Below are 72,089 nucleotides of genomic sequence, written 5' to 3' on the forward strand. Positions count from 1 at the left end.
TTGTGTAGACGTTGCTGTTGATGACTCAGATGTTGTTGATTGGGCAGTTGTGGATTGAGTTGTTGTTGATTCAGTAGTTGTCGTTTGAGTAATTGGTTCAGGTGACGTAGAGGTGACTGTTGAAGTTGATAGTAGAGTAGTAGTTCTAGTGGTCGTTGGACGAACAGTTGTAGTGGTGGTACTCGTAGTGGTAGTAGGAGCGACAGTAGTCGTCGTTGTTGGCCTTGGTGTTGTTGTTGTCGTCGTCGTAGTAGTACTCGATTGAGTCGTTGTAACCGTGCTAGGTCTCACCGTAGACGAAGTCGTCGTCGTCGTAGTTGGAGTCGTCGTATGAACTGCCGGTGTGCTGTAAAACTCATCCAGCTCTTTGCAAAACTGTTCCTGAACCAATGAGTTGAACACTGTGACATACTCGATTGCCACCTCTGCTCCATTGGTCATGTAAACTTCGATTTGCAACTTTGCTCGACGTATTTCCCGTTCCACACGACCAACAAATAAACTCCACGTATTGGTCGCTTGCTGAGAACTCCATCGCTGCACTACCGTCGGTTGACCGTTCTCCAACTGCTCCATATCCAGTATCCGCAGCGTCAACGTAGACATTGTCTGGAATACCAACTGGTAGATCAGCCGTATTTCTGTGTATTCATGCATATAGAACACGTCTTCCGTTTCGCAGCAACTTATTCCCAGCACTTCATTGCTCAGATAATAGTTCGTATTCTCCCGGTACGGTGTGAATGTTTTCGAGTTGCCATAGGCTTTCAATCGAAAGATCTCGTGATCAGTTCCCGAACACTTCTGCACTTTGTTCTGCGAGATGTCGTTGAAATCGATTCTCTCGCAAATCGCATCCAGTCCCGAAACGTAGATCACTCGCCAACAGACGAAAATCGCAAACAATCCAATTTGCTTCCTGTTCATTTCGATTCCTTCCGAACGGGGCAAACTTTCCGACGAAACTGAGTCGCAACCGAGCGGATACGCAAGTCGTATCTTGTCGCCTTCTGCCATTCAGTGTCATAGATCTTATCGATCTGCTGATACTACACGCAGAGCGAGCGCGAAACGGTGATAAACAGTTATGTTCTACAAACTGGATAGCCTCTTGAGGATGACTTAGAACAACACCAACCATTACTGCCCAATCACCAGAGCGCATGTATGGAGGTTCCTTCCGTTCGTGAGTGATAGCTGCCAAATTTAGCATCATTCTGAAATTTGATAAGGTGGATGTGTGATGTGTTGTGATTGATTTATGAAATTTTTATCATTTTTGCACAGTTAGGCTTGTATTCCGGTGAGAATGTAGAAAACAATCACTTCCCAAGTAACAATGGACCAATGCACGAGTTCATTATTTGACGTTTGAGCGGTGCCGTGTTATTTAAGTGACTATGGCAACGAATGAATTCGACACCGTTCAAACGTCAAATTCATGAACTCGTGCATCGGTCCAATAGAAATATTAGTAGTAGAACGCTAATGGCGTAGTTGTCAAAAAACTGATTTCAATTTTTATTACCTTTAATTATGGCTTTTCATTGTCTATTCTATACCATGATGTTGTTTTGGTTCTTAAAATTAATCTGACACTTTGAGGCCCGGTATTCACGCTGTCAGTTCGTGGCAAACTAGATGTTGGTAACACGAACAGCAGCGACATTAGCATTCTTAGGTTAATGCTTCTACTATCGGTCCATTCCACAGCAACTTAGCTTTCGTGTGGATTTATATTATGACAGTTACGTGAATGCTGTAATGAACCAATGCACGAGTTCACTAATTTGACGTTTGAGCGGTGCTGAATTCACTAGTTGCCACAAAAATAACACGGCAACGCTCAAACGTCAAATAGTGAACACGTGCATTGGTCCATAGTTAATGGTAACATTTAACGTTTCCAAGAGATGTTATTTTGTAATTCGCCTATTGGCTGTTTTCAAAACCTTGTAGAGCCAAAACATAAAGTCAAAATATTGTGGCTATTAAACTAGCTTTATTGCAGCATAAAATACATTATTTAAACTACTGGCCGTGGCTGAACGACTCTTATTTGTTACGGCAATGATAAAAGACTCATATAATACACCTTGTTATCATAAAAACTGCTTTTAAAATACATGACTTCCACTTGTTTTCTGATAACTTACCTTATTCATACCTCCCAAATCAGTATTAGGGCTTATAAGATGCGAAAATACTATTAGCATTGCAAATTTAATACTTGCCACACCAATTTAACGTCACTAATAATACGTTATTACTAAGGAACACTTATTTCTAATAGGAAAATGCAAAACTGATATCCGTTTTCATTGTTTTGGTATACATTTTTCAAAACAGCACGACCGAACTGTCAAACTTTCTGCAATGCTGGCTTAGTTACCATAAAAAAGCCTGATTCGCTGCTGACAAGTAATGTCTTGGCCTATCTTGATGCATGGGAAATTCCTGCAAGGAATCGATCCAGGAAGCGCTTTTTTCTGATCGTAGTTGAAAAGAGATGTCAGTTTAAACGGGAGTCGCTGTAGAAAATTTCTGCAAAAAATCGGCGAGAAACTTCTTCATAGATTCCTGTTCAGCAGCAAATCAGGCTAAAGCGGAAAAAAGCTGAATCATCTTCAATCAGCATTTACATATTAAAGCAATTTTACATGCACAAATGCCGAATCATACAAAACAGCATTTGTCGATGACAATCTATGAATTATGGTTCCGCCATATTAATTTCACTCCGGTTGCCACAATTTCACTTTTTCAAATCATGTTATCTACATGAATTCGATCATAAGATGCTATGGTGTAATGATTAAACTGACTGAATATAATTTAAAGCACAATTACTGCCCAATCAAATCAAGAAAACTTGAATGTGTTTTATTCTTTACCTAACGGTTTATTTTGGCAAATGCTAAATAACTAGAAATATAACACTTTCAGAGGGGGCACCCGCAATTTTACTTCTTTTTCATCATATTTCACAGTAAATCTCATTCGGCACCAATGATTTGAGTACTATATCCAAATAAATCGCTCCAAATAAATAGCACTATGAAATAAATTATCACACACATTCCTTGCTTAGCGCTTGCATGAGTCGGTTGACAGGATCTCGGTCTCATCGTACGGCACTTTTTGCGAAGTTTATTTAAGCCTTTTTCCCCACCGCCCGCGTGGGTTTTTGGTTTAATTAGTTTGTATAACTAGTAACAGGTTAGTGCAAAGTGAGGGCTTAGGTGATCGCGCTTCGCGAAGGAAGCGAACTAGTGAAACTAGTGTCGTTCCAGGGGATTTTTTTTATTTCCGTACAAAGTGGGCCGAAAGGTCTCAAATTTTCATGAAACTTTTTCCACAGGCAGGGCTCATCAAAATATGAATAAAAAAATTGAGAAAAAATCATGGTCGCTTATTTTCCCGGAAAACTCAGTTGGAATTTTTTTTGTTTTCCTCTGATACTACTTACTTTGAAAAATCATAACTCAAGAACGAAGCATCGTAGAAACAAAGTTTTTTTATGAAAATAAAAGCAAATTTTCTCAGGAATAAAAAAAAATATTAACTGGAAAAAAAATTCCACCGTTGAAAAAAATCGTAAGGAAAAGCCGGAAAACCTATGCTGCAACTCGTGGAAAATTTTCAAACAAATATTTTTGAGCAGATAATTTCATAAGCTTTAATCGCTGAAAATGTTTAAATGGTATTTTTTTCGTTTTTGAGTTATGGCCAATTTTGTAAAAAATGTGCAAATGTGCCATTTTGAGCCTTTTCTTTGAAAAATCATAACTCAAGAAAGAAGCATCGTAGAAACAAAGTTCTTTTATGAAAATGAAAGCAAATTTTCTCAGGAATAAAAAAAATATTAACTGGAAACAGTTTTCCACAAAATTTTCCACAAAATTTTCCACCGTTGAGAAAAATTCGTAAAGAAAAGCCGGAATAACTATGATGATGAGTAATATGTAATAAGAACAACACTGTGCGTCATTCAATGCGGATTCATTGAACCAACCAATGATGATTGCAGTTTAAAAAACAAACATATCTGTCCAAACAACTAAATCACAAACATTGCTTACTTTTGTATTTTTAAACGAATACAGAACACATGCATTCTACAAGTTATAAAAGGCGTGTTATTTAGTTGATTTTGAATAGCTTTGCATGGTTCAATTTTACAATTTTATGTTGAAACAAAGTTGATCGGATTTTGATTTAAAAGTGTTCGGATTTATAGCTATGATTTGCTGCACTTTTCGTTGTAGTGTTTTAACTTAAACAGGTAACCAAGTTACAATATACACAATTTGAAGCTTGTCAACTATCTCATAATAATCTATAGTTTTTCAATATGTTTTCATTACTATTCAAAATGGAACACATTTGGCAGAACTACACTTTTCATAAGTTAAAATTGAATCAAAATGACTCAATTAGCCCGTATATATTAGTATCGGAAAATACACAAAATCATAAGAATTGCTGTAACGTTTAAGGTTTTTTTTTTTTTGTAAAAATACCTTATTTTCGTGAGAAAATGCAATTTCACTCTTTCGTGAAATTTGTAAATATCAAGGCCAGTAAAAGTCAAAATTCTATTCAAGATATAAACTGTACAATGTCTCATAACAGCCATATGTGCAGTTAGTCTAAACTAAGCTCAACTCAATTATTTACAAAATGATCTCTAGCAAACATACCATCATATAAGGTACACACATATGTGGCCCTCCCAATCGAAACCATCAAAACATTACCCAAATTGATAAAATGTGGTAGTTGATTCCCAACCTAACAGCGTGAGAAGAAACAACGCTTACTGCTGACTGAAAACATTGGTGCAATGCCTTATTGTTAGCCACATAATCACTTTTGCAAGGAAATGATATTTCTTTCAGATATGGCAACGGCAACACGGTATGATATAATCGGAGGCCTTCACAAGCTGCTCATACCGTCAAAACAGTTTTTTTCGATTTGAAACATTTTTTCAATCCAAATATCATGTTTATTTTGAAGTTCATGTAACGTAAACATGCCAAATTTCACACAAATTCGTGCATTTTTACTATAGCTATAGCAGTTTAATTCATTTTGTACATTTGTTTTCATATTAAATCATTAGTGGTTATTTTGTACCACTTCCCCCTAATATAAAAATCTGATTTTTTGCGAAATAACTTTTTTCATATAGGAAAACAACTCCTGTAAATTTCAGCTCGATCGAAGAACATCAATATAACCTTTCTATGCAAGGGGGTTGCGGTACTCGCAAAATAGCTCAAGTTCAAACACTACCCGAAAAAAAATATCTGGCATATCTGGATTACACCTCAAATGAAAGCCCATGAGTTGCCCTACAAAACGTCATATTTAGATTTTTGACCTAGTTCGGTTGGTAAGAAAAAAATCAATTTGAAAATCACTAAAATTTTTACGAAAAAATCATTTTTTTCGATTTGAAGAACTTTTAAAATCCAAATACCATGCCAATCTAAAAGTTTATATAACGTAAAGTAATCATGCCAAATTTCAACACAATCCGTGCTTTTTTACTATAGTCATATCAGTTTTTGTGATTTTGCATGTTTGATGACATGAAATCATTGGGGGTCATTTTGTCCCACTTCCCCCTAATATAAAAATCTAAAGTTTTGCAAAACATCTTCTTTTATATACAAGAACAATCCCTGAAAATTTCAGCCTGATCGGAGAACATCAATACAACTTTCCTTGGAAAGGGGGTTGCGGTTCTCGCGAACTGGCTCTTAAGGTGAAGATGCATTGAAGCCAAACCTCAAATTTTCAAAAGCACAAATCTAGAGAACCTGACAACCGTTCGTGCTGAAAATCTAATCGATTGGTCAGCACCAGCGAGTGACCAGTGAGTAGCATTTTCAGCACAAACGGTTGCCTGGTTCTCTAGATTTGTGCTCTTGAAAATTCAAAGTTTGGCTTCGATACATCTTCACGTTAAGGTGAAGATTAATCGAAGCCAAACCTCAAATTTTCAAGAGCACAAATCTGGGGATCCGAACACCCGTTTGAGCTAAAAACTTAATCGATTGGTCACCACCAGCGAGTGACCAATCGATAAGGTTTTCAGCTTAAACAGATATTTGGATCTCCAGATCCGTGCTCTAGAAAATTTGAAGTTTGGCTTCGATTCATCTTCACCTTAAATGGAGAAAAATTATTAAAATATTTCTGATCCCAAAAGTGCCTTTTCATGTGAAATATGGGTAACGAAGCGGTCGCTGATACAATAACTAGCTGTTATGTTGCAGTAACGAACATTTTTGTATCTTTTCTTTGTCATTTTATCCATGTCCTCGTTTGGTAAGATGAGGCGTTGTTAAAAATCACGCTGGATTTTATCAAAACAAAATCCCAGGTCTCCTGTCAATAGGGTCCTAAAATGTTTAATTAAATCTTGTTTTCATTTCATAACACGAAAGAGCATGTTACTGCAACTAATTTGGCAATTTTTCCCGCTCAAATAACGGATATATCATATTAAAACTTTAATTTAAAAATTGGATCCATAAATGAACCTTGACACTTGAGATCATGTTTGACGTTCGCTAAGTCGACAAAAATACCACAGGGCTTTTAGTTTTAACACTGGGGTTGTTCCTATCTGACATTTCGGAAGGGACACGCAAAAAAAAATGCACCCAAAATTTGAGTTTAAACCAAGGAGTGTGACAAAATTTATAAAAACACAAAAAAATGTTTTTTTGTACTTAAACAAATGAAAAACATTAAAAAATTGAATAGCATTTGTTTTTGGCCTAAACTTAAGCGTTTGGCACTAAAATTGGGACAGGGCTTTAGGACCCTATTGACGCCGTTGCGATGATCAGCTGTTCCGAAGCGTATCGTAAATGGCTTATTGGCATTACGTCCACATTGGAACAAAACCTGCTGTTCAGTTGTTCAATTTAGTTATTTTTCACATGTATGTTGGGCGGTAGTTACAACGATACCTTATGACTTATAAAATCAAGGAATTTTCCAGTTCAAAAACATAAGATTTCCGCTATAATGTTTTGCATTGAAACTACAGATATTACCACAAGACTTACTAATATCCCAACGCACAATCTATATGCTTTATTCAATGGACCACAATGCATATGGTTAAACGTTTATTTGTTCATTTCAATCAATAGTTTCAATCGTTTTTCATTTGTTGAATTTATTTATTCATTATTCCTGAATTCAACAATTATTCTGTTACCAATACCACTTCATTATAGAAAATTCTCATATCACAACCTATGTTGATTACTAATTGAGCTGAGTAGCAGGCTCGGCTTCAGTAGGTAAGTAACAAAGTGAAAAACTTATTATACTACTTCAAATCAAGATGGCGTCAAAATCCAAGACGGCCACCAGAATTTTTCATTTATATTAATACTCTTATTTTTCATTAGACTTGAATAAAACATGAACGATTTAAAACTTGTTACTTAGTTGTACAAAAAATGATGTTTGTATTGATTTTCCTCGCCATATACGTCAAAATCGTATAACATGATTTAGAAAATCGTTAATTCCATAGGGTAAACATCATTGCCCACCTAGTTTCTGCCGCCTATCTTACTCAGTTTTTTCTCAGCTAATAGTGAAAAACGAGTTTTTTAAACTAAATGAAAGATGGCGGTCAAGTTCAAAATAACCGCCAATTTATTTTTAGTTTAAAATGAAAGCTACCTATATCCTTCCTCTATACGATGCCACTAAGTTTGCTATGTGTTCCAAGGGAAATATGAGACATATTGCGCAAAGAAACACTTAAAATTTATCAAAAATGGGCTTTTTCTTAAACTGAAACAGAGATTGTGCGATATTTGCCAGAAAACCATTCGCCAGAAAACTATTCGCCAGAATGACATTCGCCAGAAAGTACCATATGCCAGAAAACCATTTGCCAGAAAGTACCATTCGCCAGAATGTACCATTCCCCAGAATTGACCATCCCTTAGAATTTTTTTAATTATTTTTTTTTTCAGGTAAATCAAGTTTGCAATTGTAGAGCCTTAAAAAATGTGTGAGATTATTTTGGTTAATATACTCGAAAAAGTACAGGGTCTCCTGGACACAATCTACTGTTGACTTAGTGAGCTAGCTTCGAATATCCATATTCTAATTTTTGGAATAGGTACATATTATAAAAATATCGATTTCTCGAGCATTCAACGATCATCATCAATATTTGAAGTTTTATAAATATGAGGTGAAAAGGTAACACTTAATACTGGGGGACCGTGGAACTAGAAAGAATAAAATATACAATAGAATAACAATAGTATTCATTAAAAGCTGCTTCACTATTTATGATAGATACTGCTTACTGATGTAAAGATTTGATATTTAGCATGACGGATAGTAAAGTAAGTTTTTTCAATATATGTTGTCCTTGTAAAATGGTTTTATGGTTTGAAAGGCTTCACAAGAGGTTCACCATTCTTTTCAGCATAAGCTGTTCTTCGAAGTTTTGTTGCTTTTTATGGACTAATTCATTTAATATTTACGAGATTTCAATAGACGTTGCAACTATCGTTCTACAGATGTTAAAGCATGAGATTATGCTACTTTATAATTATTAAATTCCAGCTTTCTGTTTCAATTAAATGTTCATTTTTAATATTATTAAGTTTTACAGGGAATTATGGTTTGGAATATTTCACAAGTGGTGCTCCCTTCTTTTCATCATAAGCTGTTCTTCAAAGTTTTGTTGCTTCTTAAGGGCTAGTTCATTGGATATTTACAAGATTTCGATATACGTTGCAACTATTTGTGCCGACCGTTCGATGAAGTAATGAATGCCTCCACTCGCAAACCAAAGTTACATTTTTTATAACAACTTTCAGGAGCTTATAAGCAAATAAGACAATTGTAAAATTATTAAGAACATCCTATACATGGAGAATGGAGAATTCTTATTTGCCAAAAACCATGTCAAGTAGCAAATAAGCTTTTTAAATACTTTTTCATGTACTGAAGTTTAGGTGACCATTATTACTAAAAACCTTTTGGTCTATTTTTACCCGAATGTTGTTCCCTCGAATATCATTTCCCCGAACGCCAGGTACCCGAATGACACTTTTTCCTGCAATCTATTCACCCGAATGACCTAAAATTTGTATGGATCGTGGTATTATGATTGAACCACCCACTTCTACTCCCTCTTGAACGAGCACGTGGTTCATGGACGGCCCCAAAATAGATGTAGTTTGAAATGGATTAGAAACAATCTTCAGGGACAGAGTGGTGAACTAGAAAAAACGATTAAGAAAACAAGGAAAAATGCTGAGTTCGGCGAAACTTTAAAGAACCGCTGATCAAAAAAGAAGGGTGCATTTCATATGAACCGTTCATCACCCTGAAATAATCAATAAGTTCTGATAATTATGAGTGCCCAAACATTTTCGATCAAATAGGCCACTTGAGAAAACGGGGTATTCAGGGAAGTGGTTTTCAGGGTAACGACATTCGGGGTATCAATATTCGGGAGAAAGTAGCACAACCCCAATAAACTGTCCATTGAAAAGCAAAAATCTGGTAGTTGTACGATAAACTCTGTACAATACAATATTCTGATGAAGAACAGCTCGCGGTGACAGGAAATGAAATATTCTTAAAACTAGTTAAAACAGCTTAGAATGTTGTATCAAAACCTCATAGCCAAAAATCTCGCAAGAAATATAGAATAACAGTGTTATATTGTCTCCGCTCTGTGCACTAGCAGAAAGCTTAAAATGAGAAGAATGAGATAGTTACCGTACTATTTGTTTAATTTAGTGCTTTTGAACATGTGAAAAGTGGCACGAGTCGAATATTGTGACGGCCATCCTTGGATTCCGAGATATTTCTTAATCAAAATCGACAAGAAAAATAATTCTGGGGAATGGTACTTTCTGGCGAATGGTTTTCTGGTAAATGGTACATTCTGGCGAATGGTTTTCTGGCAGATGTCATTCTGGCGAATAGTTTTCTGGCGAATGGTTTTCTGGCAAATATCGCACAATCGAAACAGAAAACAGATAGGACCATCCTTTCGTTTTTTTTAGTGTTATTATTATTATTATTATTAGAGTTACATTCATCTGACACATTAGTCTCCATGAACACTTAAACCTATTCATAAAAATTTGTCACTCGATTTTGAAATACTCTAGAACTAACATTAAAGTCGAACATATGATGGTACAAATTAAACAACACACACATGGAGTTAACTGGCTCGTTTCGTGCGTAGTCAGTTCGGTGTGTTTGAAGACGAAGGAAACTACGCTGTCTCAGTGGGCGGGGCAGGACATTGATATTGATCTGGGCAAGAATCCACGGTGCATCGATCTCTCCCAAAAGTATTTTACCTACAAGTATGGCTTTCACGTTGTTTCTCCTCCTCTCAAGGGTGTCCATTCCTAGAAGCCGGCAGCGAGCTTCGTATGGTGGAAGTTCAATTACATTCTGCCAGGGCAGATGTCTCAGCGCGTATCGGATGAATTTTGACTGTATTCTTTCAATTCTGTCGATCCAAACATTGTGGGCTGGGCTCCATACTACTGCTGCGGTTGCCAGTATGGAACGGACTAGACTGAAATAAAGTTACCGTAAGCAGTATGGGTCTCGAAACTCAGACGAAATCTTAAATATGAATCCAAGATTCCGGTTGGCTTTGTTGATGATGTAGCTGTAGTGCTCACGAAAGTTTAACTCAGAGTCCAGCATGACTCCAAGGTCCTTCACAACGTTCGTCCTTTCCACTCGCTCATTCCCCATGTGGTAATCCCAGAGAATTGGACTTTTCTTCCTGGTGAACGAAATTATCGAGCATTTCTTCACGCTGATAGGCAAAAAGTTCCTTTCGCACCAGCTTGAAAACCTCTCGACTAACACTTGCAGCATTCGGCAGTCCTCTGAAGACCTGACTGACCGAAATATTTTAAAATCGTCAGCATATGCTAATCTGCAGTCTTGAGGGACGACAAAGCAGGCATCGCTGAAAAACAAGGAGAACAGTAATGGCCCTAGGTTACTACCTTGCGGCACACCAGAGTAGTTGCTGAACGGTTCTGATTCCATTGAACCTAATTTGACTACTAACTGACGATTTGTCAAGTACGATTCCATCCATTTGATGACGTTGGTTGCGATGCCTAGACGATTTAACTTCGCCAGCAGGATGTGGTGGTTCACTCTATCAAATGCTGCTTTTAAGTTGGTGTAGATCGTGTCAACCTGAATTCCTCGTTCCATAGCTTTTAGCACAATGAAGTGAATTGTACTAAGTTAGTAGCAGTGGACCTGCCTGGGTAGAAGCCGTGTTGGTCTTGCGAAATGTAAGATTTCGCATGTCGAAACAGTTCGTTGCTCACCAGGATCTCAAACAGCTCAGAACCAGCACTGAGCGAGGTTACGCCGCGGTAGTTTGAAATATCACGTTTGTCCCCTTTTTTGAAAGCAGGGAACATAACGGATTTCTTCCAGCGTTCCGGAAATACTCCTTGCGAGATCGATTTGTTGAAAATCGACCGTAGTGGTGCACAAATAGCAGCAGAGCATTTTTTCAAAACGACCGAAGGAATTCCATCCGGTCCAGGGTTGGTCGACGGTTTCAGCTTCTTGATAGCCTTCAGAATATCTTCATCATCAAACTCGTAGATCGTCATACCTATTGCATTCAACGGCACGTCTCTTACAGCACAACTAACTTGATCCTGGTTGATTGTTGCGCAATTGAATACACTGGAAAAATGCTCAGCGAATAAGTTGCACATTATCTCATTCGTGTCTGCATTTTCGCTTCCCAAGAACATGCTTGATGGCAAACCGGTCTCTTTGCGCTTCTCGTTGACAAAAGCCCAAAAAGCTTTCGGGTTGTTTCCGAACCACATATCGACCGTAGAGCGCTCGGTTATAACATTTGTATTCAGAACTGGTGATGGTAAATCTCCTTTTCGTAATTGAGTTCCGGTTATTAGAGTATACCCTTAGGGCGCAGGGGGGGTTTTCGTTTCAGGTGTCGGAGATGGTTGTTAGTCCAAGGATGCTTCTGACGAGGGCGTGGTGCAGGTACAATCTCATGGAACATTTGCGTAAGAGTATCAGTGTAAAGCTGAACCGCCACATTAACATCCCTTTCATTGTACAAACGTGACCAGTCAATTGCAAGGAGAGCTTCATTCAACTGTTCAAAATTCGCTTTTGAGAAGTCCAATAACCTGTCGTCGGTGGCTTCGATGAACACACTGAGAGCTGAACAGCGCACAGTGGCGAGAAGTGGTGGGTGCAACAAATCAATCGGAATCAATGGTTCAAATGGTTGAGTAAGATCACACATCGGTAGAGCTTCATCATTCACGAATAGTAGATCAAGTGTTCGGTCCAGATTATTTCTAACTACGTTCAGTTGTTTCAGATTCAGCAGGGACATACCATCGATGAATGCATTGCTGGGAGTAGCAGAGTCAGACGGTTTAGGATACGCATAGCCCGCAGGAATGGAAAGCCAACATAGGTCGGGCAAATTAAAATCACCGAAAAGAAAATAAGCATTAGTTTTAGCATATAGTAGCGATCTGCGACATTTATGTGGAGTTCTATCGATAGGTGCCGATGGCGTTCTGGTTTCATCGAGAATTGGTCCTGAGGTACCAAAAGAGGCATACATTGACATATTTTCTGGTATGCTACAGTCGACTCTCCACATCTCGATGTTCTACATCTCGATATCTCGCCCTATGTCGATGATTTTTTCGGTCCCTTCATGTTGCATACGGTTTCACTCTCCATATCTCGATATCCTCCTTATCTCGATATCTCCCTATCTCGATGTGATTTTCGTTCCCAATTTTGTCTCCGTATGTCGATATGCCCATTATCAAAGGTTACTAGACTAGATTTTAGAGTTTCAAAACAATTTGCGAAGACGAAATGACATCTGTTTGTTTTTGATTTTCATGGCAACGGAGTGATTTTCAATCTAGTATTCGTTAAAAATTTGTTCTATGTCTCGATCTCTCCCTATCTCGATGGTCCCTTCGATATCGAGATGTGGAGAGGCGACTGTACCAAATTTTCCTCACCAAACTCAAATTTCATGTTGAATTTCCTCAGTAATTGCTTCAAATTGCTGGCAATATGCAATTACTGGCACTAGTAATTGCTTCGATGCTACACCTCTTAGGGGTGGTACACAAATTGTGTCACGATAAATTTCAACTTTTATGAAAATTTTGTAAGGCTTGTCACGCTTTGCCACAAACAACCCCCTCTCCCCCCTAAAGGCGTGACGTAATTTGTGAAGGACCCCTCTATCTATCTATCTATCTATGCGCTTCCACAGCCAATATTAAAGAGCATCCTGGAAATACTAGAATGTTTTCTAGTATTTTCTTGTCAACATTAACATTTGCAGCATATGGAAAATATAATACACATATTAAAATGGCCAGGTCCACTGTGAGAGCTGGGTGTGAAGGTAATTGTAAAATTCACGGCGATCAGATTATGCACGAATGAATAACTTGGTAGAAAATTATCCAATTTAATGAAGGAAGAAATGGGTACAACCGTACCAACCGTTTCATTTAGGAAAAGATAGGTCAAATTGTTGGGAGAGGCGTTGCTAAGGAAGTTAATGCACGCTCCTGTGTTGTGGTTCTTTTCCTGGGATGGGACAAAGGTATTTCTCCCTCATGTCCAGTTTTGTAGTAATAAAATTTCGACTTTATATATCTAAAAGGTTTGAAGGCAGCCATGGGCTGAGTTACAAAATATCATCCTTAGCAACGTTGAACTTTTACTTGGTAAGCTCCAGAAAATTCGCCCTCCAGAAAAGTGTTACGCCAATGTCTTTTGTATAAATCACGATGTGTGATCAAAAAAATGTCATCTTGGGCAAAGCAAACTCTCAGTTAACAAATGTGTCTCACTAAGCTTAATGCCAAGAAAATAAAGAACATCATGCCAATAACAACTGATACAAGTTTTTCGATCAATTTAGCTGGTATTGGTAGGTCATTAAATCAGATTCGACAGAATTACAATGTATGCAGATCTCAATCTAGATGACACCCATTTAAACGCGATCCGTTTCCACGCTTTATTTATTGCCCAACTGTTGATCGAGTGAATCCGCGGCTCAGGAAATCACGTCTCAGATTCAAAAACTGGGTCTTCCTCCCCTCCATAATAATAAAACCATATCCTTACACTGAATATCCTTCATGGATCTCACTCTCGCACCAATTCTCTCTTCCTCTTTCAACGTTCATTTCCCGCGCTTACTTCCAACGTCATCATCAACCATCACCATCATCGCCGTCAGTGGAAAACAGACTGTTGGACCCGATTGCCATCCCTCCTCGCCTCGGCGGAAAAACAGCTGGTCCGTTCATCCGACCAGCAACAGAGCGTGCTTCGTTCTAGGTCGCTTTCCCGGAGAGCGTGCTCCGAGAGTGATGATGATGCAACGCTGAGTTGACTGCCACTGTCGGTAGACTGATCCCATTCCTCCGGTGATTTGCGCTATGTTTAAAAGGGTTTCTAACCACTCGGCTAAGGGAAGCCTGTCCGAAATATTTGTTCTTTGTCAAGATGATATGGTGAAAATTTAAAATGTATTAAAAATACCCAAAAGCCCCGGGTGATTAAAATTTTATGCTGTATTTTTGGACTTTTCATGAAAAGACTTAAATATTTTTCAGCGTATAATTTTCTCGTGGTCCAAATGGTTCCTTGGAACATTGTTCTTCAAAATCAACAGTTTCTGAACTGTTTCAAATGAATTATGCAAAAACTCAGAGGCCACTTTCAAAATTTAGTATTGAGTCAAAATTATTGATTTTTCAATGGAAAACACTTATTCTACCATACCGAAAACATGTGCAAAATTTAATGCAAATCGAAGAAGGTCGAGTTCGATGACTGACCGATTTGACATGGAATTCGTCATACTTCATCAGATTTTGAAATAAAAAAGGTGAAAAATGCGTGGTCCTCCATATAGAAGATTTTACGGGCAACCATGAAAAACTTCAGAAAACGATTCTCAAAAAAAAAAAAAACAAAACAGAATATGCTGCGGTTTCTACAAGCTTGTTTCTTATGATCAAAAGCAACTTCCTGTAAAACAAAATCTAAGTCACATGTATGTTCCTTAATAACCCCCTTCGGGCACAGCGTGCCCCATCTCATCAGCCCTAGAATCCGAACGACGACGGGGGAGATGTTGCTGATGATGCTTCCCGGCCCCAACAGGAACCGCTTGGCAGTCAGTCAGCTTCAAGCTTTCGGTGGACGATGTTGCGCCCTTCTCGGTGGACCCCAAGCGGTGCTGCGACTTGCCTCAGTCAGACAGTAGTGTCCGGTGCGTGTGTATGTGTGACTCCGTATGTGTGTGCACTCTTTGGCACCTAATTCTGGCGCTGGAAAACGAGAATAAAAAACGGAAGAAGGATACTGCTGTTTCCCGAGAAAGGTGTCGGCAGCCCACCCATTAAAGGATAACTGTTGCTGCTATCGAGGAAAGCTTGTGCGAAGACCGGAAGAAGAGAGTGTCCACGATTTTCTGTTTTTCGCACTGACTGGAGCGGAAATTCGGGGTAGACGACCGAAACGCACGATTGGCGCGTATTTTCTAATTCGTTTCCAGTTCCGGCAGCCGGCAGTTGGCGGTGGCAATCAGTGAAAAAATGTGGCGATCGCTTTGCGTGTGACTTTTTCGCGCGGTTTTCTTTTGTGCACGGGGGGTGGTGATTTGAATGTAATGAGCGTGGGCTGCCTTTCTGTCGAATGTGTGGTTGAATGGCGTGGGAAAATCGCGATTAGTGACGGTCAGATAAGTAGTGGAGCTTTTCGGGTGCCCTGTTGGCGTTAATTGGTGGTGATTTGTGACATGGGGAGATTGTTTTTGATGTGAAATAGTTTAGATTGTGTAGGAGAGATGTGTTAATTCAATGTTGAAAATCGATAAATTTATTGTGAAAATAAGTGTAAGCCGTTGATGTTTGATGTTGGTGTAAGAGTTCTATCACGCAATCATAAGTGAAATATCATAGTTTTATGGAAGTTTGTGATTAGGAGAATATAATGGTGTGACTGCTAAATGAACTTGAGCAATTCATAATCCAACATCAATCAGTTGAAATGTGAGTAAGTTTTTTTCAACTTCATTTATTACATGTAATTGGAACGAACACTAAACAAATCGTTGAACTATTGATCATCTCACAGCACTTAATGAACCTAAATCTGATTGTACGTGTAATTTGTTTATTATATAATTAGAAAAAAATTGCCTGATTTAGATCGAAAAACTATGTATTCAAATTTATGCCATAGAACGAAACATTACCGGACACTTAAGCTTACACAAATATTAAAAATAAGTTTTTAATAGGTTTCGTCCAGAATTAGGGAAAGTATTTTTATGTAATGAACACCTTCATGTTTGATCTTAGTGATATCGATTAGTTTTCCAATAAAATTTAAGATTTTATCATAAAAATTCATTAAACAATTATGCTTGTCTTGTCTTTAAATCCGGGTACCTGCATCAAATCATGTCTATAAATCCGGACACTTATGAATTGAAATCCGGACATCTTGCAAAACATGCAATTATTGATAATGCACAATTTTCAAATCAACTTTATATATCACGCTCTTAGAAACATGTGCGTGTTCTGCGACGAATAAAATCTTTGAATGTAAGCAAAATTTCTTAGTTTTGTTACCTGATCGAGATGACTGTGGTTTGAGCTGCAGCAATGACTTACCAGCTAATTTTTTTCTGCATAAAACGATTCACAGCACTTTTTATTAATAATTTCACATATATTGATAATGTTTTAAGTTCTCTATCAGTTTCACTTGAAAATCATGTTCTCTTGGTTTGTAAACAAACGACTAATTTGTAATGTCCGGGTCTGCAAACAATTGGCTCCATTCCCGGACTGTCTCTTCTCATTGAGCTTTAAACTATTTTGAATGTTGATTCACTCCATATGTCTACTTTAACACTTACATGAATAATTGAATTTAAATCACTACATGAATAGTATAATTTTCATATGTTTTCGTCAGCTGAACGGTGTGTGCGTGTTCACCGATGCTATCACCAAAATCACTTGCCTCGCACAGAAATGACGTTCAACTGGAGCAACTTTTTAGTTTTCGTTAATTTAAAAGATTGGCAGTGATAACTAGATTATAGATGAATGTAAAATGGTCAGCTATGCTCATAACGAAAATTGAGGATTTAAATTAAAATATTAATATTTAATTTTGCCTTTAATTAATGAATATCATCAGAGTGTCCGGATATCGATACCGTCCGTATTTTGATTCACCACGGTACAGGCAAAGACAAGAGGAATGTATGAAGTTATGATGGTTTTTCATTCTTTTAAGTTAAAGCAGTTCAGAATGTTGTATCAAAATATAACTCTTATCCTGCGAGGGGATCGATATACAACAATTCTTATTTCAGACATTCTTATTTAAGCTTCGTGACTTGCCGAGTGGTTACACGGATAAAAATCTGATCCCCACACCATGATTTACAAATCACGAAATTCATAAATTGGTTAGGTCATAATATCAGGATCACAAATCATGATTCCTGGAGTCAAAATCATGATTCCTCATAAGCGTAACATCCAGTGTGAAAACACTAAGCGGCGCACTTTGCTTCATCTCATTCGTATCGATCACTCTTAAATCAAGATGACGAAGCGGTTGAGTGGTAGAGTACGTGGCACACAATCGGAAGGTTTTTGGCTCGAATCTCAATGTATGCTATTTTTACCTTTTTTAATTATTTTGTCGATCATAAACGGATACGCGACTCAGCATTTTCGGCATTTGAATCATGATTCCGAGCAATCAGCTACAAAAACCTAACGCGTGTGTTGCGTTACGGCAATCTGACTCATGATATCATGAGTCCAAATCATGGTGTATTTTCATAAGACAAAAACACGCTGAAATCATGATATCATGAGCCATAATCTTGTTTTTTGGATTCTGATTTCTACCCGTGTAGAGTCCGCGGCTACAAAGCAAAGCCATGCCAAAGGTGACTGATTTCGGTTCCCGTACGGTCCATGATTTTATAGTAATGGAAATTACGAAATGTAGTGCCAGGGTATGTTAGGTGTTTTTAGAAAATCGGCAGAATCGCCAATCAAATAAAAAATGGTGAATATCAAATGAACCAACATGGATCATTGTGCATTCGAGTAATTGACGTTAGCAAAAACGACATTCGGAGAATTGGCACTCAGGGAAAAATCACAAACAATCGTATTGAAAATTTAATCATTGCACATTTACTAACACTTGGACACTTGGAGAACTGACGGTCGAATGTTTACATAGTTGTAGCCATATTTAGCCAGTTCAGTAAAGACAAGCTGTAGGGATAACTTGAAAGAACAACTTTATTAAGAAAAAAAGTACGGTAAAACGTTTATGAAATGCCAATATTTGAAGATGGTGCTTATCGACATGATCAGGTATGAAGATATTTTAGACTTCTCTCGAATCTTTTTTTTTTGTAGGGAAAACCTCTCTTGTCCATTTTTTGGAGGTCATTCATTTGGACTTTTCAGTCAACATTGTAGAAAAATATATTTCCGGTAAATTGCCTTCCGGGTAAGTCGGAGAACCATAACTTCTGAGTTTATGTTATGCTAGGTGACATAATCTTCAACAATAATTTTCTGGTAGTTCGACAAACATCTTCTTGATGTTACATTTCCACTCCATGTATGCTCATCTATTAAGTGTAGTGAGAACAGTTCCTTTGCGTCTTCTGCAAACTTTAGTTGATTTCCAATCAATTTTGATCAGCCAGAAACAGAAAGAGTACCAGCTATAGCTATGCTGGGAGGGAGGCACAAATACTACACACGAAATATTAAACGACACTTTTCTAAACTGCAAGGTAACCCCAGCTCATCATCTTGATTGTCGCACACAGGCTTGAGGAAATACGCTTTTTTTAATTTCTTTATTAGTATCATTTAAAACATTACATTAATTTCTTATATCTAGGTGTTCTGTGTTATTTGACAACACTATCATCCTAATTTGATGAATCAAATCTAAGATTTTATTAACATTTTGTTAACAACATATGTATAACATTTAATTTGCCGTAGCAGTTCAGATTTTTTACAGATGAGTTGATTTTATCTGCTTATAAGAGAAGAAAAAAACGCTTTGAATATACTTAACCTAACTTAACCTAAACATATAACGCATTAATCGTGGCAATAGAAGATTGTAACGATTTTTGCCTGAAATTAATAATTATTTTATTTAACATTTGTTCCAATGTTTCAACATTGGATATTGTACGTAACTCATTGGTACTATACCAGGGAGGAAGCTTCAGAATCATTTTCAAAATTTTATTTTGAATTCTCTGCAGAGCTTTCTTCCTGGTATTACAACAGCTAGTCCATATTGGTACAGCATACAACATGGCTGGCCTGAAAATTTGTTTGAATATCAAAAGCTTGTTCTTAAAACAAAGTTTTGATTTTCTATTAATAAGGGAATAGAGACATTTAACATATTTATTACATTTGCCTTAAATGCCCTCAATGTGATTTTTGAAAGTTAAATTCCTATCTAGCATGAGCCCTAGATACTTAACTTCATCTGACCAATTTATTGGAACCCCTCTCATCATGTTGTCACGAAGGTTTCAAATAAAGAGCTTTTGGTTTATGTGGGAATATTATTAGTTGAGTTTTGGAAGCATTAGGAGAAATTTTCCATTTTTGCAAATATGAAGAAAAAATATCCAAACTTTTTTGCAATCGACTACAGACGACACGCAGGCTTCGTCCTTTGGCGGAGAGGCCTGTGTCATCCGCAAACAAAGATTTTTGACATCCCTGAGGTAACTCAGGTAAGTCAGATGTAAAAATATTGTATAATATTGGTCCCAAAATGATGCCTTGGGGAACACCAGCTCTTACAGGAAGTCTTTCAGATCTGGAGTTCTGATAATTAACCTGAAGTGTACGATTTGACAGATAACTTTGAATTATTCTAACGATGTATGTTGGAAAATTAAAGTTTTTTAATTTTACGATTGTTGGGAATCGTCATCGTTGGCGCAATAAACCAATTATTGAGAGCAGCCTTCGTGATAGCAGCTTCAATGCTGTAATTCATTTATTTATTATTAAACTAATTTAGAACTTGAGGTTATACATTCAATTTGGTTTTTATTTCAAGCTTCCAAGATACGGCCTCCCATCATTTCGAGTACACATTTCACTACTGATATCTCTATTGTACAGTGTTGCCAGTTTCACTAAAAAAGCCTCCACAACAACGATCAACCCTTCATGCCAAACACTGTCGAATGCTTTTTCTATGTCTAGAAGAGCAAGACCAGTAGAGTAGCTTTTAGATTTGTTGGAACGGATCAAATTTGTTACACGTAAAAGTTGATGAGTGGACGAATGTCCATGGCGGAATCCGAACTGTTCATTGGCAAAAAATGAATTTTCATTGATGTGGACCATCCTTCTGTTCAAAATGATCTTTTCAAAAAGTTTACTGCTGGAGGAAAGCAAACTGATTGGACGATAGCTAGAAGCTTCTGCAGGATTCTTGTGTGGTTTTAAAATTGGAACAACCCTAGCATTTTCCCAATTGTCAGGAAAATATGTTTATTGAAAACATTTGTTGACTATATCAACTAAAAATGATAAGCTACTTTCTGGAAGTTTCTAGATGAGGATGTAGAAAATTCCATCATCGCCAGGAGTTTTCATATTTTTGATTTTTTTAGTAATAGTTCTTACTTCTTAAAAATCAGTCTCTCAGGCATTTTCTAAAACGTTCTCTTGATTGATAATATTTTCGAAGTCCTGAGTAACTTGATTTTCAATTGGACTAGTAAGTCCTAAATTAAAATTGTGCGCGCTTTCAAACTGCATAGGAAGTTTTTGTGCTTTTTCGCAATTAGTTAATAAGAATTTGTTTTCCTCTTACAATGCCGGTATTGGCTTCTGAGGTTTTTTCAAGATTTTAGATAATTTCCAAAAGGGCTTAGAGCCAGAGTCCAATTGAGGAATCTTATTTTCAAAATTTTTGTTTCTTAATTGTGCAAAACGTTCCTTGATTTCTTTCTGCAAATCCTGCCATATAATTTTCATAGCAGGATCGCGATTGCGTTGAAACTGCCTTCTCCTCACGTTTTTAAGACGGATCAAGAGTTTAAGATCATCGTCTATAATCACGGATTCAAATTTAACTTCACATTTGGGGTCATGCTCAAATAACGTCACGCTCCAAGGGGGGGAGAGGGTCAAGCCAAGCGTGACAAGCCTTACAAAATTTTCGGAGGACTCATACTAATTTGTGTACCATCCCTTTTGGAAATGCAATTCTTCTGGCTTCAACAATGAAGTTTGTTAAAGTTTCAAGAGCATTGTCAATATCAAGTTTTGTTTGTAAAGAAATGTTACCATCAAGATTAGAGTCAATATATGTTTCATATATATTCCAGTTGGCTCGAAAATAATTAAAAATGGAGCTGATAGGATTGAGAATCGCTTCATGGGATATTTGAAATGTAACAAGGACATGATCAGAATCAAAATCAACATGAGTAATCAGTTGGCTACAAAGATGACTAGAGTCGGTTAAGACCAAATCAATCGTAGATGGGTTTTTAGAAGAGGAAAAACATGTAGGGCTATCAGGGTATTGAATTGAGAAATATCCTGAAGAGCACTCATCAAATAAAATTCTAACGTTGGAATTACTTTGAGAATTATTCCATGATCAAGTTTGGCATTAAAGTCACCATTGACAATTTTTTTTGACTTATTGCGAGTCAATTTTCGTAAGTTAGTTTGGAGCAAATTAACTTGCTGTCCAGAGCATTGAAAAGGCAAATAGGCAGCTATTGAAGTATATTTACCAAGTTGTGTTTCAACTGAAACACCTAAGTTTCAAAAACTTAAGTTTCAAATTAAGAAAACAGTTGATGTTTTATACTCCTATGAATGATGATTGCAACTCCCCCACATGCCTCATCAAGTCGATCATTACGGTAAACAAAAAAGTTAGGATCACTTTTGAGTTTAGATCCAGGTTTTAAATGCACGTTATAAGCTGTAAGAAAATTAGAGGAAAATCGCTGATTCTCTTTACTGTGCGCCTTCGATATTTCAGAACAAGAATCTATGACAAAAGGTCCCCAGAACAAACATGAGAAAAAGGCCAAAGTTTTCTGAACATTTTATTTTTATTTTTATTGGAAAAGAGTAAAAAGATGCGTGTTTCAATACATGAGAGGTTTCTTTCTATCGTTACATCAAGTATTTTGACGAAGTTTCTGGTCGGTATAGGAATGCTTCGGATGTTCATTTTACCAGGGGGCGATGACTGGAGGCACACACGTGGATGCGAACACGTTTGTCCACCGACATGACGAAGCTGATCTGAGTTGCCCATCTAGTGACAGCAGAAACAGCTGCCTGGATTGTACGGCGAATTATTTTTGATTGCTTTCCTCTCACAAGCAGGAGAATAACATCGGCATATACCAAGATGAAGACTCCCTTCGGTAATACCAAACATACTCCATCCATAGCCATAAGGAATAGGGTGACCGCCAAAACGGAGCCCTGTGGTACGCTTGTTTCTTCTTGGACGATTTTGGAACAATGATTTCCTACGAGAACTTGAAAGGTGCGTCCTTCCAAAAAGTTCCGAACAAATGCTAGCATGTTTCCAGAGATTAACACTTGCCAGCTTTTGAAGAATACTGGGAGTCCACGTCCGGTTGTAGGCCTTGGCTAGATCAAGAAATGCTAGCTCGATATGTTCACCAAACCTTCAAAGCCTCGTCCATGATTTGGCCGAGGGAAGCCAAGTAAGTTCCTGTTCCAAAGCCTGGATGGAACGCATGCTGCCAGTTATCTAGTAGCTGATTATCCTCCAGATATGCTACCAGGCGACGATTAACAATTCTTTCCATCATCTTCCCAACGCAACTCGTGAGGGCTATTGGGCGATAGTTTTTGACCTCAGACGCTGGTCCAGTGTTTTTGGGGAATCGCTATCATGAAGCTATGTTTCCAAGATTTCGGGTTCCAAGTTTGCTGTTCAGGGGTAAGTTTTTCAGCATCGGGTACCCAATGTCATCAGGTCCAACTGATTTCCCCTTTGCCGTCTTGAGGGCGAACTCGAGTTCATTATTGGTGAAAGGAAGGTTGAAGTCCTGGCCGCGGTCTGGTAGGACCACGAACCGTCGTATTGCTTCGTTCGGAGATGTGCGAGCTACTCGGAAACCGTCCGGGTAATGTTGATAGGAGGAAATAATTCGCCAGCATATTTGCGATGATAGTTGGGTCGCGAGACAGGCAGTGATCGACCTTGAGGACCATCCCTTGAGATCTTCTTTTACCGAGGAAGCAATTTATTCGCCGCCGGAGGCAGGCTCATCCTCATTTATTCCATAAAAAAACTCTGTCCAGGAATTTTCTTTAGCTTCACGTATGATCTGTCTACACGTGTTACGTGCTGTGTAATACTGCTCTATAGCTTTGTTAGGATGGTCGGGTGGTAATTTCCTCCTTAATTTCTGGAAAACCCTTAGCATTTTTCTACGTAGTTTAAGGCGAAGTACGCCGTCATCGAAATTTCTACGCGTCGTTGATGATTGTTGCTAATTCATCTCACGATTTCGAATTAAAGAAAATCAGTTGGTTTTGCACTGACACTGCTGAAAAAGTATCAGCATACTTTATGCATGTTAGTGCGTACAGTTATACTTTTTCAAGTCAATCTAAACTATCAAGACTGAGTTTTATCACTTTGAAAGGCAAGCTGAAAAGTCATCATTGTTTCCAAAAGGAATGACGGGCTACTTAGCCTTAACGCTTTAACGGGTCTCGTTAGTCCATCAATGGAGGGCACGGCGGCCCGGATTGGGACTAGTCTTCGGGATAGTTTCGGAAGAGGCAGATCTGACCTGGTTGATGAGGTCCTGGATGGATTCCGGCCGAGAAGAGTTGAGTTTTTCTAAGAGTACAGATTGGTCAGCCAGTCAGCCGTTTCAAAAAGCCATCGGGGACGGCGACTTGTTTCTGGTGTAGCGTTGCTGTCTAGTGTGAGGAAGATTGGTGTATGATCGCTTCCACGGAGGTCCTATTCAGCTGAGGCCAGTGAGACATCGACCGCCGTTACTATTAGCCAGCGGGAGAAAGTGGTTGAGCCATCGTTGAAAATGACAAGGTCTAACTCATTGGCAAGCCCGGCAACTATGAAGACGCGGGCCTTGTGATGACCGTTCACATCCCCCAGGATGATCAACGGACTTGGAATTTGTCGAAATATTTCTTCCAAATTCTTCTTCAAGTTGACAAGTTTTCCGTTGGGGAGGTACATTGAAACTACCGTCACAGGGAAAAGCCATGGAAAGCGTACTCCGACAATAGGGAGGTCCGTTTTGATGTCGATTTGGTCGGCGAGATCCCGGCGCTTACACCGATGTCGGCAGATTGGTATATTTTGGCTCTAGTTTTTGTATACCATCGATACTGGCGGCAGAGAGTATTGTTCATTGTGGCGGCATTTGTACGGTGGATTTCCTGTAATGCAATTACCACAGGGTGGTGATGGTTCACTAGTGTCTCCAGGTCCGTAAGGTTGTTTAGGTAACTGTTTCAATGTACAGCGAAGACTGTATGTCCTCCAATAGCGTCTTTACTGGGATTATCAAACCCAGCATTTATAGTTCTGGGATCTTCCGAAAATGGACAAGAAAGAGCTCCACCACTCGCCAAAGGCAGATACACTCCCGTGCATAAGTTTGGGTTCACCCCCTAAAAAACATGCAAAAGTGTTCAGTCCATATCTCTGTGATTACACGTCCAATTCAAACTCTTTAAGCCGCATTCGAAAGGCAAAGAGTTATTCTTACTTCGTATGTATTTTTCCAAAAACATTCTTTGAACTTTGTATACTAAATATGTACTTGAAGTTGTGACATTTTTCAAAAAACACACTGAAAAAACATTACTAATTTCCTCAGCATTGGATCGATCAAAATTTTAAAACAAGGTGTCTTCAGAATCGTAATCTTATATTCTTTGAAGAGCACTCATGAAATTTTTGCGGAAAAATCTGAAAAGTATTCAAAATAAATAAAACAGTCAGTCAAGTCATCGTGCAAAAGTTTGGGTTCACCCCTCAGTATGGTGTATCGTGCAAAAGTTTGGGTTCACCTGAACTTACTTAAATCTGTGAAATCTCAAACCAATCATGTACGCGCCATTATTTGCGCTCAAAAAAGCTTTAAACTATTAAAATCGGTTGAAAAATGGAAGAGATATTGACAAAAATGATGTGCGTGTGGCTCAGGTGAACCCAAACTTTTGCACGATGACTTGACTGACTGTTTCATTGATTTTGAATACTTTCCAGATTTTTCCACCAAAATTTCGTGGGGTCTCTTAAAAGAATATAAGATTACGATTCTAATGACATTTTGATTGAAAATTTTGGTCGATCCAATGCTGAGGAAATTAGATATGATTTTTCAGTGTGTTTTTTGAAAAATGTCACAACTTTAAGTGAATATTTAGTATACAAAATTAAAAAAATGTTTTTGAAAAAATACATACGAAGTAAGAATAACTCTTTGCCTTTCGAATGCGGCTTAAAGAGTTTCAATTGAACGTGTAATCACAGAGATATGGATAGAATACTTTTGCATGTTTTTGAGGGGGTGAACCCAAACTTTTGCACGGGAGTGTATAACCCGACACCCAAATTTGATGGTTCGGAGTTTCCAGAGTTTCTTCGATGTGAGACGTGTGCTAATCCTCGCGGTTGCCGGCGGGAGGTACTAGCTACTGGTATACAGATCCGGGCGTCACGTTTTCGGTCAATAATATCCGCACTAGTTGCTTCTGCCTCTGTTAGAGCGCGGTGTAAGCGATTTGAGTTTTTGGTACTTGGTAAACACGGACAGTATCGGTCTGGTGCTGATCGGTTCCTTTCTGGGTATCTCCTGGTGTCTAATTTAGGCTCCTCGTCAGCCGTCGGTGTATTATTCGTGCTGATCTTTAGCCCTGCTGAAGGTCTACTGATAGTCAATCGGGTACTCTTCCGGTGGTATGGGATAAATACTGGGGCCATCAGTGGTCGTGTAGTTTGTTTTTCAATCCCTCGGCGTCCGAAGGGGAGCGGGAATAACCCTTGCGCGTCCCTCTTCCAGACCGATCGAGATGGCAAGCGTTGTCTGCCAGTTCCGGTACGACCTTAGCTCCGCACTGACGGAGCCTTGCTTGTCTTGACCGTCCTCTGGGGTATGCGGGGTACATGTGGTTAAACTTTTGTGCGTCCCGACAGCTGACGCGGGACTTGGGTGTCGGGGGTGGTCCGACAGTTCCGGTGGGGGTGTAGCTTCCGCATTGGCGGGGCCCCGGCTACACGAGATTTCCACTGAATGTTCTTTGATGAGTTGCGTGTTGTATTGATGCTCAGTCGATTCCCTGCTGATTTCGTCGTCAGAGTTGATGATCGGCTTAAAGACTGGGTATTTGGTAATTTTTACAGTTTATTGTCGGTCGTATAGGAGACTGAGCATAATGGAGTAAAGCTTATTCAATCATCACATCCTCATTGGCCTTGTGAATTTTGGAGTTCCTCTTGGCCTTGAGGGATGCGTCGGTCGAGTCGCTAGTGGATTCGGTATCGTGGGTCCTTTTGGGTGGATTGAGGCGTTCAGTGATACTTGAATTTGCCGTATTACCCAACTTGTGCGAGAGGGAGGACCTCATACTTGAGTCACTTACGTAATTCTCCATAGCTTGGGGTTTCTTTCCATTTTTCTGTTTTCTCTTCTGCACCTTTGATGTTACATTTTTCTCTTATAAGCTCGCTTCCTTGTTCATCTCACATTTCATTTCTTCAATCCATAAGAACACTTTCTGTGTGATAGACTCTTCTAAAACAGTATCATCGTTGGAAGACAGGGAGAAAGTGTTTTCCTTCTCAGATTCGGCGATAGACATAACCAGAGGGGCGGGTATAGTTCTAGTTTCCGTCTCGAAGATCCTTGATGATTGCGTCTTTTCTTACTAGATTCTTCTGGAGTTTCTGAACTGTCGCAGTGAATGCGGCAACTTGACGAATCAGCTATTCGATTTTCACGTATTCACAGATTGTATCGAGGCGATCACTGACGTTGCTACGGGTTTGCAAAGCGCGCTCCATTAAGTCAATTCTTTCGTCCTTCCTCTTGGAGTCCTCAAGCAGTTGTTTTTACGGTAGTCTTAAGTTCTTCAACTTCAACGTCTTTGCTCAAGGTGAGTGCTCCGGCAAATGTTTCGGTACGCTCAACCATTGCTGTATGTGCTCGCGACGTGCCTGGGGGTATGAGAGATTGTGCTCTTCACGAATATGCTGGATAGCAAGTTCCTTGGCATAAATCGGGCACTTTTTGCTGAAGACTGCGTGTTCATTAGTGTTACAATTCCAACAGAAGATTGGTTCGACACATTCCGAACGCGTTTGATTCGAGTTGGTAGTAACCGGTTCTCGCAGAGCATTAGCGACATTAGTAGCGGAATGACGTATCACTGGATCAGCTGTTTTCGGATGCATATCTTCTGGATGGACTTTGTAGCATTTCCCGCAAATGCGGAACGATTCGGGGCATTTGTTGGCGGAGTAGGCATGGGCTTAGGGTAATAATTGCGGGTTCGGCAACGAGTCCATCCGAAATCTATGTGGTCCGGGATGACGGTGCCACTAGTGGCGATAATTATGGTCGGCGTATTTGTGAAAGAGCCATCAGGTTACCGACGTCTAATTCGGCGGATGTCCTTCACACCATTATTGGCGAGCTGATCCTTAAGTTAGTCGGTTAGGTCCATTGAGCCAACGTTAGACACGACACGCTTCGGTTGATTGAGACTCGGGTGTTCGGTGATAGAGATTTTCGTTCCGTCGTTCAATTTCTGCATTCGGAGTAGACGGTTGAATTGCGATTTGCTACGTACTTTCAGCACGTGCGAGAATCCCTAAATTCTCCATCTATCGGCACGCCGATATATTGGGGTGTTGGCTATGGCTTCGTTCTTGACGGCCATCTTCAGGCACTGCAGACCGCCTGCCGTACCATCTCGGTCCATGAAACTTGGAATGCGAGATCCCAAAAATTCACCGTCTTTCCAATTGTTCGGGGAGGCACGACCCCTTCCAGGGTCAGCTGGATGGAGAGGGGTGCCGTTCGCCGGCTCCATGCCGGCGAAATGGTTAGAATGAACGACGTTTACATTTTACCACTAAGGTGGAGAAATTGTTCTAAACACCGAAAGTTCCTTTTGTTCACTATATGACACCTCTTTACACTCGGGTCAACAAGCCACACACAGCTGCAATATTGCTATGAATAACAATGTGTGCCGGTCGATCAACGGTATAAAAACGATAGTATATGTTTTTTTTGCACGCGGGCTAAGTATTTTCGATGATTATGCCTCGAATCTTCACCGATATCGATTGGATTTTTAGTGGATTCACTAGTATATCAGCCATTCCATGAAAAACAGATCTAGTGGGACACCGAACTCAGTGAAAATCTGCTATTTCCTTCCTTATTCGAAATAAGGATACATATGTTTTTGTATTTTTTGATAAGGGTGACCATTGCCGAAACAGGGTGACCAAAAAAAAAACACGACTTTGCAAAATTATATTTTTCTAAAATTCATAACTTTTGAACCGCTTGACCTATTTTTAATTTTCTTGGACGAAATGAAAGCTAAAGATTTTGTCTTTTCAAGAAAAATATAAAATAGTACAAAAATTGTTTTTTTCTACATGAAAATAAATAAAAAAATTCACTTTTTTCGTGTTTTGAAGACTTCGGGACCAAAAGAGCTGTTGCTGTTCTCATTATTTCTTGAAAGTTCATAAAATTGTATGTTTACTTTTAAGTTTTTGAGATATATTTTTTTGAAAATAAAAATTCAGTTATTTCTTATCGGCACACTTTGTAGGTTTCAGATCATTATATTTTTTATTTAAAAAAATTATAACTTTTGAACAGCTCAACTTATTTCCAATATTTTTTATGGAATGAAAACTTAAGGTTTAAACTGTTCAAAAAAAAAAAAAAAATAAATAAAACTATGGTATTTTTTTAAGGAAAAAAAAAACTAGCAGTTTTACATAAAAAATGAGGACAGCAATAGCCCATTTTGTCCCAAGGCCTTCAAACCAAGAAAAAATGGAAATTTCTAAATTTTTTTTTTCATTTAAAAAAACAATTTTTGGTGGAATTACATATATTTTTTGAAAAGACAATAGTCTTTAGCTTTCATTTCCAAGAAAATTGAAAATAGGACAAGCAATTCAAGAGTTATGATTAAAAAAATGAAAATTTGGAAAAGTCGCGATTCTGGTAATCTTATTTTGGTAATCTCATTTTGGAAATGGTCATTCTTTTAAAAAAAATCCATAAACACGTGTATCCCTATTTCGAATAAGGAACAAAATATCAAATTTTCACGGAATTTGGTGACCCACTGGATCGGTTTTTCATGGAATGGTTGTATGTTATACAGGTTTAAATTATTGTTTTTTCTATATGTAATATTTTTATATTTTGTTACGATATTTAACTCTTGGCCCATTTTACGAAGGTCAAATTTATAATGCTTACTGTTCAAGTTTCAATGTGACATGGCTATAGAGAAAAAGTTGTCGTTTCCGCGAAAATAACTGGATTTTTTTTTTCAACTGTGTCGAATGCTATCAGGCATATTAGTTAAGTGAGTTAGTATTATATAATTAATCCTCAAATATTCAATTTCGTCCCTACATTAGATACCGTCTGACACATTTTGTAATTTTGTAAAAAGTTAAGAAACCAAAATGACATACAGCGTTATAATAGATATCTTAGCGACGTCATTGATAGCCATCAACACATAATTGTATCTTTCGATATTTTTAATGTTCTTAGGAGTGAAATTCAATAGTTTTTATACCTAAGATTTTTGAATATACAATTACAGTCGTAGATTATGGTTTTATTTAACACACATTTAAATGTTGTCAGATACACGGAAAAATAAATATAACTTTAAAAATTTTAGCTGTTCAGATTTCGACATAAACTGTAAACAAAATGGACAAACATTAAACATTTTATAGCAGAATAAAAACAAAACTCATATACATATACATGAATGAAAAATACAAAAATATAAATTTATTTATAGGAAATGCAATTTTTAATTGAACAAACTGTTATGGATTCCGCTAGACCCCGCAATTATTTGTTCATATATTAAAAGGGTATAGGTTTAAGAACAGCATGATGCTAAGATTAGCTGCCATTACTTGCAACTTTACAGGATATGCACACTTCAATTTAATGTGAAAAAATTAGACAATCGTTCGTAAATCTTCAAAATGAAGAGCTAGCGCTTCAGTGTCTTTGGCAAAAATGTGTATATTTACAGCACCTTATACATTGTAGAACATTGTAAAAATGTAGAAATTCAAATTTAGAAGTTATGGAGAACGTATGAGTTTTAAGGGGGTACCCATTATTTTTACCCACTAACTTCGTCAGTGTAGGAGATAGAGCTTTTCTGCCTTCGACAAACTTTCATGAAATGATGTCGTCTAAATACTTCCTTAGACAGTTTTCAATTTTGACAATAAATAAAAGAGTTAATTTTCTTTTCTCAGTGTATATCAACTTAAGTGATTTTTTTTTTCAGTATCTAAATGAAGAACTCAACAAATGATGAAACTTTACAGATCATGTCGAAAAGCTAAGCCCAATAGTTTCAACGGAAACACACATGTCCCACTTTTTTTTTTATTTCGTCCCACTGTGCGACGGTACTGAGTGGGGTTCTAGAAATTTCCTCCAGGTTTCTGGAATTGTTCCCATATCACAAGCACATCGAACATGAGTATTGATTTTTCTTTAGCTTAAGCCCTTTCCGAGGAATACCAGATTGGATTCTCCTTTTCAAAATAATTGCATAGTCTGGGGAAAATCCAACTGAATCATTTATACCATTTTTAATCTATTCAGGTGACGTATAGTCACTTCAAGGCGACTTTGGACAAAAGTTCGGTTTTGTCGTCATAAGTGAAACATTTGTGCTTCTTCTCTTTAATATGTTTGATAAGAAGTTCGCGATTTTTAAGAGCTTCCAGCAAAACACGACAGTCTCCTTTCTTTGCGATTTGGAAGGAAACCTTCCTTCCCCTAATGGAGTCCAAGATCTCCTGCCTAAATCTTCCAAATTCGGAAGAAGTGACCACGATAGGCGGCACTCTTTGCTTCCTCACTTGAATCAAAGAGCCTGGGCTAGAGACGGCTTCGATTTGGTGTTCGGAAAATTTGTCTAGAACATCGAACTGATTGCTCATTTCGATACAATTATCAACATTATTCATTTCACCCTTGGAAGAAAGTTCGCATTCCGGAGAAACGTCCTTTCTTCCATTTCTGCCACGTTTAGTGACAGTTTTAAATCCCACTTTTTTGGAAGGAACATGTGAATTCAGAGATTCACTCTTCCTTTTGTTTGTAGTTGCAACCATGTTTCCCAGTATTATTATTAACAACAACCGATAGGAATACTCAATCTGAATACATTTGATTTAAAAAAGCAGTTTAATCTTTTCGCAAACTAATAACCGCAAAAATCAATCCAACAAAATTTAATGGAGCGCAACACTTTTTTTTCCTTTCTTTCAGATTGACACCATGCTTCATCAAGCGTTTCATTGGAAACCATCGGTTTGATATGGATTTTTTTGTGTGAACCAGAACTCAATCGTCGCCAGGAGCGTACTTTCAGCAACAAAAAAAAACTTTCAACACTTGCCAAAGCAATATCACAGTAAAAGCGGTTTACCGGAAATGCCGTTTCCATCGTGAAGCTTCGAGTGGGTGCAGGAAAGGGGGTAAATGTTTTGCAGCACCTGAAATGCAACGGCACCAAATCAATCGGGTCGGAAAATTGTAATTGTACGATTTGAGAACGAGCGGAAGTGCAAAAAGTGTGTTACACACCTGAACCCAGGGCGCTGAATCAAAGGGGAATTGGTCCCAACAACTACGGAATCCTGAATCACGACCAACCCAGTTTGACGTGTAAGAAAAGTTTTAATTGAAGGAGCAAAATTTTATCCTCAAGTCCGGCAGTGTTCTCGGAGCTGCCGGTTTTATATGGACAGCCAAATTGATTAGCATCTAAAGAATACTCTGTGATTTTTTTTTCAAAAGTAGCCAATTAAAAAAATTGACAGGAGCAATAGTTTGAACATATCTAGCAAAAAATAAATATGTAATAGTATTTGTTACCAGTAAATCGAAAAATAACAATTAGAACTTACCAATTGGTAATAAACAAATGAAAGTTTAATTAGTATTCAAAACTCAAAATGACACGTAAAATTTTTGACGACAAATTAAAATAGAGCAGTTAAAAATTCAGAAAACATCAATGAAAAAATAAAAATAAGCATTAGACAATCAAAAAGTTGGCAATAAAACTGTAAAAAACTAATTTTTAGATCATCTCCAGGCCAAAACGCAAATCGCGTAGACGATTCTCTTCCAAATTGAACGAGAATTCGCACATGTGGCTTTTTGATACGACACTTCCCACCATTTTCTTTCAATATTGTCTAGACAATGTTTTGAAAAGGGTCTATCACATTCGAAAAAAGGTATTTGATTTTTTTTTTCAATTTTTTGCCTTGAAATTATTTAATTCATAATAGAGAGCCGGATCCTAAACGCTATTCATTTTTAATTTCTAATTGATACCCAATTGTTAATAGAATCGATTTTTTATTGGCTTTTTTGGAAAAATGAAAAACCAGTGATGGTTATCCTTTTCCCAGGGTATGATAAATATTTTCTCGTTTTCTGTGTGGCGCAGCAGTGAAAATCTCGAAGTGGAAAAAAAAAATGTTTGAAAAATGAATTCCAATATCGACAAGTTTGACGGACAATCATCAGCAGCTGCACCGCAGTCCGGCAGGAAGAACTCAAAGTGATAACGATCATCATCATCATCATCGGAAGTGAGAAGTTGCTACCAAATAGGAGAAGTTTTTCCCAGTGAAGAAAGTTTGGCTGGCGGTCTCCTGAGTAGAGGAATTGGTGCAGTTTTTCTGCGGGGGCTTAAGACCGGCTGTGGTCACTTTTTTTTCTGTGTGGAAGATTTGCTAAAGTTGTGTAACTGGCACTTTGTTTGGGTGGGATTTTTCCGGTTCAGTAGTTAGCCGGTGAATTTGGTGAAGTTTTTGGTTTTGTGCTCGAGAAAAAAAAACCACTAAGAAGATAGCGAGGGACATCCTTCAAGGGTCGGAACCTTATTTGCATCGACTTTTGACGAGCTTTTCCATCGACTGCAGTAGCAGCAACATCATCATCAAACAGCTGGTACGGAAACTCATTGGATCGGAAAATCGAATGGTGGTGATTAGTGAAAGTTTTCCGCTTTTTCCAGGCAGGCAGCACAGAGGCAATTTTCGGAATGGACATGGATATCATCGACATCCGGACGTTGGGATATCTTTCCAGCACTAGCACGGTGAGTTATTTTATGAGTTGGGTTCTGGGAATAATTAAACATTGTAAATTGGGAATGCAGGAAAATATGTAAATTCATATATGATATGTTTCTGGCAATTACACTACGGGTACACATAATTACACTTCCACCTCTGCCCCAATGGAAGGTCCTCGATATGTACTTCCTTTTAGTTTAAAATCTACTTCTGATTTTGATTTTTAACCTGTTAAATGCGAAACGAACAAACAAATTTCAAAATGATCCTTCGACCCGGCATTTTACGGGTTAACTGAATAAAGTCTGTTTCACTAAGAATTTGGCCGCATTTTATGGAAGAGTATGAAATTAAATATTTCCCAGCTTTTCAGTTGAGTTTTCGAACATTTTACCGATTCCTATAATAAATCGTGCACAGTACCATTGGCTAACTTATCCGTATTTTTTTCCATGAAAATGTCAAAACCGGACGGATTTTCAATTAGTTTGACTTATTTCTTAGATTAACGCTTGATTATTGCCCAAAATTATTCGATCTATTGGATATATGGACAATAAAATGTACTGATACTTTTTCTTTACAATCGCCATTATTATGCTTTTACCACAAACATGCCATACCATACCAATTTATTACGAGAGGTTTGTTTTGGCAGCTGCCATAGTCTTGACCACGGGGACTTTGAATTGAATATATTGGAAAGTTTTGTTCTAAAGACACTTTTTTTGTAAACATGTCTCATTGATGTTCCAGTGATAAAACCATTGATTTTATTCTTACAAAACTGCACCTTACGTTCTGCACAGTTAAATTATTGATTCGAAATTTGAACATTCAAGAATTTCCCGCGATTCTTTTCCTTGAATATGTTGAAGTTTCAATCTTATTGGGCAGCATTTACCTAGTCTTTCGCGCTCCAATTTTGATAACATTTGCAAATATATATATGAATCTTAATGAAATATAAATCAATGGATAAACAGTTCTTCCGGATCAAAAGGCAGTGATAAATTTCTCATCATGACAACTAGAGGCGCCACAGTAATTAAAATGAAGCGGCCAAGTACTAAGTGGAACAGACTTTAACTAGAAAAAAATGACTCATTGCTGAATAGGACCAAGTTTGTTACATATTTTTTATTGGATTACGTTTCGGTAATGGATCCAAATAAATCTTTAAATATTTTAAATTTTATTGCTCGTTCATTGAATGGTGAAGAAGATGAGCTGTTGTATTGTCTTAAAGTTAATAAAGCACTTGCAACATGCGGTTCTTGATTTCTTGAATGAAACATGCAGGGTGATAGCAACTCATCATCATTGAAAGGCGTTTACAGCAAGAAACTTTTTTCATAATTTGAAACCAAAGTTTTTGAAACTTTGGGTACTTCTGTTGAAACACATTTTAGTGAATATACTTCCATAGCTGCCTATTAACCCTTTGAATACGCTGGGCTGCAAGTTCATCTGCTTCTAAATTGACATGCAAAAAGTTCAGTAATGTCATCATTGGATACCTTATTGTCAATACAGTAGCCTATCAATTCTTAAAGCAATTCCAACGACAGGATTTTATTAGATGAGTACTCCTTAGGATATTTGTCAATCTATTACCCTTAAAGCTTTCATTGTTTCCTCTTTCAGAAGCTCAACTACGATTGAATTGATCTCATCTGACTCTATGCAGCTTACTCACGCTGTTTTATTTTTTAATTCTGATCTCTTATTCATAAGTTGTAAGGGTATGCGAAATACCAAATGATTCCGTCAAACACGCTTCGAAAAGAAATTCCGCGAAACTCCACGGAACTCATACAAACGAAATTTTTATTTTACGATTTCGTTTCGTTTCGCCAAATTGTAAAAATACCGTTTTGATTCATATTACGGACAGCTTCAAATTCCGGACACTCTCGTTTGTATGGGAAACATTTCACACGAAATGTTTCAATTTTCGCCATCCAAAAGTTCTCATTTTCGAGGCTCGTTTTATTAGGTTTTTTCCATGAATATCATTGCAAATTTATAATGCCTAACTACCTTAGACGTTTCTTAAGTGGTTGAACGATTTCAATTGATGATTTGACTGTTCCATTAATGATTATCATGAGCTGTCCGTAATTCGAATCAAAGCGTCCGGAATATGAGGCAAAAGTGAGGGAGCGTCCGGAATAAGAATCATGAAAAGGCCACACGTTTTGATTTATTTAAAATTATTCAAGTTGCGGACGCGTATTCTTTACCCACCATCCGAAAGTTAAGGGCTTCCGACGCTCGATAACGCTAAAAAATCATACAGAATGATTTATTTTGTATGGTCCAAGCTGGGTTATACTTCACTGAGGCCTTAAGTGTCCGTAATATGAATCAAAACGGTATATCCGAGGAAAATTGAAAACAAATGGAATAAAACGGCACTTTGCGAAATTTCGAGTTTAATTTCGAACAAAAACGGCATATCACACGCTTCTACTCTTATGTAGTACACTCCAACCCCTTTTTACGACCGTTTTTTTTACCGACGGTTCGTTTTACGACCACTTTTTTACAACCAAAATTCAGATTAACGACCGTTTTTATAAATGATCAATATCTTCAAAAGTATTCAACATAGAGGATCATGATGTTCAGCAAAATTGTTCAGTAGTTCAAGGGCTAACATATGGTGGTCATTGAAATGCGGAATCCTGCCACTAGGCGGCGCTAGTGAGCATTGACATTTTGTTTTGCGGATAGCTCAGGACCCTGACAACTTATAAAAATGGCACCTTCGGCAAAGTTGTTCAGTAGCTCAAGCGCTATCATTATAAAAGCTATGAGATTCAAAATTTTGCCACCAGGCGACGCTAGTGAGCATAGAACTTTAGTTTTGCGGATAGCTCAGGACCCTGACCACATAGAAAAATGGCACCTTCGGCAAATTTGCTCATTAGCACAAGGACTATCATTATTAAAGCAATGATATTCAAAACTTTGTCACCTGGCGGCGCTAGTGAGCATGACATTTTTGTTTTGCGGTTATCTTTGGATCCTGGCCACTAAGAAAGATGGCGTCTTCGGTAAACTTGTTGAGTAGCTCAACTTTGCCCAAGACGCCATGTCTATGTAGTCAGGATCCTGAGCTATCCGCAAAACAAAAGTTCTATGCTACCTAGAAGGTGGCTAAATCTCGAATCTCTTGGTTATAATAATGATAGTCCTTGAGCTACTGAACAAATTTGCCGAAGACGCCATCTTTCTAAGTGGTCAGGATCCTGAGCTATGCGCAAAATAAAAATTCTATGCTCACTAGCACCGCCTGGTAGCAAAATCTCGAATCTATTGGCTAGAATAATGATAGTCCTTGAGCTATGGAACAACTTTGCCGAAGACGCCATCTTTCTAAGTGGTCAGGATCCTGAGCTATGCGCAAAATAAAAGTTCAATGCTTACTAGCGCCGCCAGGTGGCAAAATCTCGAATCTCTTGGCCAGAATAATCATAGTCCTTCAGCTACTGAACAACTTTGCCGAAAACGCTATCTTTCTAAGTGGTCAGGATCCTAAGCAATTCGGAAAACAAAAATTCTACGCTCACTAGCGCCGCCTGGTGTCAAATCTCGAATTTCTTGGTTAGAATAATAATAGTCCTTGAGCTACTGAACAACTTTGCCGAAGATGCCATCTTTCTAAGTGATCAGGATCCTGAGCTATCCGCAAAACAAAAGTTGCATGCACATTTGCACTGCCTGGTGGCGCAATTTCACTTAAGCAGTGTTGCCAGCTACGACAAAAGTTTGAACCCTTCATGAAAAACTGGATTACAGTTGAAGAGTATTGCTATGTTGCTAAGCATTCTATTATTCTGTTCCGCTCAAGTTTTATGGTTTTGATGTTTTCTTTATTTTTCTTAAACAGTGTTGCCAGCCACATGAACATTTGTTATTCGGCCGACTGTATGGCACGCAACACTTCCGTCAACTTTGGTGAACATTCGGTACCGTTATCTTTTAAAAAAATGGTATTTGCATATCACACCCCCATAAAATTGGCTCTTTTGATAACAATCGAGCAGTATTGCCATCTATTACCAAAATATGAAAACTTTGACGGCCATTTTGGATAGTTCTCAACCCATGCTTCAACTTTGCCGAATATCTCGAATCAGTATTTCCGGATCTAGACGTTGCATTTTTCAAAAACATAATTATAACCCTGATTTTTTTTACGACCCCCCGATAACGGTCGTAAAAAGAGGTTGGGGTTTATATCGTTCACACAAATGTAAAGAAGCTATTTCACAATATTCTCGCGGGGCAAGAGTCTTCAATGTTGAGCATGAGCATGAGCTGCGGCTTATTTTTCAAAAGATCTCAAAACCGAAAATTCGTGTGCACTACTGAATTCAAATCACATTAAAAGATAAACCTCAAAATCTGAGCCAAAAATACTAACATTTAGAGGTGGCGCAAGCGTCTTGAAGGTTAATTTACCGGTTGTAAAAAATGACCTCCAGCGAAGTAAACATAATCTTGTTATTTTTCAACCAATTTTAAAACTTTTAGCACCAATATCTTCATAATTAAATTATGAAAACTTTGTAGAAAACCAAATTTGTCTAAAACCGATACAAGTTTTAGTTAAAAGTAATTTATTCTAAATTTTTCCTCATTTTATTGAAAATTTCAACTTTGTTTGACCATAACTTGATTACTGAACAGATTCCAAATCTTTTTACATGCTATTGTGTTCAAACCTTTCATACATCATACATTTCATTAAAAAAATGTCTTGACCAAGTTTTCAGCAAAAACTGCATAAAAACATGATTTATTAAAGAAAAATGACAGTTTTTTCATATTTTCGCCAGATATATATTATCTCTAAAGCTGAAACTGTTTTTTCTCAATTGTTCCACCATTGAGAAGGACTTTGCAACAACTTTTAAATAATTTTGAAGCCAAAATGTGTTTGCATATGTTAAAAAATATATGCACAATTCAACTCGTGATAAGGGCAAGATGTTTTATAAATTTAAATTTTGCATAAAATGCAATTTCCGGCGAAAAAAAACTCAAATAATACAAAGAAGTTTAATTTTTTTTCATAAAAAATCATGTTTTTGGGTAGTTTTCGTTAAATAACAAGATCAAAACATTTTTTTAGAAAAATGTGTTGTATGAACAGTTTGAAAACAAATAAATTTGCTTCAAAAACATGTAAAAAGATTCGGAATCAATTGAGTATTTATGAAGTTATGGTCGAATTAGGGGCCTTCCTTAGCCGAGTGGTTAGAATCCGCGGCTACAAAGCAAAGCCATGCTGAAGGTGTCTGGGTTCGAATCCCGGTCGGTCCAGGATCTTTTCGTAATGGAAATTTCCTTGACTTCCCTGGGCATAGAGTATCATCGTACCTGCCACACGATATACGAATGCTTTGGCAAAGAAAGCTCTCAGTTAATAACTGTGGAAGTGCTCAATGAACACTAGGCTGAGTAGCTGGCTCTGTTCCAGTGAGGACATTAATGCCAAGACAAAAATGTTTTTTTAGTAAAATGAGGTATAAAAGTAAAATTTGGATAAAAGTATTTTTAACTAAGACAACCTAGTTTTGATCTTAGACAAATTCAATGTTAATTTTAAAGTTTTCATATAAATAGTTTTAGAGATAATGGTGCTAAAAGCTTCAAAATTGGTTAAAAATACCAAAGTTATGTTCACTTAACTGAAGGTCATTTTTTATAACTTGAAAATTCACCTTCAAGACGCTTGCGCCACCTCTAAATATTAATATTTTTGGCTCAGATTTTGAGGTTTCTCTTTTAATGTGATTTGAATTCAGTAGAGCACACGAATTTTCGGTTTTGACAACTATTGAAAAATAAGCCACACCTTAATTTGACACAGATGACCGTACAATTCGTAGTTGGTCAATGTGCACATATCGAGCGCTCAAATTTAAAAAAATCAATAAGGGCGCCGGCCACGTCCTTACGGCTATCGGAAAAGGAAGGAATTTAGTTAGATAGCCATTGATGCTAGTGACCGAAGAATATTCTGCATCACCACAGATGTCATGGAATTAGGCTAGTGGAATAAAGTTAGGTTCTGGGAGTCGCCTTTGGTTGATGATGTAATCCATGATACATTCACGTTTAACCGAATTCGCTACAGATGGACTTGGCATTAGAGTTAGATGGACAAAAGGGAAAATAATTCGTCATATCTAAATTTCATCAACGGGGGATACTTATATCTCGATATGATATATTTGTGTAATAATTTTGATATGAACTGCCAGTCGGGTTCCCAGGATGATCGAAAAACGTTATAGAATCCGCTTAGTTTCAATGCATAACTGTGACATATTTACTCAGACTCGAAAGATTTTTCGATATAGTGTAACCAAAATATTTTGGACTTCTATATATTTTGGACTCCCTGGGCCATTTCCAACAAATTGAGTATTGTCGATGGCGATACGATACGAAACGATGTGTGGAATTTTCAACATTGTTGGTAGCAAAACGAAACTAATAATTGAAATATTCCGTAAAAACTGATACGAAATTAAAATTCTCACGAAATGTTTCGAAACGGAACAAATATTTTCTGAAAATTCCGCGTATTTTTCTCGTGGAGTGATAATTTTGGCATACATACACGTAGGGCGACTGGTTAAGTTTTTGACATACTCATTTAATTATTCAGGATGGGAGCCATGACCAAACGGACTTAGAATACCTTAAATATTAATAAATAATATAAATATTGAGGATCCGCAAATTAGCCCCCTCGATATTTACGCAAATGTATGTGAGCATGTATGTAAATGTAGAACACGTTATAATCATGGATCTTAGGCGAAATTAATCGAAATAAATAATTGAAAAGGCGAGTGTCCGGTTTCCAGAGCGTCCGGTTTCCAGAGCGTCCGGCAATTCAAAGCAACACCGTGTCCGAAAAAAAGCGATTTTGTTTTAAATTAGGGTTCGCGCAGAAATTATGTCGAAGGCCGAAAGCCATTGGGCCGAATGCCGTTGAGCCCAAAAGGGCCATTAGGTCGAAAGGTAGTTAGACTGAAACTAGAAAAACAGCCCTTGTATAAAATAAGGAGAAAACACTGATGAATGATCCCCTCTAGGCCTAACGGCATTCAACCTAATGGCCTTCAGCCTAACTATATTCGGCCTAACAGCCTACTTCCGGCACTGCGTGATTAAATCATAATTCATTTTTGATATGAAATGATGTTCATATTTTCCTCGTTTAACTTGAAAATGAATCAAAGACATCCCTAAAAATTTTAAGAACAAAAATCGGAAGAACCAGCCAGCAGTTCCAGCTAAAAAATTGACCGTAATCAATCGATCAAGTGTTCAACTTGAATGGACGTCTGGTTCCCTAGGTTTGTGCTCTTGAAGATTTGAGGTGTGGCTTTGAAGGTGAAAGTCTTAACCGCAAAGTGTCCCGATACACCATGTAAAAACTGTTCCTTCTTCGTCCGTTAGTTTGCTGCAAATCAACGGCTCATATCGTCATCAGTTAACCCGGTCATGACCATCGCACGGGTTTTCGTAATAACTTATGTTTTTTATAAAATTCAACACAAATCACCCAAAATCTTTTTCGCGATTTCCGAGAGCAAACAAAAAGGAAATGAAATGTCTGCGGAACAGTTCTTTTCGGAATGACTGAAATACCGCTATTTACTCAATAGGGTCCAAAAGCCCTGTCCTAATTTTAATACCAAACGCTGGAGTCTAGGCTAGAAACACATGCTATCTCGTTGGTTTAGACTCAAAAATATTCTTTTCAGGTTTTTGAAATTTTGTCAAACCCCTTTGGTTTAATCTCAAATTTTGTGTCTATTTCGTTTTCCGTGTCCCTTCCGAAATGTCAGATAGGAACAACCCAGTGTAAAAAAGTTGAGCCCCTTTGGCGTTTTTGACGACTAAGTGACCGTCAAACATGATCAAAAATGTCAAGGTTCATGTTTCGATCCATTTTTTAAATTAAAACTTAAATATGATGAAGCCGTTATTTGTACGGGAAATTTATCAAAGTAGTAGCAACAACACGCTTTATCGTATTATTCAATAGAACAAAAGATTTATTGACAATTTTAGTACTCTATTGAAAGTCGTTAAACCCACTACCGTTTTAAAAATATCACAGTACATCTAGTTTTGGAGATACCGTAATCCGGGGTATCATTGATCAGCGGGGTAACATTGATCGCAATGACTCATCTCGTAAAAAGTTCGTATCATCATTCATTGATGGAATATTTCCAAATTTTGAATGGTGCTTCTTTTTCTTATATTCATAGGCTGATGAAAGTGAACATTTTTGCGAAAATTGCGTTTACCTTACGCGTAAATTTGTTAACTTTTCGAAACAATGATTTCAATGGATAAGGATGACACTACCGAAGATTCATGTCTCACATAAGTTCTGCAAACGATATGAGCAAGGAAAATGCGGTTCTTACTAAAAATGGCATCGCCGAAAACGATTCCGTTGTCAAAACTTTCATAAGTATGCTCAATTAGGCAACTTTAACGAATTACTGTTAAAAACATAGAAACCCCTTAGGAAATTGCCTACTTTTAGGCGTATTCCGAGGTTCGAGGTGTTTTTAATTTTAAAATAACTCAAAAAGTAAATGACTTGTAAGATTTTGGCCTTCATATACGGCTTCGGGGACCATGATTTAAGTAAGTAACGACACTTTCAATATTACCGAACGTTGTTTACATAGGTGATCAATGTTACCCCATATCAGCTAAATCAAAAAATCGCCCAAAACATTATTTTAAACATCCTTAATTCCTTCAAAAAACAAAATACAATATATAGTCACGAGCTATGGGTGGCAGTACTTGTTTTAAAAATATAAAATTTGCAACATTTGCATTTGTAAACGGAATATTCAAGAAATATTCAAAAAAATGATCAATGTTACCCCGGATTACGGTATTCATTGTAAAAATGCATTTTATTAGTTTCATGCAATTTCATTGGTTGATTGATTCATGCAAGGAAAAGTATTGTAACCGACCATATAAAAGAAACAGTTTATTTTTTATTGGGTAAGAAATACTTAATTTCGATTGAATCGATTCGAAATCATGCAATTTGAACTAAAATTTGTCTCGTACTTAAAGTTAAGGCACGTTTTTCATGCTACGTGGATAGACTTACCTAATAGATTAGTGAGTTATAGTTTGTATTTCACTGAAACATCTATAAACCAATGTTCATTAGCAAAAAAAAAACGGGATCAACAAGAATATATTTCGAAAAAGTCCAACCGAATATTCACAAGGTACAAAACATTTGTTATTTTAACGTTGGTTGATTTTTTCACATATCGTGAAAAGTTATTGAGGACTCTATGACACTACCCCAAACGCCACTACCCCGAATGCCACTATCCCGAACGCCATTACCCCGAAAGCCATTACCCCGAATGGGTCATTACCCCGAACGCCACTACCCTGAATGAGCCATTACCCCGAATAGTATGAGATACAGTACAGTTTCTTGTTTTGCGTGCAAAAATGCGTGCAAAAAAGGCTGGTAATTAATGGCACGTAAAATTCGTCGGTAAAAAGTTCATCATATATTTATTGACTTCGCAACACCAATCTGGAGTTCGTCGGTTGGACTTCCGAAGCGAAATTTTGAACGAATTAACTGTCATTGCTCTGCCGGCTCGGCTTTTATCTCGACTGTTTTTGAAAACAGTCCAACATCACGTCGACGGAAGAAGTTTCACCACAACGGAGGATTTGTCAGTTCGAGCGCGCCAAAATACATCCGATTATAAATGTGTTGGCTGTGCTTAAGGTGCAACTGTTTGCTATCCATAAATGATGATCAATTTTGTAGTTTTGGGGATGTATCGGTTCTACCGGACATAGATGAACTGAAAGTGTATCAACATGCCTGTTGTTAGCAAGCATATGATCCGGTAGATCACCGAATGACCGATATGATATAAAACAGAAATATTTTCTTTGGATGCCACGATGAGTCCATCGTGTGTTACCTTAAGTTCGTTGATAAAGAAGCGGAAATTAAGCGAAGTTCTCTTTCTGAATTTTATCGGGATGCACAATATTCTTTCGAAATATCTTAATAGCAACTATATTCTTCTCATTCTTTCTGAGACAGTGCCTGTTTATCAGCTCAGTGGGCAGCTTCGCAATTCAAGGGTTCATTCACAAATTTTATTTTGCCAACAATTGCCATTTTTAACACCTACCCACCCCCTCGTACATTTTTTTTTGTATGGAAATTCTACATATTGTGAATAGGCTGTAACATTTTGAGGACAACCACCCACAAACTTTTTTGCTCCCTTCAGCGTTACGAAATTTGTGAATGGACTTTAATAAAATAAGCCATTTCACCAGAAATTTGCCCTTCTTTTTAAATAGGCTGTTCTTTCACGTTTTTGTTGGATAAGCTAGTCACTAATATTTCCATATAGAACAGCTTTCTATAAAGGAATATATCTTGAAGGCATTCACTAAAGTGATTCCTGCTATAATTCTAATCGAAAATTTTCCCTTTCTTTCATCTTCTTGTATTAAAACAGACAGGTCTCTTTTGGATTTACCACCACTTCATTATCTTGAATCAAAAAAATATTTTTTTTTGTGGTTATCTCACAGAAATTCAAATTAATGATCCCACAAATAAACAAAAGTTCTTACTGTAGCGTCAATCAGAGGCCGCCGATTTTTCTAACAAGTACAAGTGTACAAGTGCGATAGCGGAACGGTCGTCTATTAGGTTGTTTTTTAGGCGGGTTCCATAGAACAACTTTTGCAGCGACTATCTCAGGGTGAACTTCCATTACCATCGTTTACGAAACAAAATCTTTAAGAAGATCTTAATCTTAATGCCCGACACCTATAAAATGAGTAAAGGAAGTGGCTACCGACGTGCAATACGAGACTTTACTACATCCTAATTTTGTACATACTATAGCTATCCTTCTCATAATAAATTCACCCTTCTTTTCGAAATAGGCTGTTCTTCAGAGCATTGCAATGTGGCTGTGTGAATCTTCTCAAAATTAGAGGACAAAACTTAGTGTGTAAAAATTATTTGCTGAACAATTAGCTGCTTTTTTATCTTCTAATATTTGAAAAATACATTTTTGAGCCAAACTCGTGAAATACTCAAAAGGAATCGTACAATTATCTCCCCACTCTCTAACTAGAAAATGTCTCAAAATGTTATCCATTCGGGGTAATGGCGTTCGGGGTAGTGACCCATTCGGGGTAGTGGCGTTCGGGGTAATGACCCATTCGGGGTAATGGCTTTCGGGGTAGTGGCGTTCGGGGTAGTGGCATTCGGGGTAGTGGCGTTCGGGGTAGTGTCATAGAATCGGCTGAATAATGTATTTTTCAAGTATTATAAGATAAAAAAAAGCAGCTCAATTTTCAACAAATAATTCTTACATACCTACTAAGTTGTTTTTGGATTTGTTCTCTAATTTTGGTGAGAACAGCCTATTTTAAAAAGAAGGGTGAATTTATTATGAAAAGGATAGCTATAATATGCACAAAATTAGGATGTAGTAAAGTCTCTGATTGGACGTCGGTACTTACTTCCTTTACTCATTTTTGTAGGTGTCGAGCTACTAGTATTAAGATCTCCTTAAAGATTTTGTTCCGTAAACGATGGTAATGGAAGATCATCCTGAGATAGTCGCTGCAAGTGTTGTTCTATGAATTTACTTAAAGACCAACCTGATAGACAACCGTTTCGCTATGGCAAAGAAACGTTAATACAATTGTACATGTTAGAAAACCGGCGGCCTCTGATTGATTTTACAGTAAAAGCTTTTGTTGGATTGTGGGATCATCCATTTGAATTTTGATGAGATAACCACAAAAAATGTTGTTGATTCAAGACAATGAAGAAATGATGATGGCAGAAAAGTGATGAGCAAATCCATAAGACATCAAAAGAAAGGGAAAATTTATAGCAGGATTCACTTTAGTAAATGCCTTCAGGATATATTCATTTAAAAAGAAAGCTGTTCTATATGGAAATATTAGTGACTTGCTTATCCAACGAAATCTTGAAAGAACAGCCTTTTTAAGAAAGAAGGGCAAATTTCTGGTGAAATGCTTGCAGCTATGACGTGAATGATCACTGTAACAACGTAATGTTATGGCACATCCTACATTCATAAGAAAGTAAAATATTGCTTTGAAAACAAAATTGAAATATGAACACCACCAAGAAGTCCAAATACCGGTGATCACGTAGCAGTTCAGCAAGACCATATTAAGGGTTATGCATTCGAATTCCTGCGGTGGCGGATCTTATGCATTGAACATTGCCTTGACGTCCCTGTGCATAGAGGCACATGTACAATAGTGGTAAATTGACAAGGAAAGCTCTCGGTCAATAAAAGGCTTATTTTATTAAAGGCCCATTCACAAATTTCGTAACGCTGAAGAAGGCAAAAAATGTTGTGGGTGATTGTCCTACCCATGCACAATATGTCGAATTTCCATACAAAAAATGGTACGAGCGGGTGGGTAGATGTCAAAAATGACAATTTTTGGCGTTATGAAATTTATGAATGAACCTTTGAACTGTGAGTGTGCTCTGAGCTGATAAACGGGTATTGTCTCAGAAAGAATGAGAAGAGATAGTTGCCAACAAGATATTTTGAAAGAATAGCTGACATATAAATTAAGGGAAAACATATGATGAACATTTTACCGACGAATTATACGTGCCATTGATTACCAGTTTTCATTAGAGACGCTTTTTTGCCGCAAAACAAGATACTGCACTGTATCTCATACTATTCGGGGTAATGGCTCATTCGGGGTAGTGGCGTTCGGGGTAATGACCCATTCGGGGTAATGGCTTTCGGGATTAGTGACCCATTCGGGGTAGTGGCGTTCGGGGTAGTGGCGTTCGGGGTAATGGCGTTCGGGGTAATGGGATGGAGCCGTTATTGAGAGCATCACAAAATCTACAAATGTATCCAATTGTCGTTTTCTTATTTATTTATTTATTTATTTGGACTTTGAATAGGGTTCAGAAGCCCAGTCCCGTTTAGGTTCAGGCCAAAAACTTATGTTTACTCAAATTTTTAATGTTTTTTTTAGTTTAGATTTTGTCACACCCCTTGGCTTAAGCTCGAATTTTGGGTGTATTTTGTTTTCCGTGTCCCTTCTCCAGAAATTCCTCCGTCAGATGTCAGATAGGAACAACCACAGTGTTAACACTGAAACCCCTGTGGTGTTTTTGTCGACTAAGCAAACGTCAAACATGATCAAAAGTGTCAAGATTTATTTATGGACACAATTTTTTAATTAATGTTTAAACATGATATAGCCGTTATTTGAGTGGGAAAAATTATTAAAGAACTTGCAGCAACATGTTCTTTCATTATTAAATAAAACAAGATTTCATCAAACAATTTTGGATCCCTATTTCAAAATAGGGAAAGTCTCTTTTAGTGATTATCTTTACAAATTGTTCCCAAGAAGGCATACGAGCTCACTTTCTTTTAAAGAATGTTATAATATAAAACTATGCTAAGGGCTCAAACGGTATCATTCCATGACAGAGCCATAATATACAATGAGGACCACGGGCCACGGGAATAGCTTGTCCATCGGTTTGTCATTATAATCATAATGTATTATATTCTTGTGGAATTCTCATGGAATTTTTCAGGCTAAAGTCTATGAATTTCTGCCAGGTTTTTCAAAGAAATTACTTTAGGAAACTTCTCAAGCAAAAAATAATTAAAAATTATTTTTTTGGTGATTTCAAAACGATTCCTTCAAAATGTTTCAAGATAAATTTTACCAAACCTTCCCTTTTTTCAAAGTAGTTTGACTTTTTTTTTCTTCTTTCAAAGCTTTTAGGTAAATTTTAGGAGATTTTTCGAGGAATTTCTCTTGGAGACTTTTTGATTTATTTTTTCGTTTTCAGAGTTAGTGCAAAGTTATTTGAATGAATTTTCACAAACTGCATCACACAAAGAGTTGTCTGTAAATGACATCTTGTTGACTAGTAATTCGCAGAAAAGGCTCTTGTAGCCTACATTTGGGTGTTCTGCTACGATTAGAAGCTTATTGTGGTTCAATTTTGTTTCTTTATGGACTTATTCCATCGTGGTTTCTCTGTATATCAGAGTGTTCCATATTAAGTCAAAATTGTAGTACACTAAAACCACATTTTAAAAAGTCTTTTTTTACGTAAATTAAACTTACGTTGCTTCTTTCACGAAGTTCGTACATTGAGTGGAGACAATCAAATTGAAAATTATGTATTAGAATGATAATTTTCGTGGACATATTTTTAATTGTTTTCAACTTATGCCTTTTAGTTAAGTTTAGATGTGTTTAATCTATGAAATATTATAACATTGGTCACCTGTAAGAAACTTCGGAATACTCTGGAAGTCACCAGATCTTCAATCATGATCTTTTTTTTCTTCTTCTTCTTCTTGGCATTAACGTCCTCACTGGGACAAAACCTGCTTCTCAGCTTAGTGTTCTTATGAGTACTTCCACAGTTATTAACTGAGAGCTTTCTTTGCCAAAGTCGCCATTTTCGCATTCGTATCACGTGTGGCAGGTACGATGACACTCTATGTCCAGGGAAATCAGCGATATTTCCATTACGAAAAGATTTTGAACCGACAGGGAATCGAACTCTGACACCTTTAGCATAAGTTTGTTTTGTAGCCACGAACTCTAACCATTCGACTAAGAATGGCTCCTTCAAAATCAATCAAAATTTCTCGAATAAATAAAAAAAATCTTAAGTAGCCTACAAAAAACATAACCTCGTTTTACGAACTGATTCAATTTACATAAGTTGAGGTTAAAGCGTAATATGTATGAAAGCCTTTTCTGATGATTTTATGTTATCTGTATCTAAAAATATTCCTTAACAACATTCAACCTTAAATCCTCTGTGAGAAAATTAATTACAGCATCGTTTCATAACAATGTGACATCAACCTCAAAAGAAACACATAATTCTCCCTACCATCACATCACCAGGCAGCAATTAATCATTCTGAATTATTTTTTTCCAACCACAACCGAAATCATTTCTCATGCAGTGCGTGGTGTCCCATCTAAACCTCCCGGGTACTAATGGATCCCATTCACTGTTTGCACAGTGAATGACTGATGTTTACTGCGAACAAAACTTCGTCAAAGTTCTATGAAATGTCAACAAATTTGCGATAAAGTATGCTGGGAGAGTAGCCCATAGAGAGCTTATTTTGTTTTACTTTTGCCTCTCTTGTGACCTAAACTTGTTTCTGTACGAGAAAATTATAATACATTGGATTTTTTATAAAAGTTACACAAAACAAATGTTTTTTTTTAGTTTCTACTTAACAGATTTAATCAAAAATCACAAATATGGTGAAGTTCCTCAGATTACATGGTTTATACTTTATAACTGTGAACGGTGATTCCTATGAAATTTGCATAATCACGAGGCTTGCCTTGCTGTGTAGGCTCGTGGAAGAAGTTGAAGGTGGGGGTTTCCAAAAAACTTTGATGTTTCTTTTCATGTAGGATGACTGTTCATTTGAGGATTTTTTGGTTCCCGCTAATTATTGGCTCTGAACTTAATATAGAAGCCCATTTACTCTCATAACTAAAAAAAATACGTTCGTCAGCTCTCCACATAAAACCATTGAAGATAAAAACTTGATAATCTCATTACAGCAAACCGCATCGGTCGATCAGTCGGTAATCAAAGTCATAAAGCTATATCGATTGCCCAATGCATTGCAAATCAAGCAGAAAATGAAAATGTGGAATCTGAAATCGACTGTCGCTCCAGTCTAGAGCTTCACTATCACAGAACGGGTATCAATCTTTGTTTGGCCCTTACTTCAGTCAGTGGTGCTTCATATTTTTTCCTCGCTTTTCCATCAACGTCAACGGAAGATGTGTGCTTTCTTCGACACTTTCAGGCAGAAAAGCGCAAACATTCATGGGAAGAATGGTCAGCACTCTGCCACACATCCTGCCCAAGAGAGTGGTGACCTGAACAGTGGATTACAACAGAACGTATTTTGGTACTCAGTAAATATTTTTTTAACAAAACTAGCCAACGGTGATAGTTGAAATACAAAAACTATAATCAAAATTGTTTTGTATTGATCAAAATTAAAAAAAAAGAAAAATTTACATTGAAAACATAAACATAACTCATTGTGTAACGCACAATGTTCAACATTAAACGAACATTAAACTCATTGTGTTGTTTTCCACAACTGTGTTACAATATTTTTTTTTCTTTGAATGAAATAAAATTGCCAATATTAAAATAATTGCTCTCGGATTATTTATAACTTCTTCAACTGCTTAATTTTACGATAAATTTACCGATACTTGTTAATTGTAAGAAATTTAGATATAATAGTGATAACAGTTTGTTACATATTTTGTTACTCAGTAGGCAAGTTTTTTCTTATAAGTTATGGTGGGATGTCGGCTGATTAGTAGTTGAAATATAAAAAAATCAAATCAATTTTTCCCTGAATTTAACAAAACAAATATAATATTGTATTGAAACTAAGGTATAACTTACAATGCTTGAAGTATAAACAATCATTTATGCTCCACATGAAATAAAATTTCCCAATATAACCAACTTTTTATAAACTATATTTTCCAATAAAACAAAACACCCCTTGTTACCATGACTGATTTTGATTTAATGGATCATTGAAGGTAGTTTTTGCCAGTGCTCGCCGCATCAAAACAAAGGTGCCACTGTATATGGGATTTAGCATTGTGACAGCATTGCTGTTCTGTCAAACACACAAGGCTACGATGGCGCTATCTATGCTTTCCATAGCGGCCGTTTTGGTTATTTTAATGGTCCATTGCCTTTTAAATCTTCTTCGACCACTCACAATGCTTCTAACAAAAATTAAACAAAATTGTTTGCTTGTTACAAAATTTGCTATAATTGTGATTTGTTACAATCCACTGATCGGGTAGCGATTGGCTTCTCCGGCAGCAGTCAGCAGTGCAGGAAAAATGTCCTTATAACGAACGACGACACAAAAAAAAATGAAACGAAAAGACGCCTTGACACATGGCATCACATCACATACAGTCCACTAACAGAACTGAAGAGAGAGTGAGTGAGTGAACGGCTTGTCATCTCCTGATGATGCACACACCAGCTTCTGGCGACAAGGAAGGACCATCAAGGCGTCCGGATGGACCAAGAATGGTACGCTTTGGTACTGTGTCATTCCGTGTTGCCGTCGGCGCTTTACACGGGCAGTGTTGCAAAATATTTCATTTTTTATTGTATGCATACAGATTTTTTCGTTATTGTGCAAACAGAACATTGAGATTTGGTGCAGATTATACAGATTTTTGAAAAAAAAAAAAAAAACAGGTTACGGTACAAATTTGTAGGAAATCCTATAGATTTCAATCATAAATTTTGGCAAAATTCATGATACAGATGATCAATATATACGAAACGCAAAACAAAGAATTACATGTGGCAACACTGTTTGTGGGTGGGTGGTTGGTTAGGAGAGGGTGGCACACAGAAAATCGTCGAAATCTGCTGGCTTTTTTTTAGTCACTCAGTCCGTCCCGTCAGCTACCTCGTTCCATAATCCTTTATGGCGGATGGTGAGCATAGTGGCTTACGGGTTCACATTGTGCATGAGGATACGAAAAAAAGTGCACCAACATTGGCTTGCAGCATTTTTTTTTTTTTTTTGATCGACACCTCATTCAAGTTTGAGCATCTGGTTCCTGCACAAAATATGGAAATGTCTACGCTTTGTATGGATTTGATGAACGTTTCCAAAAAATAGGAATAATATCATGATAGAGAATGTGAATAAAATTCTTATTTCGTTCATGAAAGTAAACATCCACAATAGTGAAAATTTAAGTGAAATTCGTTAGCTCTACGGTGAGGCTCTAACTCTAGGACCCAAATAGCCGTAGTGATGAACGCGTAGTTATTAAGTATAAATAGAAATATAAGTACCGTAAAACGGGGTAGCTTTGATAGTTTTTTGGAAGAAAACTTAAATATTAATGCATGCTGTTTCAAAGAATTACATTTTATATTTTTAAAACAAGTACTGACATCCTAGCCATCGATTGCACTTGATAGATTGCCAAAAGATTTGTTCTGTATGGATATATTATTTTTTATATAATCGAAAGTCGGTTTTCTGTTTTGGGGTAACTTTGATAATCGAATAAAATTTATTGAATTACGGAACATTTATAGGGCGTTACATACCTCTAGGCGTTTAACGCTATATGGAAATGTCTGACTTAGATTACAAAAATGGTCCCAGTTTGTAAAAATGGATTTCGCTAAGAGATTTGAGACCGAATTCGTGTTCTACTATAACTAGGCTGTCATGGATAAGTGACGAATTCATTATGACTTTATCAAATAGTGATCGTAGAATAGGTTGTTTGTAAGCGGTGCAAAAACGCTAAAAACTTGTAAATTTTTAAAATGTGCATATAAATCCTCAAATGCACTTGATTCCAACGAAATAGCTTTTAAATGAAGTGTCATACTAATACTCTTTACTATTGCATTCGTTTTTCTTAACTGATTGACAGAAACTTCGTTTTCTTCGTTTAATATGTTGTGGGTCTCGCACTATCAAAGTTAACCGCATTATCAAAGTTACCCCGTTTTACGGTAGTATAACACTGAGGCGCTGTTGTCACAAAACAGATTTATTTAATTACAGTGGGATTCCGTTTTTGGCAACAAAGTTGCAATTTTCAGTTGCCAAAAACGGAACCGTGCCAAAATCGGAACCCATATTTCAAATTTTATTTTTCAACTATTGGTTTTGAAAGCATCATTAGAATGTTAATACATCATTTTTATGGAGACTTGAAAAGGTTGAGACTTCGAAAAGGTTCACTTCGAAGTATTTTCCCGAAGGGTTATACTATGCTATGAATCTATAGCTCCGTAATATTAAATCTGGCAAACGGTTTTCTGGTCGCGTTTTTACGCCTCAACGCCTTCAATTATTTTTTAGAAGCTTTATGCATAATTTTTGTATAAGGGGGCCTTGTAAAACCAATAATCGCATAAGTGACTTTTATTGAAGAACTAGACATTTTCTTAAAACTATGAGAGAAAATGAAAACAAAAATGTTTTCTTTTAAAGACGTATTTGCGAATCAAAAGCGCTGGGTATTGCAAAACGGCATTACCTTTTTTTCTAATTAAATGAACATTTAAAATCAGTTTAACTTTTGGTAAGTTTCGAATTGCTCCTTCAATTTATGTTTCTGATAAAGTAAAGCATTTTATAATGATAAAAATAATTTTTACTTGAAATAATTTTTAATTCAGCTTGATATATGTTTTACACCTGCCTTATGAAATCAACTGAAATTTACAGGATCCTGTTATGAAACCTCAAGAACCTTATTGGAATCTTCAGAAAAAACGCTTGAGCTCTGAAGCATCTTGCTATCCGTAGGATCTCGCATAGAGATCTCAGGATCTTGCTAAGGATTTTGCTATGAGTTAACATCTTGGAATTCCGCTGCGATGTTGCCGTAAATTCTCAAGTCTCCGATGAAAAAAAAAATATAGTTTATTATTATTAGGCTACCACTAGCACACCTCAAATTCTTCTGGGAACCTTTTCAAAACCCTTAAGCGTTCGCCGAAAATATTAGAAATACCACTAGAAATTCACATTATCCCGCTTAAAATTTACAAGACGCGTTAGAGTTTATCACCAGATTTTGGACATAATCCTCCATAACCAGTTATACACTCTAACGATTCCTCAAGAAACTCTCAGTGTCCACTTGGAATCTGCAGATATCATCATGAATTCGTTAAAATTTCTGAAAAGTCCCACAAGAACCAAGAATCCCTTAAGGATTCTCCAGGGTACAGTTAGGAAACTCATAGACTTAGCTCGTAAGGAACATTTTGATGATGTTGAGACCCGTATCCTTGATTAATAATCTTGCACAGAATTCTGGATCGTCTCTTAACAAATCTAACGCCTTATAGAGTCTATAGAAAAGAGAGAACGTAGCTTTAAATAGTTGATGCAGAACGATCAATATACACACCAATACCACAGACAAAAAAGTAAAAACACTCTCAGTCGTATTTATCGCACGCTTCAATGGTATTATTGAAAATAAATTGTAGTTTGGACTGTATTCGCATTTGTCATGTTATTTGATGAAATTTAAAAAAAGTTATGATACACGACATTTTGCTGTACATATTTGTATCTATTATTGCGGTGTGCTTTTACATACGCAATGTATATAAATCCATAATAATAAAGACAGCGAGACAAAATGTATGATTGTAACTCTGTGTGAGTCATAGATTTTTCGATGCTCTTATGTCGGTGCTGGAGCAAGCTGTTCCAAATCTGAAGAACAGTGTTTTTTTTATTGTTTCACCTACTGGCAGACTCAAGTGGGCTGGTCACTCAATATGAATGCCTATGAAAAAAGAATAGTCTTAAGTTGAGATACTGGTGGAGATTATTGGTCTCATGAAACGTTGTCTATGTATGACCAATGACCATTCTGAAGTAAATAAGCGCGTACGCCAGTCCTTAGTAGCTGGTGAGATTTGGGGAAACATCGACGAAAATGGAGATCTGGAATGTAATTGGTGTGGAGTTTACAGTTATTCAAGTGACTAAAGCAACAGACACGATAATATTTACAAAAAATTACAAATTTTAATGGTATTGAAAAATGTTGCCAAAAACGGATCCATTTTGTTGCCAAAATCGGGGGGTGCCAAAATCGGAGCATGCCAAAAACGGAGCATGCCAAAAACGGAATCCCACTGTACTACTTTTTTTTAAGTTTTTGATTGTTTGTGTCATGTTGTAGAGAGTTCTGTTTGATCCTTCGACCTTGACGCTTACTCCTGTGGGGGCGGGCGAGAAGGGCAGGATCAAACATGTCGCGTGTTGTTCGCGTAGCACGGTGGAATAGTATCGCGGATCGCGTTAGTAGTGTTTGATCCTTTGATTTTGACGAACACTTGTTCGGCATTCAATGCTTTTATCGAGTAATATCACGAAACCGGTTAGGTGCATTCATTTGAAATTATATATTCATCGTTTGCCAAAACGAATCCTTTACTCAAACCTTTCCCATATCCAAACTCCCAGTGTCTACTTATGGAAGTGCAGAGGACTCCTTGGCTTCCATAAAGCGAGTAACACGTCAACATTTCCCTCCCATCCCTAAATTGACCTGCATTCGGACGCAGCCGGCGCCGTTATTGTTTGTTATAATAATGAGAGCACCAGTACTTACGCCATTGAGGATGCTACTGATCCCGAGTAGTGTATGTTGGTTCCCTTTGTAAATACAGCTGTACTTGCAATAACGGAGTAGCATCTGCGGGCGGTCAATCATGCTCATGCTCATGCGTTTGTGTAGTGCCATGTTGTAGAGAACTGCTGTGTAGTTTCCGGCTTAGAATAGAACTACGGATGACCTGTTCCGGTGGTAAGAGTTCACCAAACAGGGTAACCCCGATTCAAGGTGTGAAGCGAAAAACCGTGCTGAGGAATGAGTGGTCGAGGGAGTAAAAAAGATGCTCGGCCATTAACGGAGCCTGTGGGACACCTGGGCACCCCTCACAGTAATTTGTCCCTTACCGCGCTAATGCAGGGCTCTGGCGTGGTGGACCTCTTTTCCCTTGCAACTCGTGGGATCAATAATGAGTACAAATTCTAATCAAAATAGCAGTAGTAGCGCAGGTAGCAGTAGTAGGGAAGCAAACCCCTTCGCAAGAAGCGGGTTAGCTAGGTCTCCGTTGAGGAGAGCGGAAGCAGGAGGAGGCAGCAGTACACGTAGTGCCAGTGCTGGACACCATATTTCATCCCCGGCTAACGTATCGGGTGAGGTTATGGATGGGGCGTGGTTGATGAGGGCCATCAATAAAAGTAGAGATGGGCTCTTTGCGATGGAAGTGGCTGCACAGCAGCTTGACTCCATCATTGACTTTGCGTCCTCGTAGTCTAACATCAGCAAGGACCTCAAGCAGGCCCTGTTCAGACTTCGTAAGTCGATGTTGGCGGCCAAGCAGAACCATGCTGAACCCATGGCGACTGTGGCAGCGGCAGAGCCCGTGGAGTTGAAGGTACCGAAGTTCACCTAGACGGAGCCCTTCGTTTTCGTGGGTAGCCCCAAAAGTGCGGAAGCGTATGCTTACAACAAGCAATCGCAGAAGCGTGCAAGGCAGCCGTTAGGGGAGGAGCTACCTGGCGGCGCTCGCAAGGCCAGGCGAATATTAACCCCGAATGTCAGCAGAAGGGCCGGAAAATCGGACCCCAGTCAGGCGTCCAGGAAAGCCGAGAAGGGTGGGCCCGAAAAGGCTGGCCTCTCACGGATTGATGGGAATAGGGGGTTGCGACCATTGAGAGGTCCTCAATCACTACAGGTTAGGGCGGATCAGGGGGGGGACGCCCCTGGACAACCGTAGAGCGAAAGAAGAGGAAAAAGAAGCAGGAAGTGCAAGAGCGCAGGGATACCAGACCTAAGAAAGGTAGGAGGCTAGGTGCCAAGCGCGAAAAGGGTGATGCGATCATCGTTAAGACGGAAGAGTCCAAGTACTCGGAAGTCTTGAAGGCGATGCGCAGCGACGCGATGCTCGCAGATCTAGGGGCCGACGTACGCAGTGTCAGACGCACTCGTACAGGTGAAATAATCCTCGAGCTTAAGCGTGACAAGGAGCGCAAGGGCGCCGCCTACAAAAGTTTGGCGGAAGAGGTCCTTGGCGAGGGTGTCGAGGTGAGGGCTCTGGCGCAGTCAATGACTCTGAAGGTGATGAACCTTGACGAGATCACCAACGCAGAAGAGCTCGTCACGGCACTGTGGCAACAGTGCGAGATTCAGGTGCCTACCGCTGCCATTCAGCTACGGAAAGGTCCGGCAGGTACTCAGGTGGCCTTAGTATACCTATCTGTGGCGGACGCAAATAAGTCCGCTAATGTAGGGAAGATCAAGGTGGGTTGATCAGTATGCTCATTGACCATACACGAGCAACCGGTGATCTGCTTTAGGTGTAGGAAACCAGGACACAAGTCCTGGGGCTGTAAAGGCCCTGATAGGACCAAGTTGTGTAGGCGATGTGGTGAGGAAGGTCATAAGGCACTTGGCTGCAAGAACCCTCCCAAGTGCTTGATTTGTTCCGGAAAGTCCGTGAACAACAAGCATCCAACGGGAGGCTCAAGGTGCCCGACCTTCAAAAGAGCCATAAACGAAAATTCACAACGCAGGTAACGCAGCTGAACCTGAACCATTGTGACGCAGCTCAGAAACTGCTGTATCAGGCAGTTGCTGAGTGGGGGACGGATATCGCCATCATATCGGACCCATACCGAGTACCCGCCGGCAACGGCATCTGGGTCGTGGATGGATCCGGAAAAATATCGGCGATATGGAAGACGGGTAAATACCCCGTCCAGAACTCCCCGTGGTGTCTACTACCTATGAGGGCTTCGTGATCGCCAAGGTAAATGGGATCCTCTTCTGTAGCTGCTATGCGCCTCCGAGTTGGTTGACCGAGCGGTTCACGCAGATGCTGGACTGTATGACGACCGTGCTGACAGGGCGAAGGCCAGTAGTAATAGCGGGTGACTTCAATGCCTGGGCCGTGCAATGGGGAAGCCGTATCACGAACCAGCGAGGTCAAATCCTGCTAGAGGCACTGGTACCAAAAGTACCATCAGCCGAAACGGAGCTGAGTCGATTATCGACGTTACTTTTTGGCCTAACGAGTAGTTCGAACTGGAGGGTAGACAATGCCTACACTCACAGCGACCACGTGGCGGTTCGCTACAGTATCGACTACAACAACAGCAGGCAGCGAGTAGAGGAAGCGGCTAGGTCAAGGCCAAGCCCTCGTAGGTGGAAGACATCGTGCTTCAATGACGAAGCACTTAGAGAGGCGCTCCGCCGTGAGCGTAACCTACTCGGCTTAAGCGGGGACGAGCTGATAGCGGTGCTCTTTCGTGCATGCGATGCGACCATGCCTAGGCAAGTCCACCCAAGGAATGGGAGACCACCGACGTGCTGGTGGACTCAAGCGATTGCGAACCTGCGCCGTACCTGCCTACGGGCCAGGAGGTGGATGCAGCGAGCACGTGCTGAGGAGGAGCGTGATGAACGACGAGTGGCGTTCACTGCTGCCAAAGTCGCGCTGAAGTCCGAGATAAGGGCAAGCAAAAAGGCCTGCTTTGAGGGACTCTGTCAGAGTGCCAATGCGAATCTGTGGGGCGATGCCTACAGGATCGTTATGGCAAAGACAAGAGTTGCAATGGCTCCTACAGAACATTCTCCAGAGATGCTGGAGGGATCATCGAAGGGCTTTTTCCACGCCATAACCCTAGCCCTTAGTCTCCTTTCGTAGGACAGCTGGGGATTGGGGCTGGCGATGAGGATAGAGTTACCGATGAGGAACTTGTAGGGATTGCAAAATCTCTCAGAATAGGTATGGCACCAGGTCTGAACGGAGTTCCAAACCAGGCCCTCAAAGTTGCAATTGCGGAGGCTCCCGGGATGTTCAGATCTGCCATGCAGAGATGCCTGGACGAGGGAGTTTTTCCAGATGTGTGGAAGCAGCAGAGCCTGGTACTATTGCCAAAGGCGGGAAAACCACCCGGTGACCCGTCGGCGTATAGACCAATATGCTTGTTCGACACGGCGGTGAAGGTGCTCGAGAAGATCATCCTTAACAGACTCAAGCAACCAGTTTGGCTTCCGGAAAGGGAGGTCGACCGTAGATGCTATTTTGACGGTTAAAAAAACCGCTGAGATAGCACTCCAGCGTAAGAGGAAGGGGATTCGCTACTGTGCAGTAGTGACTCTGGATGTAAGAAACGCATTCAATAGTGCTGGTTGGGCGGCTATTGCTGATGCGCTCCTGCGTCTGGGGATACCCGAGTACCTGTATAAGATTCTTGGGAATTACTTCCAGAATCGGGTACTAGTCTACGACACAGAGGTGGGTCGGAAGTGCTTTCACATAACCTCAGGAGTCCCTCAGGTTCTATTCTGGGTCCGGTGTTATGGAATGTCATGTACGACGAGGTGTTGAGATTAAAATTCCCGGCCGGTGTGGTCATCGTTGGCTTTGCCGACGATATTACGCTGGAGGTCTACGGTGAATCGATCGAAGAAGTGGAATTGACTGCAGCCCACTCGATCGCAATTGTGGAGGAGTGGAATTGGCTCACCACAAAACTGAAGCGGTTGTTGTCAACAACCGAAAGTCGGTGCAGCAAGCGGTGATCAGTGTAGGCGACTGCACGATCACTTCGAAGCGCTCCGTCAAACTATTGGTAGTGATGATCGACGATAAGCTTACCTTCGGTAGCCACGTTGATTATGCTTGCAAGAGAGCCTCTACAGCTATTGTAGCACTGTCCCGTATGATGTCCAATAGCTCTGCGGTGTACGCCAGTAAGCGTAAGCTTCTGGCCAGTGTCGCCTCGTCCATACTGAGGTATGGTGGCCTGGCTTGGGACACGGCTTTAAGTACCAACAGCTATCGTAGTAAGCTAGAAAGTACTTATAGGCTAATATGCCTGAGGGTTGCGAGCGCGTACCGTACCGTGTCACACGATGCACTCTGCGTCATCACCGGTATGGTGCCTATTGGTATCCTTATCATGGAGGACATAGAGTGCTTCGAAAGACGCGGCACAAGAGGCATACGCAGGACTGCCAGTCTGGCCTCTATGGTCAAATGACAGCGTGCGTGGGACAGTTCCACCAAAGGAAGGTGGATCCACAGGTTTATTCCGAGGGTAGCTATCTGGGTCAATAGGCGCCATGGGGAACTAACATTCCACCTGACACAGGTCCTTTAGAGCCATGATTGCTTTAGACAGTACTTACACCGTTTCGGTCATGCGGGTTCTCCCGAATGTCCAGTTTGTGCAGGTTTAGAGGAAACGGCGGAACACGTTTTGTTCGTGTGCCCGCGTTTCCGCACAATGCGTGACCGCATGCTTGCCACATGCAGTGGGGACACGACTCCGGACAATCTGGTTCAGAGGATGTGTGAAGACGAGCTTGGCTGGAATGCCGTTTCATCGGCTATCACCCACATTGTCTTGGAGCTACAAAGGAGGTGGCGAGTGGACTCGAGGAGTGGCTAGTTCAGACGCTAAACAATATGTGGTCCAAGGGTTCGCAGTCGGCTATGTAGGTCATACCGGTGCCCTACGGTCGAAATCAACCGTTACAGCGATTAAGTGGCCGCGGGGAGAACATCCTGGTAGCGTTGCTGTCGTGGCGCCGGCCTACTGGGTTAGATACGAGCCTCTGGTTGTTCGGGGCAGGTAGAGGCCCCTTCGTCAGCAATCCCAGCTGGTGCTAGCTGATAGGGCCTGAGCCTTCAGTAGGTCAAATTGCGAAGCCCGCTGTATCAGTTCTTGATACCTGCGGAGCAGCTGGGCGCGGACGTTGTGGTTGACCCTGCCCGCCTTCAGTGGACAATGGGAGGTAAGGACCACCCGGGAAGCTGGCAAAGCACCAGCATGCTACCTTGGTGGACCCCCCTAAGCGTGTCATCGATGTTCGTTGCTGCATGGCTACGCAGCTTACCTTGAGGTTGCGATGTGCCCCACTCCGAATCAATGCCTTCTTGGTGGTCCCGGAGAGACGAAGGGTTTGGCGGCAATGGGAAAGGTTTAGTGGGTCGGGGATGTAATCCTGTTTGCTGCTTGCATGTAGTCCCCAACCCCACACTCCTGGACCTTAGTCCGAGGTCTGTTGAGCAGAATATCCCCCCATTGCTAAGTAAGAAAAAAAAGAGGGTCGGGCCAAGAAGAGAACCCTGTGGAACGCTCGCCGTGACTGTTGTACACCTTTTCCCAGCGTCTATTTCGTAGATCAATGTACGATTCTGAAAATAGCTTCTCAAAATTTCATGATATTCAGAGCTATGGAAAATCATAGACGAGAACAGCTTTCCCGGGAAGCTCACGAGACTGATAAGAGCGACGATGGACGTTGTACAAAATTGTGTGAAAGTTTCTGGCGAACACTCCAGTTCGTTTCGATCCCGCCGGAGACTACGACAAGGTGATGGACTTTCGTGCCTGTTGTTTAATATTGCGCTAGAAGGTGTTATGCGGAGAGCCGGGCTTAAGGTGAAGATGAATCGAAGCCAAACTTCAAATTTTCAAGAGCACGGATCTGGAGAACCAAGCATCCGTTTAAGCTGAAAACTTAATCGATTGGTCATCAGCTGGTGGTGACCAATCGATTAGGTTTTCAGCTCAAACGGATGTTTGGTTTTCCAGATCCGTACTCTTGAAAATTCAAATTTTTGCTTCGATTCATCTTCACCTTAACAGCCGGGGTACTATTTTTACGAGATCCAGTCAATTTATTTGCTTCGCGAATGATAGGGACATTGTCGGCCGAACAAGATGGCATTCCTGTACAGGCAGCAAAAGTTGGACTGGTGGTGAATGCGTTCAAGACAAAGTACATGCTAGCTGGTGGGGCCGAGTGCGGCAGGGCTCGCTTAGGTAGCAGTGTTACGATAGACGGGGATACGTTCAAGGTGGGGGACGAGTTCGTCTACCTTGGATCCTTTCTGACGGCTGAAAGTAACGTTAGCCGTTAAATATGCATCATCAGTGGAAGTCGGGCCCACTATGGCCTCCAGAAGAAGCTGCGGTCAAAAATGATTCACGCCCGCATCAAATGTACCATGTAAAAAACGCTCATAAGGCCGGTAGTCCTCTACGGGCATGAAACGTGGACAATGCTCGAGGAGGACTTGCATGCTCTTGGAGTCTTCGAACGTCGGGTGCTTAGGACGATATTTGGCGGAGTGCAGGAAAACGGTGTGTGGTCAAAATAAATACGTTCTGATGATACGATAAGAATCTTGAAATTATTCTGAACCATAATGAATATATAGATATTTTCATCTTTTGTGTTTTAGCAGTAAGATAAAGGATAAATCTTGATGTTAAAACATTCAGAAAGATTAAAAATGTAAAAGTTATCCATATTTTGCATATGGCCAAATAGGGAACCACTATGGCCATAACTGGTACACTTTCCCTAGTTATTTTCGAATTATATCAAGTTTAATGCAAAAATATTATTTGAATATTATAATTGGCAATTTTCAATAATTATTCGCGATTCTATTTATTCGTATTTTTATTGTCAAAAAAAAAAAAAAACATTTCTCCAACATGAAACTGTGTCCCAAACATCTATTTACCATCAAGATTCTATGGCGAAAATTTGAAAACATATTATAAATGGGGTTTTTGTGTAATTTAAAATTAAAGTTTTGTTTTTGATTTTTTTATGAGAATAAATACATATTTTTTCAGTGTATATTTTTTATTGTAGGCCAAACGGTTCACCACAACTTCTTCACAAAACATTTTTCTCTAAAATCAATAGTTTCAAAGTTAGAATTTTTCAAGTAAGTTGTATGCAAAAAGTTTATAGTCTATTTTCAAAAGTTATTCTCGAGTCAAAATGATCGATATTTCTATGGAAAACAGTATTGTATCATACCAAAAACATGTGCAAAATTTACTGCAAATTGAAGATGGTCGAGTTTTGTGACAGATCGATTTGACATGGAATTCGTCATGAGTTTTAAATAATTTGGATTTTTTGAAGTAAAGTCACCCCACAGTTATGGATAGCACACAGGTATGGATCAGAGTTGGATTAAACGGAGAACATCTCATCAAATAGAGTTGCGATTGCGCAGAACACATTTTACCTATGTGAACCATAAATCGATACAGCTTCGCAATGTATTATAACATGCTTGAGCACATTTTTTTCGTCCTTAGGAAATAAAATCTCAACCACATGCATAGAAGTGTTGATTCATAACTGTGGGCATTGAAAACCGTACCACAGTTATGAATCAACGATAAGACAATTCCGAAAGAAACGCCAAATCATATGCTATCACTAATACATCATTCGTTTACCTCCCAGGTAAATTGCTGTTATGGTCTGATCTGATCCATAATATGAGTCGATACATAATACGGAACCTCCTCTCCCAATTTTGCACATCTTTGGGATGGACAACGTGTGAAATTTTGATAAAAATCGACACTCTTTCGTAAATAATCCCAAATTTTGAGGTTTATTTCCGAAAACAACTATATTGTGCAGTGCCTGGGAGGTAATTTTGTTTTGTACAGCGTCACCATGATTTTTAATCAAATTTCATTTCCAAAATTGACCCTTAGCTGATCCATAACTGTGGAGTGAATGTATATTTAAAAAAATGAACAGGAAGTGGATCACAGCTCAAAAATACTCAAATCAAAACACTATTATATTCCAAAACTGCGCTTTCTTCAATACGATAAAACCACATGTTTGATCTTGCTATCCCCTCCCCCAGCCTGGCTTTTCGTGGTCATTTGGCTGAATCCCCTTGCCCGTTCAATGTTTACGTGGTTCATGAACGGCCTATTTTTTTCAATAACATCATAAGTCCTACTCCAGGGAATTTCAAGAGGGGTCTGTTTGTAAAATTCTCAGAATAATTCATGGCGGGGAAATTGGTAGATTTTTTCTAGGGTTATTGACGGAATCCGAGGTGTTCAGCATGATGCAACCCTTTGTTTGATAATTACATTATTGTTGTATGGCCGATACGCATTATCTTTCAAAGATAAACTTATTATTGTGTCAGTAAATTCCGGTAATAACTAGGGTCCAAATCATCCCTAACTAGTTTCTTCGTTCCGTTTCTCATTAAAATCCTTTGCGAGCATCAGAATGCAAACCAATATACTTGGGCAGCTGAATTTTTCATGCTTTTCCTAGATGTTCCAATCATTTCCTCCGAGAGGGGAAGCTTTTAATAATGAATGCTTATTAGTGTGAGATGAGTTTTCCACTTCTCCCTCTACCTAGACTACGGCAGCAACAGCAGCAGCCGTGGAACTTCGAGTCGTAGCCGCATCAAGTGGCACACGGATGCGTGAGGAGCAACCGAGTGCGGGTGTCAGACGGATGGATTACGGCACATTAGCAGGAATACCTGATACCTATGCGAAGCGATGGGAGGACAAAGTTTTGCGATACGAACGAATCTGTCTTTCCCCCCTTAGTTGTTGGGTTGGGCTTGGGATAGCAAGGAGATGCTCCGTCTTCGTCACCGTCAAAAGAGCGCCTCGGCCGTTAGATTAGCGCGTTTCGGGCAAGCCAAAGTTGGGAAATTTATTGGGAAAAGTTTCGATGTTTGCCTCGAGTGGATGTTTTTATTGTGCTTTTGCTTGTTCGAGATAGCGGAAGAAAGGTGTCAGAAGTGAAATCACAGGAAGAGATTATGGGATGTATAGATTAATTATCGGGGGGTGTTGTATTGTGCCCATGGAATTGATTTCGGGTGAAATGAATGGGTTGGTTGCTATAGACTTCTTAATTGATTTATTCATCTTAAGGATATAGTTTTTATGTAAGATGTATGCACCTAGCTGTATTTTCCTTATAAGTATCATTATATAGAGCACTCATCGTGGCAAAAGAAGATTGCAACGATTTTTTACTAAAATTCTTCGCATTTGTTCCAAAGTTTCAACATTGAATAAAGAAATAGCTTCAGAATCATCTTCAAAATTTTATTTTGAATCCTCTGCAGAGCTTTCTTCCTGCTATTACAACAGCTAGTCCATATTGATACAGCAAGAAATATCAAAAGCTTATTCTTGAGACAATGTTTCGATTTTCTGTTAATAAGTCGATAAAGACATTTTACATATTTGTTACATTTGGCTTGATTGCCCTCAATGTGATTTTTGAAAGATAAATTCTTATCTAGCATTATCCCAAGATACTTAACTTCATCTGACTAATTTATTGGAACCCCTCTCATCGTGACAACATGTCTTCTTGAAGGTTTCATATAAAGCGCTTTTGGTTTATGTGGGAATATTATTAGTTGAGTTTTGGAAGCATTAGGAGAAAACTTCCATTTTTGCAAGTATGAAGAAAAATATATCCAAACTCTTTTGCAATCGACTACAGATGACACGCAGACTTCGTCCTTTGGCGGAGAGGCCTGTGTCATCAGCAAACAAAGATTTTTGACATCCCTGGTAAGTAACTCAGGTAAGTCAGATGTGAAAATATTGCATAAAATTGGCTCCAAAATGCTGCTTTGAAGAACACCAGCTCTTACAGGAAGTATTTCAGACATGGAGCTCTGATAATTAAACTGAAGTGTACGATTTAACAGATAACTTTGAATTATTCTAACAAAGTACACCCGATTCTGTTTTTGCACGGATTTTTTTACACGGCCATGCAAAAACAGTTTTCATACATTTTTGTCCACCAAAACCTTATTTTTGCATGAAACGTCGAGAAATTGTGTTACTTTTTTTGCACTGTTTTTGAAATTTTGAACTGAAAACTTTTTATGCACACTGCGCATTCCCCGTGTAAAAACAGAATCGGGTGTATGTTGGAAAATTAAAGTATTTTAATTTTACGATCAAGCCTTCATTCTAGCGATGGGCAAAACGGCTCAATTTAGTGAACGGATCCGAACCGAATCACTCATTTTATTGAACCGGATCTTTTGAACGGTTCAGTGGCTCAGAGGCTCTCAAAAGAAGAGCGAACTGAACCAAGCGAACGGAAATATGAGCGGTTCATTCCCTGTTGCGCGACATGCTACGTACCTTTCAAATCTTTCGCCCTCTCATTATTCGTACATTATTCCCCATGAACTCGGCCGATCCGGACCAAAATGTACTTTGCCAAGAGGACACTTTTGTTTCTCTATCTTCCATCTGCCTTTATACAAGTGGGAGGGGCAAATTAGTTATTTAACTGTATATGCCGAGAGTGCGGAGCTGCAGCAAACAGTTTTTGACATGTGTGTCGTGGCGCGCAAAGAAAGACACGTGTCAAGCGTTATAATAAAATTGTGAAACAAACACGAACCGATTCTTTTTTTCGGTTTGTTCTTTTTCCGGGTCACTCTGTCTAATTCATGCTAATCAATTGAATCGGCTCTTACCAAAAAAAAGCCACAGATCACTCTTTCTCTTGAGTGATCCGGATCTTTTGAACGGCTCCGATTCTTTTTGTCCATCTCTACTTCATTCCAAACACTGTCGAATGCTTTTTCTATGTCTAGAAGAGCAAGACCAGTGGAATAGCCTTCAGATTTATTGGAGCGAATCAAATTTGTTACAAGTAAAAGTTGATGAGTAATCGAATGTCCATGGCGGAATTCGAACTGTTCATTGGCATAAATTGAATTTTCGTTGATGTGGACCATCATTCTGTTCAAAATGACCTTTTCAAAAAGTTTACTGATGGAGGAAAGCAAACTGATTGGACGATAGCTAGAAGCTTCTGCAGGATTTTTGTCTGGTTTTAAAATTGGAACAACCTTAGCATTTTTCCATTTGTCAGGAAAATATGCTAATTGAAAACATTTATTAAATATAACAACTAAAATGATAAGCTACTTTCTGGAAGTTTCTTGATGAGGATGTAGAAAATTCCATCATCGCCAGGAGCTTTAAAGTTTTTGAATTTTTTGATAATAGTTCTCACTTCCTCCAAATCAGTCTTCCAGGAATTTACGAAAACATTCTCTTGAGAATGTTTTCGAAGTCCTAAGTAACTTGATTTTCAATTGGACTAGTAAGTCCTAAACTAAAATTATGCGCGCTTTCAAACTGCATAGCAAGTTTTTGACCTTTTTCGCAATTAGTTAGTAATATTTTGTTTCCTCATTTAATGCCGGTATTGGCTTCTGAGGGTTCTTCATCCTGCAATATGATATTCATAGCAGGATCGCGAGTGCGTTGAAATTGCCTTCTCCTCACGTTTTTAAGGCGGATCAAGAGTTCAAAATCATCGTCTATAATCACGGATTTAAATTTCACATTTTGGAATTGCAATGCTCCTGGCTTAAACATTGGAATTTGTTAAAGTTTCAAGAGCATTGTCAATATCAAGTTTTGTTTGTAAGGGAATATTAACATCAAGATTAGAGTCAATACATGTTTCATATATATATTCCAGTCAGCTGGAAAATAATTGAAAGTGGAACTGATAGGATTGAGAATCGCTTCATGGGATATTTGAAATGTAACAGGGACATGATCGGAATCAAAATAAGTTGGCTACAAAGATGACTAGAGTCGGTTAAGACCAAATTAATCGTAGAAGGGTTTCTAGAAGAGAAAAAACATGTAGTGCTGTGAGTGTATTGAATTGAATAATATCCTGAAGAGCACTCATCAAATAAAATTTTGCCGTTGGAATTACTTTGAGAATTATTCCATGACCGATGTTTGGCATTAAAGTCACCAATGACAAAAAATTTTGACTTATTGCGAGTCAATTTTCGCAAGTCAGTTTGGAGCAAATTAACTTGCTGTCCAGAGCATTGAGAAGGCAAATAGGCAGCTATGAAAGTATATTTACCAAGCTGTGTTTCAAAAACTTTAGTTTCAAATGATGAAGAAATTTGATGTTTTATACGATAAACAAAAAAGTTAGGATCTCTTTTGAGTTTGGATCCTTTCCAATTTGAAATATTTTAAATATTCTTTGGATCCATTAGAGGAACGTAATCCAATAACAATTTGGTTAGTACATTTTACACCAGGTTAACGGGTATTGGTATAAACAAACCCTTTATCTAAATCTGCCATCAATTAGCTTTTAAAAGCATTGATTAGAATTTGTGATACAGGTGGCTCCCGCTCTGATCTAAACTTTCTCATGGTACTCCATGAGAAGCGTACACAGAACGAAAAATCCATGTAAATTTCAGCGTAAAATCATGCACATGAATGGAATGCTCGTTTTGTCGGAAATTTACATGACACATTGTACAAAATTACATCAACATGATATAAATTTATGCGAACTGTCGCGTACTCGGTTAGAGTCCATGCTAGATTACACGATACATAGCGGAAACTTACATGATGTTATTGTAATTTTACGCAATGTGACGTGTAAATTTGCGATAACTCTGGCATTCCCTTTACATGGATTTTTCTTTCTGTGTATTTATGATCCAAATAAGTGTCACTCGTTTAGAAGCCACGGCAACGTGCCACAGCTGGTAGCGAAATAGGTCCCACAGCAATCACTCCGACTCCGTTTAATGTTTATGGCATAGGTAAACCACGGGTACAAGGCCCAAAATGAGGCAATTTGTTCGGTACCGAATGGATTATTTATGACCGAGTGAAATCTGCGCAACTGTTTCGTTTGGAGCTACAGTAATGTCCCGATTTTGTCAGCCCCATGTTGCATTTAGGGTTGACAAAATGGGGAAAAAGCTAAAATCGGGAAATAAAATTTGACTACTTTTTATTTTTTTTCTCGCCTGTAGACTTTGTTCAATGTTTTTGTTAATGTTTACAGCGTTTTTTTATATTTTTGTATGAACCATAATAATATACAAGATTCCTAACGTAACTGCGTTCTGTGACAACTGCGATACAAAGTGAATTCATACTTTAGATGATCGTAAAGACGTTGCCAATGTCATACCTGACTTTTTACATTATAGTTGTACCTAACATTTCACCATTAAAATAATGTATTTTTTGAAGGCTGACAAAATCGGGTCAAAAGGGTGCTAAAATCGGGGGTAGACAAATTCGGATCTAAAAAGGTGCTAAAATCGGGGGTAGATATAATCGGGGGTAGACGAAATCGAGGGCTGACAATATTGGGTCATTACTGTACCGTCCTTTCGTCGTCGTCGTTGTGTCCAGTGTTGCCACATACACAAATTTATCTGTATTTGACAGATTTCATCATATATATTGTGACCAAGAGTCTTAACATACAGATTACATATTTTTGGGTAGAAAAGATTTATGCATTTTTTTTTTGCCAAAACCGTATATATAAATATTTGAACACCTTAAAATTCAATCTGAGATGAGACAATCATGTATTGTAGTTACAAATGATGGCTATTTCCTTGAATTTCTTGTACATTTGTATTTCAATTTTTAGGAATACATGTCTGAAATACAGATGTTTTGCTCCAGGAACAAAATACGGATAATTCGAGCAAAATATGCAGCTTTTATTGAGGCAATCCTGGCTGTGTCACCACAACACAAACCCTCTCGCAGACAGATTACGAACGCAAGAGCCACCCACTTTGAGTGGGTGATGGATAGTACCTCCCACCAAACTGTGGAAACAGTTTGGAGGTGGGACATTATACAGCCTCGCTTTTGGATTTGACCCTTGGCCACCCACAAAATATTGTTCTGCTTGCATTACCAGTGCCATCGCGGGTGTAATTGATGGTGGTCATGGCGAGCGCTTTTAGTTATTTCATCAACCCACGTCATTACATTTTATGAATGAATCTTTGTCGGCGCGGTACGGGCAGCTGATCGTGATATATGAGTTTTACTTGGTTGGATTCACTGTTGTCCTCTGAGAACGTATTTGGACAGATAATAAAAAATCATGAGAGGCATAGAACCTACATGAATGAAAATTGCAATCAATTTTGGGTTTTGATAGTGACCAGACATTGTAGAATTTATTCTCAATTGATTTCGAAGCACGATCAAAGCAAGCGAAGAAAAGCATCGCATGTGTATCAGTGCATGATCGGAAATGTTTTGCAAGTTGTAACAAGCCTGATTAATAGCACGTTGCTAAAACACATATGTCTCGCTTATTCACCATTGGAGGTAGGAGATTTACTTTAGTGGCATGATAAACATAGAGACGTTCTGATACTTCCGATATATCGGAATATCGATATTTTGCTTTCGATCTTCGATATTTTGGTATCGATATCGGCGGTATCGATATTTCCTTCTGATATATCGTAAACCAATACAGTCGACTCTCCACAACTCGATGTTCTATAACTCGATGGATTTTTCGGTCCCTACAAATTTCCATACATCGTGCTCTCCATAAGTCGATATTTCTATAACTCGATATCTCCATTAGTCTATATCACATGAGAGGGAAATTTATCTCCATAACTCGATATCTATTTTACAATCTTTCTTATTTGGGGAAACGTGGTCAAATTCTTGTTTGGAGATGAAAAAAATACTTGCAAGTTGTAATAAAAGTTGAAAAACATGAAAATAAAAAAAAAATATTGTCAGTCATGTGATTTTTCGAGCATTTCGAAAAAAGTATTTAAACAATAGTTTGTAAAGTACAATCAACAAAATAATATTACTTTCTCACAGAGGTGACCATTTATGTATTAAAAATACAGAAATTTGTTCCTTCGATTTTGTGATATTTTGTTTGGGTACATTCTATAACTCGATAATTCTATAAGTCGATGGTCCCTTGAATATCGAGTTATGGAGAATCGACTGTATTTGGATAAAAATTGTAGGGTTTTCTCGTAGAAAAATTGATTTTCAAATATTTGAAAGCAGTTCACATATCAATTGTTATATTATGTATCGTAAAAGAAGAAATTCATGTCCATATCGATCAAAATTCCGATAACATTTTGGGTTGGAAGAATTGTTTGCGAATCGTAGGAAACTGAATTTCTGTTAACTAAGCGATTCAAGAATGTTGTGCCCATCCAATATATCAAATGATATTGCGATATATCGATATTTTGATTCAAAATATCGGTAGTATCGATACTTCGATTCGATAATCGTATCGAATCAAATATCGATACTTCGTAATATCGGAACGTCCCTAAATAAACAATTCCCGAAAATCCTATAGCAATAGTACACCCCAGATTTGAAGCTTGTTTAGATAAGTTTTATCATGAACTGTTATCCCCTCGATATAATCCGAGCTGTAGCATTAGACGATAAACAGACTCTCATGATGTGCAGCGGATCATGAATTTTACAGCGAGCGATTAGTGAGAGATATTCTCAATTTTCTCAGAATTCAACCTCTGATTATGACTAATATTCATTTTTATCTACTGTACAACCCGCTTGTTTAATACTTCAATATGTTAGTGTATTCTTTGGGCATTTCATCATTAGCCAATGAATGGTTAATAAGATAAAAAAAACAGTGATAAAATGGTTTTGGACTGGGTTATCTCTGAGTGATTCCAAGCAACAGCACCAAAATTTGGTAAATTTTTTAATTCATTTTTTTCTATTGAGCTGAAACTTTGCACAGTTTTCCAGTACCATCTAAATCGTCATTTTCCGATATCAAATCTTCAAGTTGAGTCACGACTAACTTTTCAAAAGGGTGTATGTGAAAATGGTTCAAAAATATTCACAAAGCTGCACAGCAAAAACGGTTCGTTCGATTGTTAGACAACTAAAGAAACAAAGTTAGACAACTAAATAAAGATTCCAAAAAAATACACACAGTAAAAAAATTTTTTTTTGCATTAAAAAACATAATTTTTGACACAAAAACTCAAATATCTCAAAACCCTATCGGAATACCAACGTAATTTTTTGAGGGAAAACGGTCCATTATATTAGCTATCTACCATAAAAATTTGGTGATGGCAAACCAATAAACAAAAAAGTTATGACATTTCAAACATGTCCAATTTTCTAATTAGGAGAAAAACAAATTTTTTTTTCGGTGTAAATTATTACGGGAACCGCAGTTTGTTGCTGATTTTATTGTTAAGGGCCTTGCGTGAATTAAACAAGTCGTTTTCATGTATTCATTAGTATTATGTATATTATATGTATAAATATTATGTATATGTATAAATATTATATGTATATGTATATATGTATAAATTAAAATGAATTAACAGATTACACGAACATAATTTTTTTTTACCAGGATCTTTTTTTTTAGAGTATGATCGATGAGTTTCTAAATGTTATATATAGAAGTTTTGGATTTGGGTATGCGTTATGAGATCATGAAAACATTTTATTAATACTTATTTATTTATTTATTGTTATTCAATTTTTTTACAATATCGAACACTTTTGCATCATTATCAGTACAGTTCGAGTATAGTTTTGCTTTAATTTTATTTTCTGACAATGGAATGAAACAGTGAAATTTTTGGGTTCCTTGGATCGTTTTCGCGTTATTATATTGCTCGCTGAGCTCTGATGCCGTTAATTCGTACTCTTCAGTAGTAGTAAAACAAAATGATAATTTTGTTAAATCTTCTTCTTTTCTGCGATTCGCCCAATCAAATAGTTCTTTTGCAGTTTTAATTGGATGCTCACGTTCTTTGGCTAAACTTGCTCTTGTGGCCATGCGCTTTATGGTTCCTCCAATAGCATCACAAGGACCTTTGCCATGTGACGTAGCAAAGAAATGCCATTCTGCATCAATTCCGTACTTTGTTTTAAATTGACATAGGCTCGAAAAATTCTTACGGTTTTTGTACTGCGATGCTGCTCCATCAGACATGAAATATATCTTTCTGATTTCTTTATCCTTAT

At 38.4% G+C, this 72,089-nt stretch overlaps 1 long non-coding RNA gene across 4 annotated transcripts; it reads left to right on the forward strand.

Moving 5' to 3' along the window:
* The first annotated feature begins 15,283 nt into the window (after positions 1-15,283).
* Positions 15,284-33,679, forward strand: LOC110674070. 4 transcript variants are annotated; one of them, XR_002498618.1, is made up of 4 exons: positions 15,284-16,173; positions 31,805-32,203; positions 32,997-33,502; positions 33,570-33,679. It is a non-coding gene; the product is annotated as an uncharacterized LOC110674070 (long non-coding RNA). The 4 variants fall into 4 exon arrangements; XR_002498617.1 differs by having other exon boundaries at positions 15,284-16,169; positions 32,959-33,502; XR_002498616.1 differs by having other exon boundaries at positions 15,284-16,169.
* The last annotated feature ends 38,410 nt before the right edge of the window (positions 33,680-72,089 follow it).

This window comes from Aedes aegypti, chromosome 1 (assembly GCF_002204515.2).
Source record: "Aedes aegypti strain LVP_AGWG chromosome 1, AaegL5.0 Primary Assembly, whole genome shotgun sequence".
In the NCBI taxonomy this organism is placed as follows: domain Eukaryota; kingdom Metazoa; phylum Arthropoda; class Insecta; order Diptera; family Culicidae; genus Aedes; species Aedes aegypti.